This window comes from Hyperolius riggenbachi, chromosome 2 (assembly GCF_040937935.1).
Source record: "Hyperolius riggenbachi isolate aHypRig1 chromosome 2, aHypRig1.pri, whole genome shotgun sequence".
NCBI classification, from domain to species: domain Eukaryota; kingdom Metazoa; phylum Chordata; class Amphibia; order Anura; family Hyperoliidae; genus Hyperolius; species Hyperolius riggenbachi.
Genome location: NC_090647.1, coordinates 167,134,761 through 167,206,849, shown reverse-complemented (window position 1 = coordinate 167,206,849; position 72,089 = coordinate 167,134,761).

Sequence of the window (72,089 nt, the reverse complement as noted above, 5' to 3'; positions counted from 1 at the left end):
AACCTCCTTGCCGGTTATCCCGAGCTGAGCTCGAGGTAACTTGCGCAGGAGGATTGCTCTAGCCCTTCTGGGCCGATTTTCGCAATTTTTTTCCCTACATGCAGCTAGCACTTTGCTAGCTGTGTGTGGTATGAGATCACCGCAGCTACCCGCCGATTCGCCGCTACCCGCTGCGTCGAGCCGCCCCCCAGACCCTGCTCAGCCTGGCCAATCAGTGCCAGGCAGCGCTGAGGGGTGGATCGGGATTCCCTCTGACGTCCCGACATCCATGACGTCGGTGACATCATCCCGTCCAGTCGCCATGGTGACCGGGGAAGCCCAGCAGGAAATCCCATTCTGAATGGGATTTCCTGCTTACTCTAATCGCCGGAGGCGATCAGAGTGGGTGGGGGGATGCCGCTGCTCAGCGGCTATCATGTAGCTAGGCTAGCTACATGATTTAAAAAAAAAAAAGTGCTGCGCCGCCCCCTTGCCGCAAGAATTGGACCGGCAAGGGGGTCAAGGGGGCAGAGACTGCTGGTCCGGAAATGGTTAAAATAGAACTATAATGACATAATTGTTCAAGATACCAATGTTTATCTTAACTATTCTAATTTTAGGTTTATAAACACTTCCATATGTATATTGCAATGTAACTCTGCCCTCCTAGTGATGTTTAACCTTGGATATGTTTTCGTGCAGCCTTCTCCCCTAGAGCTCTCTGGAAGAACTTGCCATATACAGTGGGATGTGAAAGTTTGGGCAACGTTTTTAATCATCCTGATTTTCCTGTATAAATCGTTGGTTGTTACAATAAAAAATGTCAGTTAAATATGTCATATAGGAGACACACACAGTGATATTTGAGAAGTGAAATGAAGTTTATTGCATTTACAGAAAGTGTGCACTAATTGTATAAATAAAATTAGGCAGCTGCATAAATTTGGGCACTGTTGTTATTTTATTGATTTCAAAACCTTTAGAACTAATTATTGGAACTCAAATTGGCTTGGTAAGCTCAGTGACCCCTGACCTACATACACAGGTGAAGGATAGAACAGGGAAAAAAGGTGGAGGGGTTTGTCTCTTTGTTAAGAATTCCTTAACAGCTGTCCTGAACGATGAGATGGAGGAAGATTGTGAAGATGTGGAGTCCGTTTGGGTAAATATTGATGATGGAAATAAAGGTTGCCAATTGCTTATTGGGGTATGCTACAGGCCACCACATATTCATGAAGCTGCAGAACTGCGATTACTACAGCAGATTGAAAAAGCTGCAAGTAAAAATGAGGTCATAGTTATTGGTGACTTCAACTTTCCAGACATTGAGTGGAGCATTGAGGCTACCCATTCTGGTAAAAGCAGCAGATTTCTGGCATCACCACAGGACAATTACTTGACTCAAATGGTAATGGAACTAACTAGGGGGAATGCGTTACTGGATTTGATCATTTTTAATAGACCAGATAATGTATCAAATGTGCAGGTTCAAGAACATTTGGTAAATAGTGATCACAACATGATAAGGTTTGATCTGGTGACTGATAGGCCACGGGGCAGCGGGACCACTAAAACTATGAATTTTAGAAAAGCAAAGTTCAATCAACTCAGGCAGGCACTAAGTTTGGTGAACTGGGATAATGTACTACAAGGGGAGGACACTGAAGGGAAATGGCAAGCTTTTAAACTTATTCACAATCAATATTGCAGTATGTAGTATGTAGTATGTAGTATGTATGTATAGTATGTATCCCATATGGAAACAAAATGTCTAGGAATAAAAAAAGGCCTCTGTGGATGAATAGAAAGGTTAGAGATAAAATAAAGGGGAAAAAGAATGCCTATAAGGTCCTAAAACAGGAGGGGACCGAGGCTGCATTAAGCAATTATAGGAAGTGCAATAAAAGTTGTAAAAAAAAGAAATTAGGCTGGCAAAGATTGAAGCTGAAAATCAAATCTAACCCAAAGAAGTTTTACAATTACATCAACTCTAAAAAAGAAAGGTTGACTGTATTGGACTCCTAAAGGATGAGGGTGGGAACTCAATGGTGGATGACCAAGGTAAGGCAGAGTTATTAAATGCTTTCTTTGCTTCTGTCTTCACAAGGGAAACATCACTGTTGCAAATTACAGATGCAGAAGAGTCTCATTCTTCCAACTGTAATATTAAATATGTAATGAATTAAGACCAGTGGCCCTGCCTGTGCTTGTAGAAAACTTTGTAGAAAACGTTATTGATACAAAAACTTGCAGTCACCAGTGACTTGGTTACCCATAAAATTAAAATACTTAAAAACACACAGTGGAGGGTCCACAGACAATCAGACCATATCGGTGGCAGGGAGGATTTGCATAGGCTAAGGCTGGGCGATCGCTTTCTGCAGTTACCTAATGGTGATTGGTGGAAATTACTGTGAAGGAGTGCTCCCTCCTATTCCTTTGTGTTTTTAAGCATTTTAATTTTATGGGTAACCAAGTCGCTGGTGGCTGCAAGTTTTTGTATCAATAAAGTTTTCTACAAGCACAGGCAGGGCCACGGGTCTTAATTCATTACATGATTCCAACTTTACCAGGTAGGCCCTCCTCCTAACGGGGTTGTGCTATTGCATGGTGAGGTCAGCTCGCATTATTTATTTATATATATATATATAATATATATAGGGCAAAAAATCAGATCCAAGGAAACTATAGACCTGTAAGCTTAAAGCGGATCCGAGATGAAAAACTAACTATAACAAGTAACTTGTCTATATATCTTACGTAAAGTTTAGATAGTTTAGACAGCAAATCCAGCTGCAAACAGCTTTAATAGAATATGGTTAATTCTTCCTGTGATACAATGACAGCAGCCATGTTGTTTGTAAACATTACACAGAGGCAGGCTTATCTGCACCATTAGCACTCAGACTGAAAAAAAAACCTAATCCCCCCTCCTCCTTCCCCCTCCCCTCTGCCTCTGAAATCTCTGGCTAGAAATACCTCCCCCTCCTCCTGCCCAGACTGAGCTCCCATGAGCCCTTGCTACTGCCAGGGCTCTCTGAAAAACTGGGCGGGGCTTGTTTAGTTTATAGGGAATTAGAGTATTAAAACAAAAACAAAAAAGTATTTGGCTTGAGGAATGCCCTATAAACAATAGGAAAGGAACACAATTATGCAATGAGTAAAAGTTCATCTCGGATCCACTTTAACATCAGTTGTATGCAAACTATTTGAGGGGTTTCTAAGAGATACTATACATCACTTCATGTATAGTATCTTTTTTTTTGCTGATACAAAATTGTGCAGAAACATCAACTCTCAGGAAGATAGGGACATATTGCAACAGGATCTGGATAGGATGGCTATATGGGCACATAAATGGCAGATGAAATTCAATGTTGAAAAAATTAAAGTCAAGCATTTTGGTCATACCAATGGTCTAGCACCATACAAAATAAATGGGATACAGTTGGGGACATCAAACTTGGAGAAGGACATAGGAGTACTCATCGACAACAAGTTAAATAATCGTACTCAATGCCAAGCCGCTGCAGCTAAAGCTAACAAAATTTTGGGAAGCATTAAAAGGGAAATAAAAACTAGAGATGCTAGCATAATATTGCCCCTGTTCAACTCTCTAGTAAGGCCACATCTGGAATATGGAATTCAGTTCTGGGCACCACATTACAGGAAAGATATTGCAGTTTTAGAGCAGGTGCAGAGACGAGCAACAAAATGATACGTGGGATGGAAGGTCTCACTTACCAATAAAGGTTAGATAAACTGGGTTTATTTAGTCTAGAGAAAAGACGCCTTAGAGGGGAACTAATTAACATGTATAAATACATCAGAGGGCAATATAAAAGCTTGGCGGATGAGCTTTTTGTCCCTAGGCCTTCTCAAAACATGATCTGCGCATGAAGGAAAAGCGTTTTAACCATGTATTTAGGAAAGGGTTCTTTACAGTAAGAGTGATTAAGATGTGGAATGCATTGCCACAGTAAGTAGTTATGGCAAATTCTATACCTGCGTTTAAAGAGGGCTTAGATGCTTTCCTTGCATTGAAAGACATCCATGGCTACAATTACTAGGTAATGCCCAATGATGTTGATCCAGGGATTGTATCTGATTGCCATCTGGAGTCGGGGAGGATTTTTTTTCCCTTTTGGGGCTAATTGGACCATGCCTTGTAAAGGTTTTTCGTCTTCCTCTGGATCAACAGGGATATGTGAGGGAGCAGGCTGGTGTTGTACTTGTTCTCTGGTTGAACTCAATGGACGTATGTCTTTTTTCAACCCAAATAACTATGTAACTATGTAACAGGTGAATCCAATTATAAGAAAGAGCATTTAAGGGGGTCAATTGTAAGTTTTTTTCCTTCTTTTAAATTTCTCTGAAGAGTAGCAACATGGGGTTCTCAAAACAACTCTCAAATGACCTCAGAGATTTCAGCTGTCTGTTTCTACAGTTAGGAACATATTGAGGAAATGGAAGACCACAGGCTCAGTTCAAGTTAAGGCTCGAAGTGACAGACCATGAAAAATCTCAGATAAACAAAAGCAACGAATGGTGAGAACAGTCAGAGTCAACCCACAGACCAACACCAAAGACCTACAACATCATAATGCTGCAGGTGGAGTCACTGTGCATCGTTCAACCAATTGGGCAGTGGGCACACTTTACACAAGGAGATGCTGTATGCTGAGGAAGCCTTTTCTCCACCCACAGAACAAACAGAGCCGGTTGAGGTATGCTAAAGCACATTTGGACAAGCCAGCTTTATTTAGGAATAAGGTGCTGTGGACTGCTGAAACTAAAATTGAGTTATTTGGACATAACAAGGAGTGTTATGCATGGAGGAAAAACAACACAGCATTCCAAGAAAAACACCTGCTACCTAGAGTAAAATATGGTGGTGGCTCCATCATGCTGTGGGGCTGTGTGGCCAATGCATGGACTGGGAATCTTGTCAAAGTTGAGGGACACATGGATTCCACTCGGTATCAGCAGATTCTGGAGACCAATGTCCAGGAATCAGTGACAATGCTGAAGCTGCACAGGGGTTGGGTCTTTCAACAAGACAACAACCCTAAACACTGCTCAAAATCTACTAAGGTATTCATGCAGAGGAACAAGCACAATGTTTTGGAATGGCCATCTCAGTCTCCAGACCTGAATATAATTGAAAATCTGTGTTGTGAGTTAAAGAGAGCTGTCCATGCTCGGAACCATCAAACCTGAATGAACTAGAGATGTTTTGTGAACAGGGATTGGTCCAAAATAACTTCAACCAGAATACAGACTTTTATTGGAACCTACAGGAAGCATTTAGAGACTGTAATTATTGCAAAAGGAGGATCTACTGAATATTGATTTCATTTCTTTTTTGTGGTGCCCAAATGTATGCACCTGCCTAATTCTGTTTAAACACTTATTGCACACTTTCTGTAAATCCAGTAAACTTCATTTCATTTCTCAAATATCACTGTGCGTGTCTCCTATATGATATATTTAACTAACATTTTTTTTCGTAACAACCATTGATTTATACAGGAATATCATGACGATAAACAATGTTGCCCAAACTTTCGCTTCCCACTGTACCATCTCACTTCACAGATGACAAAAATATTCTATAGTGGCTCACAGAGAGCAGTGAATACATCAGCATCCCTTATAAATTTAAAAATGTAAAACTGGGTGAGGTAAAATTTTACAATGAGAAAACATTGATTAAATGATTTATAAAAGAATCTAAAAAATAAGCACTTTTATTTATTAATTATATACTGAGTATTTTTTATAGGAATGTATTTACAGTCTTCATAAAATCTACTCACTAAACCATTAACCACATTTTAAAAACATAGTTCTTGCTGGGATTTTCAAAATGTTCTATGTGTATAAAGTTCTTGTTAATGGGGATTTGTCTGTTAAAGGATACCCCAACTGAAATGTGACATAATGAGATAGACATGTGTATGTACAGTGCCTAGCACACAGATACCTATGCTGTGTTCCTTTTTTTATTTTTCTGCCTGAAAGAGTTAAATATAAGGTATGCAAGTGGCTGACTCAGTCCTGACTCAGACAGGAAGTGACTACAGTGTGACCCTCACTGATAAGAAATTCCAACTATAAAACACTTTCCTAGCAGAAAATGACTTCTGAGAGCAAGAAAGAGGTAAAAAAGGGGATTTTCTTATCAGTGAGGGTCACATTGTAGTCACTTCTTGTTTGAGTCAGGATTGAGTCAGCCACTTACATACCTGATATTTAACTCTTTCAGGCAGAGAAAGAAAAAAAGGAACACAGCACAGTTATCTGTGTGCTTGGCACTGTACATACACATGTCTATCTCATTATGTCACATTTCAGTTGGGGTATCCTTTAACAGTTTCTCAAACAGTGTCTCTTAAAACAATTTACAGTGTTTTAAGTTAATTTTACATATCTGTATATTCAACTTTTGCATAAATTACCATGTATATGGCAAATGACCAACTTTCCTTAATGTCTATTTATGGCCTTACTGAACTACATAATTCCTTGTAAAATTACACTTTATTCATTGTAAACCGAGTTTCAAACTGCATCGTTTTATGCTTGACTTGTTTTGAATATAGCTCTAGGTAATTGTATGTATGCTAGAAATATAAATCCAATTAATTCCGAGGTCTGAACTTCTATTGTGCATTCTTAAGCATATTATGTTGCAACAGTATAACTTTTAGATATAATACACTTAAATTCATTGTTAACAAAACAATCTGAAGTGACAGATTGCCTGAGGTAATTATCATCAATGGGATATATTACCAGATTTGTGATACTGGTTTATTGAACTAAAGCATAGAAAATAAAAAAAATAAGGTTATTCTATAATGTCCTAATGTGATACAATGGAATATTTCAGAATGAAATCCATTAAGTAAAAAATATTATTTAATACTCTTATTAAAAAAACTGAACTATTACATTTGTGTTTTTTTAAGGAAAATGTATATATTAGTGATAATGGGCTGCATGTAAATACTGTATAAAGCATTTGACTTTGGAATACCATTTACTTTTTTGTCTAGCCTATCCTGTTTCTACAGCAGGTTTGGCTTTATAAAATTGATACTGTGGTTTGCCTTCTTAAAACAGAAGGTATTTTCAATAATTCAGATTAAAGTGTGTAGCTGTGGTTACCCACAATGTACCAGTGCTGAATATGCAAATTATTAGGAGATCATTTGCATGTTCAGCACTGGTGCATTGTGGGTAACCACAGCTACACACTTAAATGTGAATAATTGCAAATACCTTCTGTTTTAAGAAGCCAAACCACACTAAGGCTCCTGCACACTGCATGTGATTCCGATTCTGATTTTTTATAGTTTTTTACTTGTGATTCTGATTTTTTATTGTTATTGCATGCTGCGTTTTTTTCTGCGTTATTCTCGGAATGCAAATCGGAAACGCAAATCGGATTTGCAGTGTGCAGGGAGTCTAAGCAATACTTTCCTAGTGGTTTTGGGTCACCCCGAGCTGCTTGGGTACTTGGAGGGTTGCTTGGGGAGTAATAAGACATTTTCTACAGTCAAAATCTTGGTGAAGGGCTGCTTCACTTCACTGCTGGAAATTGTGAGCACTAATTATATTACATAGCTGTTTGTATATTGTTTTTTGCTGCTGCAATATCTGGTGGATTGTCTGTTGTGGTTCATCTGATATTAAGCAGCAAGTGTCAGCTTTTAAAAGTACAATTTTTTTTTCTTTTCCCTCTAGTTTGTTTTGCAGCAGGCAATTGGCTAGGGGGAGGGACTAGCTGCAACACAGGTGTTAAATTAAACAGGAAGTGTAGGCCAAACCTCTAATCTTGGTGAAGGGCTGCTTCACTTCACTGCTGGGAATTGTGAGTACTAATTATATTACATAGCTGTTTGTATATTGTTTTTTGCTGCTGCAATATCTGGTGGATTGTCTGTTGTGGTTCATCTGATATTAAGCAGCAAGTGTCAGCTTTTAAAAGTACAATTTTTTTTCTTTTCCCTCTAGTTTGTTTTGCAGCAGGCAATTGGCTAGGGGGAGGGACTAGCTGCAACACAGGTGTTAAATTAAACAGGAAGTGTAGGCCAAACCTCTAATCTTGGTGAAGGGCTGCTTCACTTCACTGCTGGGAATTGTGAGCACTAATTATAACACATAGCTGTTTGTATATTGTTTTTTGCTGCTGCAATATCTGGTGGATTGTCTGTTGTGGTTCATCTGATATTAAGCAGCAAGTGTCAGCTTTTAAAAGTACAATTTTTTTTTCTTTTCCCTCTAGTTTGTTTTGCAGCAGGCAATTGGCTAGGGGGAGGGACTAGCTGCAACAGGAGGTATTTGGTCAGCTTCAGGACTCAGTACTGAGCTTGCTCAGTCTGTGGCTTGCTCACTAAGTGGCTGCGACACAAGTGGCATAGGCGTTAAAAACAGGCGTTACAACACAGGCACAAAGAGAGTGGTGAGAGGAAGTAGGTAAGGACTAAAAAAAAACAAACAAAAAAAAAACTTCAATCAATATTGCGGTTTTTTGCATTGGTTAGAATGTGCTAGGCACGCTGTGGTGTAGTCTTTAAATTTTGAGGACTCCACCCCAACTTCACTCACTCCACCTCCACTCCTCCACCCCTCCCGCCCCTCCTCCTCCCCCCTCCCCCCTCCCGCCCTCTCCCCCCCTTCTCCTCCCCTCACTCCCCACACTCCCCAACTTTACTTACTCTCCCTCTCCTCCTCCCCAGCTACACTCAATCTCCCGTTTCATCTTTTACCGCCACAGTTTACTTTAAATAATTTTTCCCCACACAAAAGTCATCATGTTGGACGATGCTGTGCAGTGTACATCCTGCAACATGTATGCATGCCTTGATCAGCGGATTGAGGGTGTTTACTGTTGCCCTGGGTGTGTGCGTGTTGCTCAGTTAGAGGCGGAAGTCGCAGAGCTAAATAAGCATCTCGCAACACTGAGAAGCATACACAACATGGAGAAGAGCTTGGATCTCACGATCCAGACACTGGATGGAACCGTTGAAGATGAGGAGGGTGGAGTACAGCCGGACCAAGAAGCAGAGGCAGCCGCTAGTTGGGTCACAGTTAGAAGGGGTAGGGGAAAAAGTTGCAGGGAGGCTAGCCCCGAGTTGTCCCTCACTAATAAGTATGCTTGTTTGCGTAATATTGGGGAGGATGATTCAGGAGTAGCAATGCAGGATGTGCTCCTTAGCAACCAAGGGGCAGACTGCTGTAACGAGAAAGGGAATAGCAGTGCAGCTAAGGCTAGACAGGTACTGGTGGTAGGGGATTCAATTATTAGGCGCACAGATAGGGTAATCTGTAGAAGAAACTGCGAATGCCGTACAGTCTGTTGCCTCCCGGGTGCTCGGGTTCGGCATGTAGCGGAAAGAATTGACAGATTACTGGGTGGGGCTGGGGAAGACCCGGCTGTCATGGTACACATTGGCACCAATGACAAAGTTAGTGGGAGATGGAAGGTCCTCAAAAAGGATTTTCAGGTACTTGGAGATAAACTTAAAGCAAGGACCTCCAAGGTGGTGTTTTCTGAAATACTGCCAGTGCCACGTGCTACATCTGAGAGACAGAGGGAGCTTAGGGAGTTAAATAAGTGGCTGAGAAATTGGTGTAGGAAGGAAGGGTTTGGGTTCCTGGAGAACTGGGCAGACTTTGCAGTCGGCTACAGGTTCTACAGCAGGGATGGGCTGCACCTTAATGGGGAGGGTGCAGCTGCATTGGGGGAGAAGATGGCTAAACGGTTGGAGGAGATTTTAAACTAGGATCTGGGGGGAGGCGGGAGGATAAAGTCTCAATACGTAGACAAGATGAGGTAAAAAGACAGTGGGAACCTATCATTATGGAGGGTGGAGAGGGGGGTGGGGGCAGTGTAAAGATTAAGGAGGTTGGTAAAAATTCAAGTAGCCCATTTCATGTAAACAAAATTGGTAAATGTGGTGGTAAAAATATAAAGTGCATGGTAACCAATGCTCGGAGCCTTGCAAATAAAATAGACGAACTAGAGTTCATTCTGAATGACAAAGGCTATGACATTGTGGGAATAACCGAGACATGGATGGATGAAAGCCATGACTGGATAGCTAATTTAAAAGGATACAATGTGTTTAGGAGGGATAGAACAGGGAAAAAAGGTGGAGGGGTTTGTCTCTTTGTTAAGAATTCTCTTACAGCTGTCCTCAACGATGAGATGGAGGAAGATTGCGAAGATGTGGAGTCCGTTTGGGTAAATATTCATGGTGGAAATAAAAGTTGCCAATTGCTTATTGGGGTATGCTACAGACCACCTCTTATTAATGAAGCTGCAGAACTGCGATTACTACAGCAGATTGAAAAAGCTGCAGGTAAAAATGAGGTCATAATTATGGGCGACTTCAACTTTCCAGACATTGACTGGAGTATTGAGGCTACCCATTCTGGTAAAAGCAGCAGATTTCTGGCAGCACTACAGGACAATTACTTGACTCAAATGGTAACTGAACCAACTAGGGGGCATGCGTTACTGGATCTGATCATTTCTAATAGACCAGATAATGTATCAAATGTGCAGGTTCAAGAACATTTGGTAAATAGTGATCACAACATGATAAGGTTTGATCTGGTGACTGATAGGCCACGGGGCAGCAGGACCACTAAAACTATGAATTTTAGAAAAGCAAAGTTCACTCAAATTAGGCAGGCACTAAGTTTGGTGAACTGGGATAATGTACTACAAGGGGAGGACACTGAAGGGAAATGGCAAGCTTTTAAACTTATACTCAATCAATACTGTAGTATGTATATCCCATATGGAAACAAAATGTCTAGGAATAAAAAAAGGCCTCTATGGATGAATAGAAAGGTTAAAGATAAAATGAAGAGGAAAAAGAATGCCTATAAGGTCTTAAAACAGGGGGGGGGGGGACCGAGGCTGCACTAAGCAATTATAAGGAGTGCAATAAAAATTGTAAAAAAGAAATTAGGCAGGCAAAGATTTAAGCTGAAAAACAAATCGCTAAGGATATCAAATCTAACCCAAAAAAGTTTTACAAGTACATTAACTCTAAAAAAAGAAAGGTTGACTGTATAGGACTCCTAAAGGATGAGGATGGGAACTCAATGGTGGATGACCAAGGTAAGGCAGAGTTATTAAATGCTTTCTTTGCTTCTGTCTTCACAAAAGAAACAGCACTGTTGCAAACTACAGAGGCAGAAGAGTCTCAATCTTCTAACTGTAATATTAAATACTTAACGCAGGAAGAAGTGAAGGCAAGACTAAATAAATTAAAAATAGACAAGGCACCTGGCCCGGATGGCATGCATCCTCGGGTCCTAAGGGAATTAAGTTCAGTTATAGATAAACCCCTTTATCTTATCTTTTGTGACTCTCTTGCAACTGGCAGAGTCCCAGTGGATTGGCGTAAAGCCCACGTTTTCCCATTATTTAAGAAGGGCAAAAAATCTGATCCAGGAAATTATAGACCTGTAAGTTTAACATCAGTTGTATGCAAACTATTTGAGGGGTTACTAAGAGATACTATACATGACTTCATAGTAGAAAATAATCTTATTTCTCAGCATCAACATGGGTTTACTAAAGACAGGTCCTGTTTGACTAACATGCTCAGCTTTTATGAGGTAGTGAATGCTAATATGGATATTGGGAATGCTGTAGATGTTATATACTTGGACTTTGCAAAGGCCTTCGACACTGTTCCCCACAAAAGTCTGGTGCAAAAGTTGAGGATGCAAGGACTGGGGAAGAGTCTGTGTTCATGGATAGGGAACTGGCTAATGGACAGAAAACAAAGAGTTGTGGTCAATGGATCGTACTCAAAATGGGAGACTGTTAGCAGTGGGGTCCCACAGGGGTCTGTTCTGGGTCCAGTGCTCTTCAATTTATTTATTAATGACCTAGTAGATGCAGTAGTGAGCAATGTTGCTATTTTTGCAGATGATACAAAATTGTGCAGAATCATCAACTCTCAGGAAGATAGTGTCATATTGCAACAGGATCTGGATAGGATGGCTATATGGGCACATACATGGCAGATGAAATTCAATGTTGACAAATGTAAGGTCATGCATTTTGGACGTACTAATGGTCTAGCACCATACAAAATAAATGGGATACAGTTGGGGACATCAAACTTGGAGAAGGACTTAGGAGTACTCATTGACAACAAGTTAAATAATCGTACTCAATGCCAAGCAGCTGCAGCTAAAGCTAACACAATTTTGGGATGCATTAAAAGGGAAATAAAAACTCGAGATGCTAGCATAATATTGCCCCTGTTTAACTCTCTAGTAAGGCCACATCTGGAATATGGAATTCAGTTCTGGGCACCACATTACAAAAAAGATATTGCAGTTTTAGAGCAGGTGCAGAGACGAGCAACAAAATTGATGCGTGGGATGGAAGGTCTCACTTATCGAGAAAGGTTAGATAAACTGGGTTTATTTAGTCTAGAGAAAAGACGCCTTAGAGGGGATCTAATTAACATGTATAAATACATCAGAGGGCAATATAATACCTTGGCGGATGAGCTTTTTGTCCCTAGGCCTTCTCAAAGGACTAGAGGACATGATCTGCGCATGGAGGAAAAACGTTTTAACCATTTATTTAGGAAAGGGTTCTTTACAGTAAGAGTGATTAAGATGTGGAATGCATTGCCACAGGAAGTCGTTATGGCAAACTCTATACCTGCATTTAAAGGGGGCTTAGATGCTTTCCTTGCGTTGAAAGACATCCATGGCTACAATTACTAGGTAATGCCTAATGATGTTGATCCAGGGATTTTATCTGATTGCCATCTGGAGTCGGGAAGGAATTTTTCCCTTTAGGGGCTAATTGGACCATGCCTTGTAAGGGTTTTTTCGCCTTCCTCTGGATCAATAGGGATATGTGAGGGAGCAGGCTGGTGTTGTACTTTATACTGGTTGAACTCGATGGACGTATGTCTTTTTTCAACCAAAATAACTATGTAACTATGTAACTATGTAAAAAATACAGTAACATTCTCTAAGTCTTACACATTTTATAAATGCCCCATAATATTGTTTAGAGAAATATGCTATAATTATTCAGTACTTTTATAAAACGATCTCTGTTTAAATACTATTATTTTATAACGTATGATCTCAAATAATTAAGCTACGAGGGAAATTAAGCAGCAGTAATAATTAACCACTTCACCTCAAAGGGTTTTTCCCCTTAAAAAACCAAAGCAATTTTCACCTGTCAGCGCTCCTTCCATTCATTCGCCTATAACTTTATTACTACTTTTCACAATGAAACAATCTATATCTTGTTTATTTTTGCCACACATTAGGCTTTCTTTGGAGGGTACTTTTTGCTAAGAATTATTTTACTCTAACTGCATTTTAAAAGGAAAAAGAAGATACAAAATGGAAAAAAAATCATTATTTCTGTTTTCGGCCATTATAGTTTTAAAATAATACATACTACCATAATCAAAACCCACACTTTTTGTTTGCCCATTTGTCCCAGTTATTGCAACATTAACATGTTTTCCCTAGTATAATGCATGGTGCCAATATTTTATTTGGAAAAAAGGTGCATTCTTTAGTTTTGCATCCATCACCAATCACAAGCCCATCATTTATAAAAGAACAGTAGAATACCCTCTTGACATGAATGTGAAAAAAGTTCAGTCCTTAAAGTGAATGGGAACCGGATTTAAAAAATGAGATAGATACTTACCCAAGGAGAGGGAAGGCTCTGGGTCCTATAGAGCCTACTGCTCCTCTCCTGGTGCCCTCGTTCCAGTGCTGGTTAGCCCGGTAATAGTATTTGACTAAATTAGTCAAATAGTGCTTTATACGGCCGTAGGAGGCTTCATAAGTCTTCAGGGAGCCTGAGTGCTCCTGAAGAAGGGCCGCCCTGTACTGCACCTGTGCAAGCACACTCTCTTGCATGTCCACGCCTGTGCAGTAGGGAGCCACACGTCTTTGGGAGGACACGGCTCCCAAAGACTTCCAAATACCCTTTTGACGGGAGAATGAAACGGGGGGAGCCAGCACAGGATAGAGAGCACTGAGAGAGGAGAGTGAAGGCTCTATATGACCCAGAGCCTTCCCTCTCCTTAGGTAAGTATTTGCTTCATTTTTTTTTTAATGCAGTTCCCATTCACTTTAATGTTACTATTTATGTATTTTTATATTGAATTTTTTTTTCTTACAAAAATGTTTGGGGGGGTAACTCTTGGGGAGTGTGGGAGGTAAGGGGTTAATTCTACACATAAAAAAGTCTGTTTAAGTAAAAATAAAAAAAAATGTGTGTACATGTAATATTACTATTTGGTCAAAAGATGTCCTTGTGCATAACTTACCTATATGTAGTATTACTACGCATAGAGGAAGCTATGCATGGATGTGTAAGTATCGTTTTTTTGAATGGTGGTGCCGTCCCATAGATGGTGGCAGCCATTCACACGGTAGCTTAGATCAATGAATGGGAACTGTGTTTCCATTCATTGATCTCCACGTGCGAGGGGGACAAGCAGCAAGGGACGTAGTAGTGACACCCCTGCAAGAAGATATGGGAATTTGCAGGGATGTAGTTACAAACTGGACTTATTACTCGTCCTGGGGGAGGGAAGTGGTTAAGCACCAGTAGCCAATGTAATACATGGTCTATTGTCTTTATGAAAGTTATTTGAATTGGGTCTGAAAGTTAAAGACACATTACAAAGAGGTGGCATCCTGCACCATGCTTTCAAGTTTAAAAGAAGCATAGAAGATTATCAAACATACCAAGTTTCACTGCTACTCAAATTTGTTTTTATGTAAACAGTCTTTAATAATTTATTGTTATTGTTTTAAATATGTTTGTAACCTGCTTGTCTTATTAAAACAATCTTCATTTTTCTAGCACAGAAACCTGCAAGAAATGTAATATTTTATATAAGTGCTTTCTTTCACAAAATATAGCGTAGAATGCACAGCTGATAACGTGAGTTGTACAAATAGAAATACAGAAACATTGTGTATAGTGTTGCTAAAAAGAACTATCGGAAGTGCCCAAAGACATATTCTGATCTTAAAATTATATTGCATTGGAGTCTATAAATCCTACCTCCATAAAAGAACAAACCACATGGGTAGATATAATGTTTTAATGATGCACAGTAAGACAACGCGTTTAAAAGATGCTAGCCCACTTCCTCAAATCAATAACAAGTGCCTAAGTTTTGCAGTAGTCACGGGTGTGGGCGCTTCTTTATGCTATAAGTTAATGAGGCACCCACACCTGTGACTGCTGCAAAACTTTGAAAAAAAAAGGCATTATTGATCTGAGGAAGTGGGCTAGTACCCATGAAATGCATTGTCTTATTGTGCATCAATAAGACAATGCATTTCATGGGTACTACTTACACTGTACTGAATTGTAAGTTCTGAGTTCTGAGCTGCAGGCAGCTGCTATGTGTCTGTGTGTGTGCTGTGCACAGACCAGGCCAGCTGCTGCCAGCTGGCCAGCTATTAGCCTTAGGTATAGGTTAGGTTAGGGATTAGGGGATAGGATTACTGTGTTATTGTGTAGTTAGTACTGTAGTACTGCAGTCATTGTGCTAGTAGTTGTTAGAGTAGTAGTACTACTGTGTTAGCTTTTTACAGAACTGCTGTACTGTGAGCAGTGCCAGGGTGACAGTGTGCACTAGTGTCTTCTCCTCTGCTGTCTGACTGTCACTCGGCACGTGCCACGTGGCACTTGGCACGTGTCACGTGGCACTTGCCAAGTGTCACGTGGCACTTGCCACATGTCACATGGCCTTTGTCACGTGTCACTTGCCAAGTGTCACGTGGCACTTGGCAAGTGTCACGTGACACATGGCAAGGGCCACGTAACATGTGACAGGTGCCAAGTGCCACGTGACACGTGCCAAGTGACACATGACACGGGCCAAGTGACACGTGCTAAGTGCCAATTGCCACGTGCCACGTCTGGCATGCTCCTGGCACACGTTACACCTGCTGCTGCTGCATTGCCCTGCTCCTGCTGCCTGTGCAGCTCCCACCGCCAGGCCAGGGTGCCACAGGCCACTGATACCACCTATATTTAACCCAAAACACAATTGCTGCGTAATTTTTGGAGGTGTCTTGGCTGAAAACTGTCATTTCCCAGTTGTGCGGTTGGAGCTTGGACACAATGTGGGCTGCATGACTGCTATCTGGAACCTAGGCCTAATGTTAATTGACAGCCTTTTTTTTGGGGGAGGGGGATTTTAAGTCCCCACATCATCAATTAGTGTTCCCCTTTACAAATAATGATGCTACATGCCTCATTTACCCTAAAAAAGTTTTAAAGCAATATAAAGGGCACTTCTGTTTTTCCTATCCAGATATCTGAATCCGCCCGGATATTCCAGTTAATGCGTTCGGATATCCGCATGAACGCGGATATCTGAATGTTCGGATTCGGATATGCGATCCGGATATCTGGGTATCCGGATCAATTCTGATTTTAAAAAGGGGTATCCGAGCACCCATGATCATAATATTCTGAAGATTCCAGCCTGCATGGGTGACCAGGTGTTAAAGAGGCTTGGGAGGGAAGACCCCACACTGTTCATTTTCATGAAATGCATACAATGTGTAGACAGAACTCAGAACTTACAATGCAGTACAGTGTAATTTTACCAAGTTTAAAAAACATTTTTCCTATGAAACATTAAAATTAGTTTTCTTAAAACAAGATGGTCTTTTCACTTTTTTTTTACCATGTTCCTATTAATCTCCCTAATATACGTGTTAAATATGGTGACAAAAGCATGTACAGGGGCTTTGTTATTAACCATGGAAATTGGCCCCATTGGCACACAAAAATTAGAACACAAAATTTGGTATGTGCCTTCAGAGCACCACATTTTAACAAATGTGGAGCTCAGCCGTTATGATCAACCCTAGTTGTCAGTGAAGGGACTTGCAAAGATGGGCAACTGAAGAGCAGCGGCAGAGGAGTAAATGAGTCTATCAGCTGCATTCATAATGCATTTCAGGGATCTTAGTTTGGTCTTAGGAAGGCCATAAAGGATGGCATTGCATTCATTTAGATAGGAGATGACCAGATTATGGACCTTATCAATTCCCTTTCATTTGCAGAATTTCAGCAGCATCACAGCTTTCACTTTAGAAAAGGGGAGGATTTGTCATTACTTATACACTATAACTTCTATGCAGCAGCCACCAGCTCCAGCATACACACACACACGGATTGCCTCCTGAAAAGGATTGGGACTTGATCTTTCAGACAATAATTCCTGGCCAAGATTGTATAGATGGGTCACAAGTCTAAACGCATGGATTTTCACCTGAGCCCGTCTTTATCAGCCACCTCAGCAGAGTTAAATCGAGTACCAACAGAAATCTTCATTAGGGTGGCTGCTTTTTTTTAGTCCTCCATGAGGTGTCCCTGCCTCTAACCAAAATCCTCCTTCTTTGGGTGTTCTGCCTCTTCTTCCAAGATTTCCTCCTTCTGGACCAAGATAAGTGCCAATGGATAGTCTGCCACCTCATCATCTAGCCTCTCTTCACCACTGAAGTCCATAACATGGTAGATCACGGCTTCTGGAAAATCACTTTTTTTTTTACCACCACATGTTGCCAGCCAACAGCACTTGCTATACTAAAATATCAAGCCCAGGCAAAGCATCTTTGAAAGTGCTGCCAGGGCTCATTATCAGTGGTGCTCATCAGAGCTAGGATATCCGAGATACTCGGATATCCTAGCTCTTTTTTCACTATTCGAGCTCGAATACCAAGCTTGAATAGTATTAGCTATCCGGGCTGTGCTATCCGAGTGCACTCGGATAGCAAGCAGCTATCCGGAGATATCCTAGCTATCCGAGCTCGGATAGCGTCACCAGCTCGGATAGCGTCACGTCTGACGTCACCTCGAGTCCTCACAAGCGAATCAGAGGGCTCCCAGCCCTCTGACTGCAGCCAATCACAGAGGGGGAACCTGGCCAAGCCCCCCTCTATAAATAGCAGACGCCATCTGACCTCACTCGTCCTGCTTGCGACTTACTGACTGATTGTACTGAGAGATTGCTCCAGTGCTATTTGTCTGTGTGCAACTGCATTTATATTGTTCTAAACCAAGTGTTTTTACACTCCAACACTTGATATTCAACTGTATTGCTTTGTATTGTAGATAGATTGTATTTTAGGCAGTTTAGTTTGTGTGATTAGGGACTAGGGAGGGAGACTGTCACTGCTGCAGCTGCAGCCAGCAGCTAGGCCCTGTGCCTAGGCAAGGCAGCCTGCCCTGTTCTGTGCTCTAGTCTCTAGTTACCTGTGCTCTCACCTGTTCTACTCTACTGTACTACTACTTCTGTGTTAGATAGATTTGTACTATTTTGTAGTTAGCAAGGCCCAGCTCTACTGCTATACCTGTCCTGTATCTGCTCCCTGTAATCTAGTCACACCTGTTCTATTATTTAGCTAGATTCTTCTATTGTTTAGTTAGTAGTACTGTAGTTTACGCTAGTCTGTGTATAGGGACTGTCCGTCACCGCGTTACCTAGGGTCTTTGTGTGCGCAGTGCACGTCTACGCTGTCCGCACCCTCTCGTTAGTGCTACACCCGTCCTATTGTTTATATTACTTCTATTGTGTATTCACTGACTATACTGTACTGTAGTCTGTGGACACCATCAGTCAGAGTCGGCTAGGGTCTTTGTGTGCGCAGTGCACGTTTGCGCTGTCCGCACCCTCTCATTAGTGCTACATCCGTCCTATTGTTTATATTACTTCTATTGTGTATTCGCTGACTATACTGTACTGTAGTCTGTGTATAGGGACACCGTCAGTCAGCGTCAGCTAGGGTCTTTGTGTGGGCACTGCGCACTCTCTCGTTAGCGCTACACCGATCTCTGCTGTAGAGTACACCTGTCCGTCACCTCACACACCCACCACCACCAGTCCCACCCCATTAAAGTACCCCACTTGTCCCACCCGCCTTTACATACATAACTTTTTTTTCATTTGTATAATATTAAAAATATACGATGTCTGGCACTGGCAGCCGCGGTTTGGGCAGGGGCAGCAAGGGCAGCAAGGGCATCGCCAAGAGAGGAGGTCGTGGGCGTGGCAGCCGCACCACCACCACCATGCGCAGTTCTGCGTCTGCACCAGTGGCTATTCCGCCAATAGCCACTGGCCGTGGACGCCTTGGCCGCCCAACAGCTGGGAGTCATGCTGCAGAGACACAGCAGCAGCAGCAGCGTGTGGCGCAGATGTTCCTCCCACCGCCAGGTCGTAGCCATCCTATTGAGGAGAAGAACGCAGACTCTGTGGTGGAACTTATGGTGGATGAGCAGGCCACCATTAGCTCTGGAACAGAGTCCTCCACTCCCGCCACTACTCCTGTTCGCAAGAGCAGCAGCAGCCGACCAGCACTGCCTGGGGAGGACGAGGAGGAGTGCAGTTCTCCAGCCCCAGCAGGCGACACCAGCACCCTGTCAATCAGCACCTTCTTTTCCCCAAGCACATAGGGGTTATGGAGTGCTGTTTTGGAGCAGAATTGGAGGAGGAAGGAATGCTCATGGGCACTTTGGGGGATGATGCTTTGGACAGTCAGACAGTGGTGACTGTCCATCCGCCCATGCATGCAGAAGGGGAGTTTGTGGGATCCCAGCAGGACATGTTTGCTGAGGGGGAGGATGATGATGACAGGGTGAAGGACAGAGACTGGGTGCCAGGTCCTGGGAGTGGGGATGTCATCAGCTCTGAGGAGGAGGAGGAGGATGCGTCTGTGGGCCTTTCTAGAAGGATCAGCATCGCAGGCATGGGCAGGATCACAAGTGGGCGTGGTATGCAGGCCACACAGCGTGCTGATCCGGAGACGAGTTCTGCCAGTGCCACCACCAGCCGCACAAGAACCCCCCCCCCCCCTTAACCACCACAGGGAGACCAGCAGCAGCAGCACCTTCCAGCCGAAGGGGCAACTTCACCTCCCCAATTTGGAATTATTTCACCCTGCCATATGTGGAGTGAAAGTATGCCACCTGCAACCAGTGCCGCCAGCAGCTCAGCAGAGGGAAGGAGCCCTCTGCATTTGGCACCACCTCTCTGGTGAACCATCTGGCAGGCAAACACTTTCATGAGCATGAGGAGTTCATGAAGTTGAAGGAAGCTGGCAGTGGCAGACCCGCCACCACTGCGAAGCCATCGGCAGCAGCCACCAGCCCTCCTCCACCTCCTCAAGCAGCACCAGCAGGAGTGCGTCAGAAACGCACTGCTCCTCCTCCCTCTGCAACTCCTGCCGCCGACACTGAGGCCTGTTCTGGCAGCCAGTCCTCAGTGGCCTCCTCTGCTCCCTCCACTGATTCCCATGCCAGAAAAAGCCATCGCCAGACCCTGCTCAGTGACACCTTCCAGGGGGTGGTCAGGGTTCTGCCTCCCAGCAGCTATCGCGTGCATCAGCTGAACAGCTTGCTGGCATGGGCCATGTGCTCCCAACTCCTGCCTTATTCCCTTGTGCAGGAGGGGAGCGACATGCGTGCACTCCTGATGTGTGCAGCCCCCGATTGGCCAATCCCCAGCCGACATTATTTTGCACGCACGGCCATCCGTGCATTTCACCGCTCTGTGATGGCCAATGTCGGGAGAGGGCTGGATCACGCGGTGGGTCAACGGGTCCACGTCACCATGGAATCGTGGAGCAGCCGGTTTGGGACAGGCCGCTATCTGTCCTTCACCGCGCATTGGGTCAGCTTGGTGGAAGAGGGTGAGGAGGAAGGAGCAGCATCGGGCACTGTCAGAGCAGCAGCAGCAGCAACAACGCAGTGGGTGGTGCCACCATGCAGGGTCAGCGGAATTGCAGCAGATTCCTCTGATCTGTTTCCATCCTCCGGCACACCAGCCCAAACCCCCCACCTCAGCAGCAGCGTGAAGCCCCGCTACTGCCAGGCGCTGCTGGAATTGGTCAGCCTGGGGAAGACCAAACTGACGGCGAACCATGTCCTGGCCAAAATCCGAGAGCAGGAGAGGAATTGGCTGACCCCCAGAGGCCTCAGAGTTGGAGAGGTGGTGTCCGACAATGGGGCAAACCTTGTTGCTGCCATCTACAAGGGAGACCTGACCCACATCCCCTGCCTGGTGCATGTCCTAAACCTGGTAGTCCAAAAGTTCCTGCGGACCTACCAGGAGATGGACCGACTCCTTGAGGCGGCAAGGAAGGTTGTGCGTCATTTCCGGCACTTGCCTGCAGCTGTAGCGAGCCTGGAAGAGGTGCAGAAGGAGCTGCACCTGCCACAGCACCGGCTCATGATCGATGTTCCAACTCGCTGGAACTCCACCCTGGCGATGTTGGAGCATCTGGTTGAACAGAGGCAGGCTGTCAGCCAGTACGTTGCACGAGCAACTGTTGCCGCCATCACTGCAACCGGGCGTGCCGCCACCAACCTCCCATCCATCATCTCCACTAAGGACTGGGGGCACATGCAGCAGGTGTGCTCAGTCCTGGCACCCTTCCTGCAGGCCACCAACATGGTAAGCAGGGACCATGCAATGCAGTGGGTCCCCTTGGTGTGTGTGCTGGACAGGGCCCTGTATGCACTGCTGGAAGAGGGAGCGGCAGCCTTGGACCAGCATGAGCTGCGGGCAGCTTCACAGGCCACCTCTGAGGAGGAGGGCTTGGAGTTGGTGGAGGTCCCTGACCTTGCTGCTGATGAGGGGGAGCAGCAGAGCGCAGCTGGACTGGTACAGGGGTGGAGAGAGGATGAGGTGCAGGAGGCAGAGGAAGAGGAAGACAGCACTGTCAGCTCTGGGGCTGCCGATGATGTGCCAGCAGACGTGGCCAGACTCTTCCCAATGGCAGCGCACATGCTGAGGTGCCTGCGCACGGACCCAAGGGTCATCCAGATGAAGAAGAGGGAGGACATCTGGATCTGCATGATGCTGGACCCACGTCTGAAGGGGAAGCTCAGCCAGTTCCTGCCTGCAGGAGGAGACCGTGCGCAACAAATGAGGTATTTGCAGCTGTCCCTTGTTGAGCACTTGGAGGAAGCCTTCCCTCAGACATCCACCCCACTGTCCAGCCAGCACAGAGGCAGCAGCAGGTGCCTGCATCCACCAGCAGCAAGCACACGTGCACCACAGACCTGCTGTCTCTGACCAACAAGCTCTACATAAGTGTAGAGCTGCCAAGGACTAGAGAGGAGGTGCCTGCAGCAGCATCCTTCCCGGTCACAGACAGCGCTTGACCCGCATGGTGGCTGACTACATGGGGTCCTTCAGCGGGCTTGACAGCATTGCCCCTGTTGATCCCATGGAGTATTGGGTCAAGCACCTGGCGATCTGGAGTGAGCTTGCGCAGTACACCCTGGAAGTGCTCTCCTGCCCCCCTTCCAGCGTACTGTCAGAGTGTTGCTTCAGGGCAGCCGGTGGAGTCGTCACTGAGAAGCGATCTCGTCTGTCTCACAAGTCTGTGGACAGATTGACGTTTCTCAAAATGAACCAGGCTTGGGTGGAAGGCGAATTCCTGACCCCTGTTGTCGGCGAGAGGGGGACATGAAGTGGCGCACACACACATTACACCTGCTGCTGCTGTATTTCTTTCTGCTGTCTGTGTCTCCACTGCCAGGGAAAACATTACAAGGTGCTGCTGCCCATGCGCCAACAGCTATTACGCTCAAATATAGCTGCATGCATTATTTTGAGAAAAAAAAATTGTAATTATTTTAGAGGTGTCCGGGTTGAAAACTGTGCTGTCCCAATTGTGTATTGGACACAATGTAGGCTTCACGACCGCTGTCTGGAACCTCATGCTGTGTATTTACGGCCCTGGAACCACCGCTAGGAACCAGGGCCTATTATGTCTTGCTGCCTGCCCTCCTGCTGCCTGCTGCCTGCTGCCAGTCTGCCACACACACTCATCTTCCTCACGCTGCCTGCTGTTGTATTTCCTCCTGCTGTCTGTGTCTCCACTGCCAGGGAACACATTACAAGGTGCTGCGGTCCATGCGCCAACAGCTATTACGCTCAAATATAGCTGCATGCATTATTTTGAGAAAAAAAAAATTGTAATTATTTTAGAGGTGTCCGGGTTGAAAACTGTGCTGTCCCAATTGTGTATTGGACACAATGTGGGCTTCACGACCGCTGTCTGGAACCTCATGCTGTGTATTTACGGCCCTAGAACCACCGCTAGGAACCAGGGCCTATTATGTCTCGCTGCCTGCCGTCCTGCTGCCTGCTGCCAGTCTGCCACACACACTCATCCTCCTAACGCTGCCTGCTGTTGTATTTCCTCCTGCTGTCTGTGTCTCCACTGCCAGGGAACACATTACAAGGTGCTGCTGTCCATGCGCCAACAGCTATTACGTTCAAAAATAGCTGCCTGCATTATTTTGGAAAAAAAATGTAATTATTTTAGTGGTGTCCGGGTTGAAAACTGTGCTGTCCCAATTGTGTATTGGACACAATGTGGGCTTCACGACCACTGTCTGGAACCTCATGCTGTTTATTTACGACCCTGGTACCATCGCTAGGAACCAGGGCCTATTATGTCAGTCAAATCACACTGCCTGACTCACACTACTCCTCCTCCAGTAGCTGTATTGAGCTTCTGCTGTCTGTGTGCTGCTACCACTGCCAGGGAGAACAGAAGAAGAACTATTTTCTGCGACCACCTGCCCACCCACTCTCCTACCGGCAGCTATTACCACACTACAACTTGCAACTACTTCCTCCTCCTGCTGATGTCTGTGTTTTACCACTGCCAGGGTACACAGAAAAAGGCGCTGTGGCTTGCAATGTGCCACTACCTACCTATTATGCCATCAACACAAATATAACTATGGTTTTATTAAAATAAAATATTTCCACAAATGAAGTAAAACAAAAATATTACAAAAGAAAGGAAAACCAAGACACATAATATAATGATAGAGAAGAAGAGGAAGAAGAAGAAGAAGATATAGAAGAAGAAGATATAGAAGAAGAAGATATAGAAGAAGAAGATGAAGAAGATGAAGAAGAAGAAGATATAGAAGACGAAGAAGAAGAAGATATAGAAGAAGAAGAAGAAGAAGAAGAAGATATAGAAGAAGAAGAAGATATAGAAGAAGAAGAAGAAGAAGAAGAAGAAGAAGAAGAAGAAGAAGAAGAAGAAGAAGAAGAAAAAGAAGAAGATATAGAAAAAGAAGAAGGAGAAGGAGAAGAAGAAGAAGAAGAAGAAGAAGAAGAAGAAGAAGAAGAAGAAGAAGAAGAAGAAGAAGAAGAAGAAGAAGTAGAAGAAGATGAAGAAGAAGATATAGAAGAAGAAGAAGGTATAGAAGAAGAAGAAGAAGATATAGAAGAAGAAGAAGATATAGAAGAAGAAGAAGAAGATATAGAAGAAGAAGAAGAGGAAGAAGAAGAAGATATAGAAGAAGAAAAAGAGAATTGAAGAAGATACAAGAAGTAGAAGATGAAGAAGATTCGAGTAGAAGAAGATATAGAAGAAGAAGAAAAAGAAGAAGATATAGAAGAAGAAGAAGAAGATATAGAAGAAGAAGATGAAGACGACGTAAATGAAGACTTCCAACTTACAACCATTTTGGACACACCTTCTCATGCAAACACTTTTCATGAAGTTAATTTACTATTTTTTATACCTTTTTTATAACTACTACATCACCACATAAACACTTGATGTTTTTCTTCATAAAAAAGGAAGTTTCATTCATCATTGATCTCCAATACAAGTTTTAAAAGCTATTTAAGGCCAGCTCGAATATTTTACTCGAATACAGACTCGGATAGCGACGTCGGATATCGGAGGTCGAATCGGATATTCGATTAACTCGAATATCGCACTTTGAAACGAATTCGGATAGTTTACTATCCGAATTCGACCAAACTCGAATAGGATAATGAGGTATCCGATCAACACTGCTCATTATGAATAATTTCCTGGTTGTTTATATATCTATTTCCTGTTCAGCAATATTAAGACACATTACGAATGATTGTCTTTCATTTTATTGAGTGACTGTAAGTTGGTTTAGTATACACTTATATACTGTTTCTAGATTTATATACAGCTAAAGTAATTCAGTTCCATAGCTCACTTTGTTATCTCCAACCTAAATTTTGACTAGTATTGTCACTTATTTGTATATGGATTAAATGTATTTACAGCTGCTTTATAAATGGCTTAATAAAAATAGTTAATTTTATTTTCTAGTTGATCCAATAATAATTATAATTACCCTAGTGCAATATAAACATCCTGTTTTTTTTTCTATTGCTACATTAAAATATATTTCAGTGATTACCCATTTAAGTGATCTGATCTTAAGTGAAAATTGATTATTTTAGCTAGCAAACTGATATATGTTTAATTTTTTTTAAAACCCCATTACAAATGCTACAAGATGCAATGAACCAATAAAGACTTTACATTTCAGAACTTCATAACACTAAATAATTTTAAAATAGCATTGAAACCTATTTGTTACTATAATATCGTAACTATACAAGCATACTACATATATTATTTTATTGCATTTGGTTCATATCTGGGGTTTATTTTATTCCTTGCTATTAGCGCTAACAAATCACTTTTAATTTCCATACAGTTTAGCAACTTTCCTAAACTGCAATTTGGCTCATCAATGACGCACATAGCACAACACACTCAAAAATGTAATGTAAGTAATAAACTTTCTGAAGAGAAATGCATTATCCACTCTAAAACAGTAATATTTATTTCACTATGCACATTTCTGTAAATATTAACATTTTATAAAGCACACTTAATAACCACATACGAAAAAATAAGAACTCAAAAAAGTATGGGTTTTGAAGACTGACATAAAATTAATAATAATAATAATAATAATAATAATAATAATAATAATAATAATAATAATAATAATAATAATAATAATAATAATAATAATGTTACAGGTTAGCTACATACACTATAGGTTTTTCTGTAAATGTTGTGGTAACCAAGCATTACAGTAGTGTACTAGAACCCAGTTTTATAGTCCTCAAAATGTATGTCCGGAGTGAAACTGCAAATAAAAATCCATTTACTGCCTACCTGATCTAGACTTACAATTTTAACTATAACCAAAGTAAAAGTTAGAGTATCTATGTCCGTTATTTCTGACATAAACATGCATTCCTTATTTTCTATGTGGATTTTTTTTCTCTTTTGTTGTCAGGCAATTTAAGTGTATAATTTAAAATTGAAACACAAAAAATAGGTGAAAGACCAAGATCCATTCCCATTAGGACATAAGCAATTAAAGTCTTGCACACCACATGCGATTATGATTTGCTGCTACGTTTTTTAACCGAAATAAAAAATCGGAATCCCATGTAGTGTGCAAGAGGCCTTAAAGGTATGTTAACAAACCAAGATGGATGAGTGTTATTTGCCTTCTTAAAAAAAAAGAAGGTATTAGCAATAATTCAGCTTTAAGTTAGCAACTGTGGTTTCCCACAATGCATCAATACTAATTGTGAAAATTATCTCTTTATGCCCCTGCAGCCAGGGTTAGATCCAGAACCGTTGATGTATAGTAAGCCTGTAGCTCATAAATTTTACAGAGCCACATCAACCCAACCACTCTGTCTGTCCTCTTCAGTGCATAGCATTAAACTATAAAACCAATCTTAGTTTGAAACCATATTGATTAGAACAACCATAAATTCTGCATTTGGTTTCAATTTAACCAGTAAACCTGTGATTCTCAAATAAATCACACCCCACAACTGCAGAGCCCCGAACCATGATCTCAAAAGAATTGCATGCCACTACTGCTGCAGAGCCCACACCACCCAATGCCTGCACACACCAAAGCCTGCCCACCGCTCAATCACTTTAGACAGCAGTTGTGGTGTGCCACAGCTATGTGCAGTGTTGCCCATAATTATTCATACCCCTGGCAAATTTTGACTTAACATTACTTTTATTAACCCAGCAAGTAATTTTTTCATGGGAAATTACATTGGTGTCTTCTAAAAGATAATAAGATGATGTACAAGAGGCATTATTGTGGAAAAATAAAATCTCAGCTTTTATTTACATTTGAGCAAAAAGTGTCATGTCCAAAATTATTCATACCCTTCACAATAAAAGCCAAGACAAGCCTGTATTGGCTATTACAGCTTCAAAAGTAGGCCAGCTTTTTGTATGTCTCCACAGGTATTTTTTCCCATTCATCATTAGCAATGAGCTCCAAATCTTGCAGGTTGGAGAGTCTTCTTGCCATCACCCTGATCGTTAGCTCCCTCCATAGATTCTCAATTGGATTCAAGTCCGGACTCTGGCTAGGCCACTCCAAAACGTTAATGTTGTTGTCTACTAACCATTTCTTCACCAATTTTGTGCATTTTGGGTCATTGTCATGCTGAAATGTCCACTGGTGCCCAAGTCCAAGTTCCTCTGCAGATTGCCTGATGTTGTTGTTGAGAATCATCATGTATTGCTCTTTTTTCATAATGCTGTTTACTGTGATTAGGTTCCTTGGTCCATCAGTTGAAAAACACCCCAAAGCATTAGGTTCCCACCACCATGTTTGACAGTGGGGATGGTGTTCTTTGGGTTGAAAGCATCTCCTTTTTATGCCAAATGAAGGAAACATCTTTGTGACCAAACAATTCCATTTTTGTTTCATCTGACCATAACACAGAATACTAGATGTCTTCTTCTTTGTCCAGATGAGCATTTGCAAAGGCCAAGCAAGCTTTTATGTGCCTTATCTGGAGAAGTGACACCCCCCGTGCTCTGCACCCATGGAACCCAGCTGTGTGCAGTGTTCGCTGGATTGTCTGATTTGAGACATTGCCATCAGCAGAGCCCAGATTCACCAGGATGGTCTTTGTGGTGATCCTTGGATTCTTTTTTACCTGTCTCACTATCCTTCTGGCCAGCACAGGTGTCACTTTTGGCTTCTGACCACATCCTCTGTGATTTTCCACAGTGTGGAACATCTTGTGTTTTTAATAACACTTTGCACTTTAGCCAATAGAACTTGAAAATATTTAGAAATGGCCTTGTAGCCCTTTCCTGACTTGTGAGCAGATGAATGTCCTCACTGAACTCCTTTGTCTTAGCCATGACTGTCCACAAACCAACTGCAAAAAGTTGCTGTTTTCACCTGTTGATTAAAACAACGGTTCCCAATTAATCAGGGTAATTACGATGCTTTAGAACAGCTTGGACTATTTGGAATGGTATAGAGCTTTGGATTTCCCCACAGACTGTGACAGTTTGCGAAGGGTATGAATAATTTTGGACTGGACACTTTTTGCTCAAATGTAAATTAAAGCTGAGAGATTACTTTATTTACACAATAATGCCTCTTGTACATTGTTTTATTATCTTTTGGGAGATACCTATGTCATTTCCCATCAAAAAATGACTTGCTGGTTGAATAAAAGTAACTTTAAGTCAAAATTTGCCAGGAGTATAAATAATTATGGGCAGCACTGTACATGCCATGTACGTTGTTTAGTATCAAAGACATTAGAAGAAAAGGCATTAAGGCATTTGTTGTATTGGCTGTCTTTTTAACATGTAACACTGACTCCAGATTAGAGCAAGAGCATACTTTAACTTTACAGGTAGACAGTGATGATTATGGTGATGATGTTAATATTAATATTGATACAACATTTATTCCCTCATTTTCTTTGGTGCTGTAAATCTCAGATTGATACTAAAAAAAACTAAAGATAAGCCATACATGTATCGGTATTGGTGATTTTTCAAACTACATTTCCATTGCATGTATTTGTACTTGTTTTGCTGGATATCTTGATTGTACAGTGTGTTGCTTGTGTCCAAGTATCTGTGCTCCTCATTATTCTATGTATTTTGTACTGTATACAGTGCTACAAAAAAGGTTGGCAATACATAAATAAAAAATAGTAATAATAGGAAGCAATAAAGATGACTAACTTTTGTTTTCACTTGTTGCTTCAGTGGGAACCATGCTTACAAGCTAAAAACAGGAGTAAAGGTGTTTTGGAGTTAAAAAAAAGCATCCTTGCAAGTAGTTAATCTTGCAAGTATATCTTTTGCAAGTTTAGTCAACCCAAAAATTCCAAGGTGTGGTTTTTTTAGGTTTATGGAAAACATCTAGGCCTTTACATTATTGTTTTACTCAAAAGTTTCTAATTGTAAAAAAAATAACATAACAAGGATATAACAATATAAACATTATGTCTATTTAGTCCCCTTCAGGATCCATTTCCTGGGAGTGTGAAGGAAACACTGCATGAAATTACCATTGAGGGTAAGGAATCCGAGACTCCCTCACGCAGACAATTAAAAAAAAGGGGGGCCAATGAGCAAATGCCTAACCCACATGACTTTGTACATGAGTATACTTTGTAATGTGTGCATATCCTCCCTCAGCTCCCAAAGCATTATTGCCCCAAATGTAAACATGTCAAGGGAAAAGGGTATTTTTGCCACCTGCAGTCCTCCAAAGTGGAAGTAAGGTTAACAAGGTGGCTTATGTGCCATCTACATTCCACAGTATCAAGAAAGAACAAGGTGATCAAATCTTCCAAAATAGATGAGTAGGGGAATACATGTCAAAAGTATGAAACAAAGACAGCCAGAGCATTTAGAAATCCTTTATTGAACTGAAATTGCCTTAAAATTAAAACAATGGTGCTTTTTAAGAGGGTTAGGTGGGCCTTCGTGAGTCATCTCCTAATGCTGAAAGCCATATGGATTGGTATGGCGTAATTATTTTTCCTTCTGACGACCAGCTTGCATGACTGGACATCATTTTCTATTTTTGAAAGTGTAGTGCCATTTTAAATTTTAAGAGCAGGATAAAAAAGGAACACATGGACAATGGGGAGCCCAATCTGGTGTAGTATAATAGTATAGAGCTGTGGAGAGAGCTAAGTAGTTGAAAATATTCTCACGAGTCTGAATTGCTGATTAAAGCAACCTCTAAAACGTGCATATGGGGAAGTGCTGTCTCCACTCGGCCTGGTTTAGGTGTTGGTTGCTACTAAAAAAAAAGAATCAGGGGGGCGCATGCGCGGAGCTGAGCAGGAAGGATGCATCTCCTGTGAGCTCCGTGATCTGGAGGCTATCACCGCTATTATACCCGCCGAACCTGCACTAAAATTGCACCGCTGAGGAGCCCCTGACCTACGCTATGCTGGGATCCCCCTCTGGTTATCCGCTAAGAAGTAGATCTGCAGTACGCCCGCTCTTATCCCCGCTGAAGCACAGAAGGCGTCTTTCCAAAATGGCCGACAAGGCCCAATCCTCCAGCACCAGCGCTCTTTCCCAGGCTGGCTCGCCCGCACACCAGGCACCAAAACACCCGGATGATTTGCTGACAGGCCAGTCTTCGCAATCTTTGGCCTCCGGAACTCCGCCAATGACCCGCCACAGCACACCACCACACTCCGCAGACGGACCGCCACAATCAGACAATGGAGGTATGTCAAACACGGAGCTATTGGGGGCCATTACACGCATATTCCGTACGGAACTCCGTGATGCGGTAAACGAGATTAACATCAAGCTGGACGAGATGGGGGAACGAGTTAACTTACTAGAAAAACAATCTGACGATTTAGTCTCCGCAGTGCAGATAGACAAAGCCCAGATTGATGGTCACGAATCAAGAATAACTACTGTCGAGGAAAAGATGGAGGACCTTGAAAATCGGTGTAGGCGAGCGAACGTTCGCATTAGGGGCCTACCCGAATCTGTTGAGGACATTGAGTCTGTGGCAATGACTCTATTTGCATCACTAGTGCCCACCATGGACCCGGCCCTGAGGCGAATCGTTCGCATCCACAGAGCCCTAGCTAGACCCAGGAACTCTGACCTACCGAGGGATATAATCGCCAAATTAGCCTCTGAGGATGCCAGAGATCTGATCCTTCTCGCAGCCAGAGATTTAGACAACCTACCAGATGTTCCCCAATCGGTCCAGGTCTTCGCAGATTTAGCTCCGACTACGATTGCAAAAAGACGCGACCTACGCCCGTATACCTTAGCACTGCAAAAAGCTACTATAAGGTATAGATGGCGTTTCCCGTTTATGTTGTCCTTCTCAATTAATGGGAAACAGTTTAATTGCAAAACTCCAGGAGAAACTGCAGCAGCTTTAGATCAGGCTAACATCCCCTACACCCTACCTATATCTAACACTCAACCTTCCAGGAGACCTGGATCCCCACGTCCGAGAAGAAATTGGGACACCATTGGCAAGGCTAGGTTCCAACCAAGATCTTTGGAATATCCACCACAAGATCCAAACCATGAAGATTGAGGTCTCCTTCCTATTGATCACCCATACAATAACCCTTAAGTCTCTCTCAAGACGATAGATTGGCTCGTTTTCTACTATCAGCCTGATTTTACAACTTTAGTTACTACACACCTTCAATAGAAATCCTGTCTCCCCTTTATGATGAGGGAGCCCAGTAGATACCTTCTAGGCCTGGATCAGAAAAGCTTTCTATCTACATATCGATCTGGCACATTTCCGTAATTTGCAAAGATTCCCCTTTATGATGTGGGAGCCCAATATATCTACACCTCACCTGGATCCTATACACAAAGAGAAAGAACGTATTCCTTCATGAGGTGTGAGCTTCCTTCACTCTACATTTTGGGAAAGAACTTGTTTCTATAACGTTTTTCTTGGGATCAGCCACCTGAAACGATGCTCTCCCCTTTATGATGCGGGAACGAGTATCAGCACACTTCTTAGGGTCCTCCGGGCCCCCGCCTCTTTAGATTTTACTTTCCCATTACTCAGGCTCACCAGTCTACATATGTCCCTGGACCTCCAGAACATTGGGACATTAAGGCTATCAAAAACCTGGAACTACACACCTTCCTTTTACACCAGTTTAAGGGTAATATGGTAATTGCATTGTTAAGTATTTTTTTGTTATGTTTTACTTAATACATAAGGGATCTGTTTGTAATTCGATAGACTTTAGAGCTTAGGAAATCTCCGCCAAGGCTTAGTTCTGAAGAGAGGCTGCCTTATGCGGTCCTCATTTCTTAGCGCAAAGTTAATTAACAGTTCGGCTCATCTTAATTGTTATTATTTAGATCTCCGGTGAATAGCCCCGGAGTATATTGCTTCCCCCACTTCATGGTCCTAGTCATGGCTCTTCTCCATATTATGAGCCATGATCCGGACAGCGTCTTGGCCCCACTGGGCCTTGTGTTGTCTATCCTATTTCCCCCCCTCCTATATGCAATGTTTTGTTCGCTGTTTGCCCCCATACCCGGACACTCACTACTCCTCGTAAGGTTACTACAAGCATGCTTAGGCCCTATCATAGACCTTTCTGAAAACTTTGATAATGGCTAATAAGCCTGTCAATATCCTTTCCCACAATCCGAGAGGGTTAAACTCCCCTCGGAAACGTAACCAGGCCTTATCCCAGTACATAAAGCAAGCCCCTGACATCCTGTGCCTGCAGGAAACGCATTTTACACAACGGTCCTTCCCCAAGTTTTTCCACAAAAGATACCAAAGAGTTTTCCTCTCCTCTTTCACCTCCAAAAGAAGAGGGGTTGCGATCCTTCTCTCCGACAATTTCCCTCTGGAAGTTAACTCCCAGGAAGTAGACTCAGAGGGCAGGTACATTATTATTTCAGGGCAATATCAAGGTAAAACCTTATGCATTGCAAACATATATGCTCCCCCTGATCACTCAACTCAAACAATTTCAAAAGTTTCCGATATATTGCTTACTATGAAATTTGACTCCCTGATCTGGGCAGGGGACTTCAATATTGCCCCCAATGATAAGTTGGATAGAACCCACCCATTACGCCCCTCTGACGCCAAGAAGAATAAACTATTCTTTGACAATCTCTTCAAACAACACTCATTAGTGGATTCTTGGAGGGAGCACAATGGCTCTAAGAGGGGATACTCACATTTCTCGGCTCCCCACAACTCATATTCGAGGATCGATTTGATCCTCCTTACTGCCACTTGTGTCCCCTCGCTAGTATATTCTAGACATTTGATGTCCTCCTGGTCGGATCACGACCCGGTCCTGACAGTAGTTTCTTCCCCCACCCCTAGGCCACAACCATCACCTTGGAGGCTGAACGACTCCCTACTGCTTCACTCAGAGGTTCTCGATAAGGTGAATACTTGCATAGACAACTACTTTAGGGAGAACGACACCCCCGAGATTTCACCTGCTATATGCTGGCTCGCCCATAAAGCGGTAGTCAGGGGTGAGATCATAAAGATAGCTTCAGCACACAAAAAAGCCAAAAATGAATCCCAGACAAACTTAGAGCATAAACTTACATCCTTACACATAGCTAACCAACTTCATCCCACCAAATACCTATATAAACAAATACAAGACTTACAATTGCAGCTTAATATTATGTTGAATGCGGACACAGAGAAAGCCCTGCGCTGGGCCAAAGCAATTTCTTATGAGCAGCTAAACAAGCCAAATCGCTGGTTGGCAAAAAAATTGCGTAACCAGCAAGTTCTTAATAAAGTCACACGCATAAGAGACTCAGGTGGTAAAGTCACCTCACACCCGGACAAAATTTATAATGCCTTCTTAGACTTTTATAAAAAATTATATTCGGACCCCGACCCAGATTCTGCAGCTCAAGCACAGGCAGATTTCCTGAGCCAACACATTCATACATCACTCCCAACCTCATTGGCCGAATCAATTAATCATGATATCACCCAAGAGGAACTCCATGAAGCCATTAAAAAACTCAAGAGGCCTAAGGCCCCTGGACCAGATGGCTTCACTGCATTCTATTACAAAAAATTTGAACACCAGTTAACACCCCACTTGCTTAAATTTTTTAACAACATTATGAAGGGTCAATGCCCCCCACCCGAGTTCTTGGCCTCAGCACTAGTAGTCATACCAAAACCAGATAGGGACCCCCTCTTAGTCAAAAACTATAGACCAATATCCCTCCTCGGTATAGACTATAAATTGTTTACATCTATCCTGGCAACTAGACTAAACACAACCCTCCCCCTCCTAATCAATAAGGATCAAGTAGGATTTGTACCACTACGTCAAGCATCGGACAACATAAGAAAAATAGTGGATATCCAGCACTATTGTAAACGGCGCAAAATCAATTTGGCGCTTCTCGCATTGGACATGGAGAAGGCCTTCGACCTTGTTAAATGGTCTTACATGCGGGCCACTTTACAGAAATTTGGCATTAAGGGTAATTTCTTGAAAGCTATAAATGCCCTATACTCTAACCCAAGTGCCTCTCTAAAGATGCCTTCCCCTCTCAGACCCTCGTTTCCTATTCAGCGCGGCACAAGACAGGGATGTCCATTATCCCCGGCAATTTTTGCCCTCATGATGGAGCCTCTAGCAGGAGCCATTCGGGGAACCCCTGAGGTGCTTGGAGTCCACATAGGAAGGAGGGAACACAAATTAAGCCTCTTTGCAGACGATACATTTTTAACACTCACCTCCCCCCACACTTCAATCCCCAATGCCCTAAACATTTTCCATATCTTCTCTTCCTTTTCAGGCCTAAAGCTAAACTTAGAAAAGTCAGAGTTAATGCTAACTACATCCCCATATCCCGAAACCCAACACCTAGCTTCAGCCTTAGGCATTAAACCCCAACCCAAGAAAATAAAATATTTAGGGATAAATCTTACCAGAGACCCAGCGAACCTATATGATAACAACTACCCAGCGACTCTTAGAAAACTACAAAACGACCTACAAATGTGGAATGATTTTCCGATTTCCCTCTCAGGAAGGATAATCTCCACCAAAATGACCCTACTTCCCCGTCTCTTGTACTTGTTCAGGGTTTTGCCGATCCCCATCAAGAAATTTGCCATACACAATTTACAACGCCAAATCCAAAAATTCATATGGAGACAACGCAGACCCCGGATCAAGTACAATACCCTGGCTAGGCCTAAGGAGAAGGGAGGCCTAGGTGCCCCTATTCTATGGAACTATTATGTAGCAGCCCACTTGTCCCAGCTGGCAGTGGTGAATTCGGGAACATCTGCTCCGTTATGGGTGGATCTTGAGACACAATTACTCTTGCCTTTATCTATGCCTGCAATTATGTGGGCCACTAAAATCCCCTATCAGCAAATTAACAAACTATCCCCGACCTCAGCTCATTCCTTTAAACTCTGGGGTAAATATCGCTATAAATACGGTCTACAAGCTACTACCTCATGTATGACACATATCCTAAGGAATCCTGACTTCCCACCGGGGCAAACTACAAGTAACTTCAAATGGTGGTATGATAAGGGCCTACTATTCTTTGGGAAATTTATGAAAGCTTTTAAGCTACTGACACCTTCAACCTTTTTCAAGGAATTCCCTGTTCCCACTGCTGAAATCTTCAGATCCAACCAAATTCTCAATTTTATAGGTTCCCTAGACCCCAATAAAGATGTTCTGATATACACGCCATTTGAGGTACGCTGTAGAGGCCGCTCATTGGATAGGGGATTTATTTCAGAAATTTATGCCATGCTGCAAGACCAAGATATGGAACCCAAGTTGAAATGCCAATCTGATTGGGAGAGAGACTGTTCTAAGAATATATCCGATCCAAAATGGTCCCACTGTTGCACTCAATTGCTTAAGAATAGCCTATTCTACTCTTCTATAGAATCCTCCCTAAAACTTCTACATAGGGTATATTATACCCCCTCCACATTATCCTTATTCTCCCACTCTAACCCTGGTCAGTGTTTTAGAGGTTGTTCGGATAGAGGAGATATGTGGCATACATGGTGGTCGTGCCCAATTGCACAAACTTTCTGGAAGAGGTTATGGACTAAAGCTGAACTAATCTTAGGAAAATCTATGCCCATTGACCCAACAGTGGTACTATTAGGAAATAAACCTCCCTCCTTAACCTATGCCTCTCATAAATTCCTTCAATTTATCATGGCGCAAGCCAAGCGCCATTTGGCCTCTAAATGGTGTTCCTCCACCCTTTCGATAGACGCGGTCTACTCAGCTCTGAACGACACAATGCAATCAGAACATATCTTAGCAAAATTGTATGATAAAATGGAAAACTTTTTCACAATTTGGGACCCCTGGATAAAATGGCAGGATAATCAGGGCCTCAATTATACTTTGCATGCTTTCTAGACTCTAAACTGGTTATAAGGTTTAATTTCTATGTAGATTGAGGAGCCCGGGTCCGGGGCGAAACTATGTCTCAGAACAACCCGTCCCTTCCTTTCTTACCCCCCTCCCTTTCCTTTCCCCCCTTAAATTTTGGGGTCCGGGGTGCATTGGCATGATGTGGTATTCCCACCCATGCCCCCGGTCCTAAAGATTTTACCCCCCCTTTCTACCCCTTTGTCCCTCTGTTTTATATGTTGTAAGAAACAAGGAAATGTTTATATTTTGTTCAATTCTACGCTTTTTAGCTTTGTATTTGCTATGAGTATGTAATATGCATATCTTTAGCCCTCATGTTAAAGCTATTATGCTAATCCCCCTAAGGGGGGTATGTAAAATGTTACTAGTTTGTATATGGCATTTTCTTGAATAAACACCCTTGAAACGAAAAAAAAAGAATCATATGAACAAATTACAAACTGCATTCCCTTAACAGGGGTAACCACTGTAAGGAGATACTGTCAAATATCTTATCGATATCTGCCTCAAATGATTATCAATTACTTAAAGGGCCAGCCTAAAAGTCGTCATAATCAGTATTAGCCAGTAGTGGGTGCATAGCTCACTATAAACAGAATATTTATAGGTTAACGTGTTTACCTCTAGAAAAGAACGCAACACTCATCTGTTGAATTTTATAAAATTATATTGATATAAAAAATAGATAAAGCATATATACACAGAAATACATGTCTCCAGTTGTTGTCCATGATCCAAAATACATTTTCAAAGTTCTTTTAGTGAAACAAGTCCATATCAATATAGCAACTTTTCTTCTGTAGATTTTATTTTCCATCGATAATTGTTACCTCGAGACTGTACAATGAATGGTGCACACAAATATAGCTTTATCTTTAAAAATTGATATATAGTTCTATCCTTGTATAATTACCTTTATTAACCAGCTGAGCGGTCTGGACGAGCTCAGCTCGTCCAACACCGCCAGCGGCTGCCGCTCAGGCCCTGCTGGGCCGATTTTAATGAAATAAAAAGCAGCACACGCAGCCGGCACTTTGCCAGCCGCGTGTGCTGCCTGATCGCCGCCGCTCTGCGGCGATTCGCCGCGAGCAGCGGCGAAAGAGGGTCCCCCCAGCCGCCCGAGCCCAGCGTAGCCGGAACAAAAAGTTCCGGCCAGCGCTAAGGGCTGGATCGGAGGCGGCTGACGTCACGACGTCGGCTGACGTCGATGACGTCACTCCGCTCGTCGCTATGGCGACGATATAAGCAAAACAAGGAAGGCCGCTCATTGCGGCCTTCCTTGTTTATTCTGGGCGCCGGAGGCGATCGGAAGATCGCCTCCGGAGCGCCCTCTAGTGGGCTTTCATGCAGCCAACTTTCAGTTGGCTGCATGAAATAGTTTTTTTTAATTTAAAAAAAACCCTCCCGCAGCCACCCTGGCGATTTAATCAGAACGCCAGGGTGGTTAAGTAGATATATTTCCATCAAACAAAGCTTGGTAGTTGTCCCTAAGCTTGCAATTGCATTCAAATAGTAATGCTTACTGATTGTATATGAAAAATAACATAAAAAAAGTTATCTTAAAAACTTAAAACTGCTGAAGTTTGAAATGACAAGTCTTTAACATGTATATAAGCTATTGTCAATAAATTCACCAAGAATAATGCATATTACCTCTCTTGGGTTCTAGAATCACAGTGGAAGATAGAGTCTCTAGTAGAGATGGCCCGAACCTCCGATTTTAGGTTCGCGAACCGGGTTCGTGAACCTTCGCCAAACGTCCGATTTGCGTGAACTTTCGCGTACCGCAATAGACTTCAATGGGGAGGCGAACTTTGAAAACTAGAAACACTTATGCTGATCAGAAAAGTGATGGAAAAGATGTTTCAAGGGGTCTAACATATGAGTTTTTGAACGGATGAGTGGGATAGACGCCAAGGGTCCCGGGGAAAAATCTGGATTTGACGCAAAGCAGCGTTTTAAGGGCAGAAATCCCATTGAATGCTAAATTGCAGGCCTAAAGTGCTTTAAAACATCTTGCATGTGTATACATCAATCAGGGAGTGTAATTAGAGTACTGCTTCACACTGACACACATTAAACTCACTGTGTAACGCACCGCAAACAGCTGTTTGCGTGGTGATGGCCGTGCTGGACTGGTGCGCACCATGGCGAGATTGCTCTTCCTCACTCAGTGATGTCAGGTAATGTCTGACTGCCTTATCAACTTTCGATGGTTATTTCTCTACCATTGTTAAAGCTTACATCTATTTTTTTAAATACTTGTTCTGCTTGCTGTTCAGTACCTGCATCGAGAATCTTTTACGGAGGGCAAGTCTGCCATTGTGAGTGACCACGGGTAATGGCTGTGGAATGGAGGGTTCAATTCCGGTCCGGAGTGGGAGCCTGAGAACTGGCTACCATCACCGCACATCCAAGTAAGGACCTATTTGCAGTATAAGTAATGTACCTGCCCTGACCATGCTTTGCAGACTAGGCATCTGTGGTCAGATGGACCCTTGACCCAGCGCAAGACAAACCAAATCAAAAGCATTTGCCAAGAATGTGTTATGGAAGGCAAGTCTGCCATTCATTCAACTATGTGAAACTGTTGATGGTACTTTCTCAGTAGCATGGTGACCACCGGTAATGGCCGGGGAATCCTGGTTCGATTCCGGTCCGGAGTGGGAGCCTAAGAAACAGCTACCACCACCACACATCCAAGGAAGGCAGCAGGCACGCTGTGGGCAAAGGAGCAGGAACGGCTACCACACATCCAAGGAAGGCAGCAGGCATGGCATGCACGTCCCGAGGTAGTGACCAAAAATAACAATACAGGAGGACTTTCGAGGAACTGCTGTATATGACACTGATAGACTGTACTATCTTTAATGAGAGTCTGTTATGGAGGGCAAGTCTGCCATTCATTCAAGTGAAAGGTATGCACTGACTGCCAGGTATAATACAATGTGCAGTCAAAGATGCAGTGAAAGGTATGCAGTGACTGCAAACAGCTGTTTGTGTAGTGCCGGCCGTGCTAGAATGGTACGCACCATGACGAGAGTGCAGGTGATGGCGGCTTTCCAGCCCATATGGTCACCAGGCTGAGGTAGCTGAATGACAGAACAGTGACTGTCCAGCTGATCAAATTTGGTCTGTCCACAATGAAGCAACGATCTTTGGTGTGCCCCCCCCCCCCCGACACACTCATACAGCCGGCGGTCATTGCTTCATTTTGATACGCAAGCCCCCTCACTGCGGCAAGGTAATGATCACAAAGTGGAATGGGCACATGTATAAGCCTTTTGTTTTGTTGTTGCAGCTGCAGAGCAGCCAGAAAAATTAGGCAGGCATGTACACGCACCAGAAAAATTATTATAGCGGCCGCTGCTAGCAGTGGCCTTAAAAATTCAGGAATCCACCTGTAGTCCTGGTCTCTGTTGGTGGTGGCGGAAAAGGCAGTCAAGTGGCCTGCAGGCAGAGATGCTGTGTGGGGACTGGGGACCGACTTAGTCTTGGAGCAGGCAGTCACACTGTGCAGGCAGAGATGCTGTGTCTGCAGGGAACTGACTTAGTCTTCGGGTGGGCAGTAGCCCTCTGGGATCCATGCCTCATTCATTTTGATAAAGGTGAGGTACTGAACACTTTTGTGACTTAGGCGACTTCTCTTCTCAGTGACAATGCCTCCAGCTGCGCTGAAGGTCCTTTCTGACAGGACACTTGAGGCAGGGAAAGACAGAAGTTGGATGGAAAATTGGGACAGATCTGGCTACAGGTCAAGCCTGTTCACCAAGCAGTCCAAGGGTTCATCGCTACTCAAAGTGTCTACATCCACACTTAAGGCTAGGTAGTCGGCTACCTGCCTGTCCAGGCGTTGAGCTAAGGCGGGGCGTTGGAATAAAGAATATCTGACATCACCATGAGATTGCTGGAGCGTCCTGTCCTCGCCTGCGTGGACATGGGAGAAGGATTACTGGCAGTGGTACCTTTATTGTGTTGTGCTGTGAAATCACCCTTGTACGCATTGTAAAGCATAGTTGCCAGCTTGTTCTGCAAGTGCTGCATCCTTTCTGGCTTCTGGTAATTTGGAAACATCTTCGCCAATTTGTGCCTAAACCGAAGGTCTAGTAGCATGGCCACCCAGTACAGCTCATTCCCCTTGAGTTTTTTTTATATGGGGGTCCCTCAACAGGCTGGACAGCATGAAAGACGCCATCTGCACAAAGTTGAATCCAGACATACTATCCATCTCCTCTTGCTCTTCCTCAGTGATGTCAGGTAAGTCCTCCTCCTCTCCCCAGCCACGAACAATACCATGGGAACATCGAGCAGCACAAGCCCCCTGCGATGCCCGCTGTGGTTGTTCTTCTGTCGCCGCCTCCTCCTCCTCCACCTCCAAAGAAACACCTTCCTCATCATCCGAGTCTGACTCCTCTTCCCCACACGACTCTTCCTCCTCATCTCCCCTCTGTGCTGCTGCAGGTGTTGAGGAAACATCTGGTTCTGATGAAAATTGCTCCCACAATTATTCCTCCCGTAACTGTTCCTGTTTACGCTCCTCCACAGCTTGATCCACCACTCTATGCATGGCACGCTCCAGGAAGTAAGCATACGGGATCAAGTCGCTGATGGTGCCTTCACTGTGACTCACCAGGTTGGTCACCTCCTCAAACAGCCATATGAGCCTGCATGCATTTTGCATCAGTGTCCAGTTGTTGGGCCAGAACATCCCTATCTCCCCAGATTGTGTCCTTTTCAGGTACTGGGTGACGGCTTTCTCCTGTTCTAGCAGGCGAGAGAACATGATGACATATCAAGCATCTCACCGGCAAGTTGTTTCTCCACTGAATGTCCGCATAGCGTGCCATGGCCGTGTAAGACCACCTGAAATGCCCACACAACTTCCTGTCCTGCTTCAGGACATCCTCTAAGCCTGAGTACTTTGACACAAATCTTTGAATGACTAGATTCAGCACATGTGCCATGCAGGGTACATGTGTCAGCTTTCCCAAATTCAAAGCGGAAAGGAGATTGCTGCCGTCGTCACACACCACGTTGCCGATCTCCAGCTGGTGCGGGGTCAGCCACTGACCCACCTGTTTGTTAAGAGCAGCCAGAAGAGCTGCTCCAGTGTGACTTTCCGCTTTGAGGCAAGACATGGCTAAGATAGCATGACACCGTCGTACCTGGCATGCAGCATAGGCCCTGGGGAGATGGGGCTGTGTAGCTGGAGAGGAGATTGCAGCACCAGTAGAGTTGAACTGCCACTCAACCAAGGAGGAGGAGGAGGAGGAGAAGGAGAGGAGGTGGCAGGAGGCCTGCCTGTAAGCCGTGGAGGTGTCACAAGTTGGTCCGCTGCACAGCCACGTATTCCCTGCTTGTCAGCGGTCACCAGGTTGACCCAATGGACTGTGTAAGTAATGTACTTGCCCTGACCGTGCTTGGCAGACCAGGCATCCATGGTCAGGTGGACCCTTGACCCAACGCTGTGTGCCAGAGATGACACCACTTGCCTCTCAACTTCACAGTACAGTTTGGGTATCGCCTTTTTAGATAAATAATTGCGGCCTGGTATCTTCCACTGCGGTGTCCCAATTGCCACAAATTTACGGAAGGCCTCAGAGTCCATCAGCTGGTATGGTAACAGCTGGAAAGCTAACAGTTCCGCCAAGCCAGCTGTCAGATGCCGGACAAGGGGGTGACTGGCAGAAATTGGCTTCTTCTGCTTAAAGTTTCCTTCACGCGGACTCCTGCCTGCTGTGGACAAAGGAGCAGGAACCGCTCAAGGGCAGAGTGAAGGAGGGTGGCTGTGAAGATGCAAGGGAGACTGCGGCTGAAGATGCTGCACCTAATGGAGGAAGAGGAGAAGGAGGGTGGCTTTGCTTTTGTGTGCTGCTTTTGCTCAGGTGCTCTTCCCATTGCAGTTTGTGCCTTTTCTGCAGGTGCCTTCATAAGGCAGTTGTCCCTACGTGGGTGTTGGCCTTTCCACAGCTCAATTTTTGGAGGCAGAGAGAACAGATGGCATTGCTCTAATCTACGGACGACACACTAAAAAATTTCCAAACCGCTGAGCCCCCCTGGGCTGATGGCACTATAGTGGCATCAGCAGCTGACATTTAAGGGCATGTTGGCTGGCGTCGGACACTGCCAGCAGCTGTTTCTGATGATGAGCTTCCCTGCTTCTTTCAGCAACTCTTCTCCTCCTACTCCTCTCTGGCTCCCCCTCTGAACTGTCCCCTTGGTCATCTTGTCTCTTAGGATCCCACGTCGTATCCGTATCATCGTCATCATCATAATCATCCTGCCCAGCTTTGCTTGCCTCAGACACCTCCAAAAGTGCACCAACAGCAGGTACTTCATCATCCTCATCCTCACACATTACGTCCATAGTGTCGCCACCAAACTCAGACATGTGAGGTGTTTTAACTTGCTTAGCGCCTTCATCTGGTTGTAACCAGTCATGCTCGAATGTACCCAAATTTGATTCGAGTACATTCGAATTCGGGTCCGGGTCAAATTCGAATTTGAGTCGTGATCGTTAACTGAATTTCTGTAATAGCCGTGATCACAATTTCGGATGGCCTTAAAGCAATTTTTTTTTTTTAAAGGGAAATCACAATTAAATAGGTGTAATTAAAAAAAATGATGGAAAACTTTTTTTCTGGTTTTTTTTTTTCCAGACAGGAGGAGGTTAAATACAGCAGCAGCAGGAGAAGGAGGAGTGTCGTGTGGCAGCAGGCAATGTAACAGGCCATGGCACCTAGCGGTGGTACCACACCACCTACAGAAAAACCAGGTCAAATTAGCAGGGGACTGAAGGTTGATGTTGTGAAAAAATAATTCCCAGGCACCTCATGTCCTCCTCTCACCGACAACAGGTGCCTGGAACGTGCCTTCAATCCAGGCCTGGTTGATCTTCAAAAATGTGAGTCTGTCCATGGACTCTGGGGACAGACGAGAGCGCTTCTCCATGACCACGCCACTGGCCACACTGAAGCACCTCTCAGACAGCACACTGGAAGGGGGCAAGACAGGACTTCCAGGGCGTACTGCGCCAGCTCACTCCAGATCTGCAAGTGCTGGACCCAGTAATCCAAGGGGTCCACAGGCTCCTCGCCAGTGTTAAGCCCACTGAAGGACCTCATGTAGTCGGCCACCCTCCGGGTCAGGCGCTGGCTGTGACTTTGAGAGGAGGATGCTGCTGCACACACCTCCTCTCTCAGCTGCTCTACTGTCATGTAGAGTGCCTTTGTCAAGGACAGCAGGTCTCCTGGGAGCCTGATGCTGCTGCTGTTGCTGGCTGCAAGCACCAGCTGCTGTGCTGGCTGGAAAGGTACAGAGGGGGTGGAAGGCTGGGGGAAGGCTTCCTCCAATCGTCGAACAAGGATCTGCTTCAACTCCCTTGTTCACTGCTCAGTGTCTCCAGCAGGCAGGAACTGACCCACCTTCCCCTTCATCTGTGGGTCCAGGATCATGCTGATGCAGGCGTCCTCCTGAGCTTGCATCTGCCTTCCCTGGGGTTTGTGCGCAGGCACCGCTGCATGTGCGCTGCCATGGGGAACAGGGTGGTCCATCCAGCAGAGACATCAGGGTCTGTGGCCTCAAGTTCTCTGTCCTCCTCCTCTGGCCCCTGAGCCTCTTCCTCCTCTCTTCACTCTCGCACCACTGCGGCAGCGCTCCGCTGTTCCCCCTCAACAGCAATGTCCAGGACCTCCAATTCCTCCTCCAACAACTCAAAATGCTGCGCAGAAGTGGACTGCGCAGGTGGCTGCTGTTCCAGCTGGATCAGGGCCTCCTCTCCCACATCCAGCAGATCACCCAGGGCTCTGTCCAGCAGACAAATAGTGGGCACCCACTGGCAGAGGGATGCCCATTCCTCGCTGACCAGGTTGGTTCCCTGCAGGAAGGGAGCCAACACCAAGCAGACCTGCTGCCTCTGCCCCCACTGTGCATTGATTAGGAGCTAGAGTTTGGTGGTACCAGCGGGAGTGCCCTCAACGATGTGGTGGTTGACAGCCCTCCTCTGCTCAACCAGCCGCTCCAACATTGCCAGGGTAGAATTCCAGCGAGTTGGCACATCGATGAAAAGCCGGTGTTGTGGCAGGGCCTCACACTGCTGCATGTAGGCCAGGTTTGCTGTGGCAGCAGCTGAGCCGCGGAAACTGTGCACAATTTTCCGAGCCGCTTCCAACAGATTTTCCATCCCCTGGTAGGTGTGCAGCAACTTCTGCACCACCAGGTTGAGGATGTGGGCACAGCACGGGACGTGGGTCAAGTGTCCCCTGTTGATGGCAGCCAGCAGGTTGGCCGCATTGTCGGACACCACCAATCCGACTCTGAGGCATCTAGGGGTCAGCCACGTCTTCTCCTGCTCCCTCAGGTAGCGGAGCACGTTGGCTGCCGTCAAACTGTTCTTCCCCAGGCTTCTCACCTCCAGCAGTGCTTGGCAATGGCGGGCCTTCACGCTGCTGTTGAGGCGGGGTCACTTGGTGGCGGGAGCTGCTGCTTCTCCCCTGACCCTGCGTGGTGGCACCACACAGTGGACAACTGGTGCCACTGATGGGCCCGAGGATGGACCTGCTGCTTCCTCCCTAGCGCATTCCACCAGGCTGATCCAGTGGGCCGTGAAGGACAGGTTGTGGTCTGTGCCAAAATGGCTGCTCCATGAATCCATGGTGACGTGGATCCGCTCACTCACGGCGTGACTGAGCGAGCGGCCTCACTAAAGCAAAGCGGTGCAGTGCTGGGATCGCCGTACGAGAGAAGTGCTTGCTATTTGCCACGGCAGGATCCCGTACTGTAGGAGCGTTCTCATGTCACTCCCCTCCTGCATAAAGGAGTATGGCAGGAGCTGGGAGCACAGGGCCCTGGCAAGCAACCCGTTCAGAACCCGGTTGCGCCTGTTGGTGGGAGGCAGGACCTTGGTCACACCGGGAAAGGACTCACTGAGCAAGTTCGGGCGGTGTTTGCCTGCACAGGAGGATGAGGAGGCGACTGTGGAGGGAGCAGATGAGGCCACTGAGGACTGGCGGCCCGGGGGGGAGGAGAGCAGTGAGTTTCTGTGCTCCTGCTGCCAATGCTGGATGAGCAGGAGGGTGGGATGCTGCTGATGCTGATGAAGTCTGTGAAGTGGCTGTCTGGCACTGACCACTGCCTGAGCCATTGTCCTTCAGCTTCACAAACTCACTGTAGTCCTGAAAATGTGTAGTCTCCAAGTGGGTCTGCAGGCACGAGGTACCCAACTTGTTCAGATCGTGACCTCTGGTCAGGCTGGCACTGCAACTGTGGAAAATGGCACGGGTCATGTCGTCAATGCACACAGTGAAGTACCACCAGACTGTAGATTTCAACTTGACCTTCAAGCTTGAGGGCTGGGGAGGTTTTTTGCCTTTGGAGGGCTGTGTTTTTTTCACAAGAACAAGATTAGCTCTCAATAGAGCTGTTAAGTGGTGCTTTTTTAGCAATAAGAATCAGCAAGGAGCAAGCTGAGAAGCCTACAAGAGCTTAACTAATCTTTCCCTATGAGAGTCTGCAGGCACACGAGTGAGTCCAATGCCTTACGCTGCCTGCCTTTTATAAGGGGGGGAGGCCCTCCAGGAAGGAGTGTAGCCTGATTGGCTACAATGTGCCTGCTGACTGTGACCCTCATGATGCTCTATGGGGGCGAATCGAATGTCCGGTAAAGTTTGCGGTTCTCCGTGATCACGAACACCGGAAGTTCACCGGGAACCGTTTGCCGGTGAACCGTTCGGGCCCTCTCTAGTCTCTAGGCCTCAGTCGATTTCAGTAATGTTTCAGGCTCAATGATCAAATATACCAACCTGCCAGGGCTTTTTATTGTATTGTGGGATGCAGATCTTGGAAATTAAGTTTCTAAGATGGCGTCTGTTAGGGGATATTATGGGATTTTTAGCTGGTACATTCTGCCATTGTGACATTTTAAACTATCGGGTTATCTGAGCAGGTGCTTACATATATGGCGCTGCTTGGCTTATTAGTGTAAGCAATCTACGTCTTTTCTAATCAAAATTACATCAATATTATTTTAATTAGATCTTATAACCCAAGTGGTGTTTTTTATGACATCTTTCTAGATCTGATGTACACCAAGATATATGCGTATGTTCAAGCTTATCTTATGTTCTAAAAATATAGTATGTTCTTTGGTACATCATTAATTAACAGGGATTTCTGAATGCCCCCTGTGGTCACAGGCTGTACTGTCTTGATCACATGCTTTATTGTTTAATCAAATGGCTTATTGTTTTGGTTTTGTATTCATTAACAAACAGCCATCTGTTTTAATACATGCTAAAATATATAGAAAGCAAACTTATTTACTTTGATATATAGGTCTATTATTGATCATTAATTAATAACTTTATGATCACTATACATGATCACTATACATGATTAATATATCAGCATATAGAAGGCTTAGCTTCTGCGGTGCATGTGGTTGGCCTTTCATAATTGCATTGCATTGTAGCAAGAACTGAGTAAAGTCAGAACATTTCTCCAATGCTATCTTTATATAAACATAACCTTGTTCAAGGAACTGACTGCTTACTGCAGAAAATTACACTGAGGGTTACTCTAACCAACAATCTAACTCTGATCAAAGAATTACTCTGCTTATAATTATAAAATCTTGAAATTCACTCAAATAATCTGTAAAACATTTTAAAACATATATAATCATCCTAAAGCAAGATGGAGATAATGTATCTGCATTAATATGAGATTTTCTGACAATACAACTCCTGGAGTCGCCCAATAAATCATTTTTACTTGAAGTAGTTGTGAGTAATTTTCCCAGAAGGTGAGGGCCCTTGGGATGCTGCCCACGATTCTCCTCGTTTAGGGTAGTGGTCCCTGGCAGTGTGAGCAACTGGAACTTCGCCTGTATAGTTTACCCCTGTTTGGAATCCCAGTGCAATCTAAAAGTAATGTAGCGCTCAAGTCACATAACAGTGGTTAGGAGGGACCATGAGCCAGGCTGTGCGTGCCACCCCTGCTACCACATAATTGCATAACTATGTGATACTGATTTCTAGTTGTAGGATAGAAGAGAGAGTGTAATCTGTTGTAGCCCTGAGCCTTTAAATTTGCCCTACAGACCATAGGCATAGGTGCCGCTTGGAGATCCCAGGAGATGGTGAGGGCACTTAAGGTGCTGCCCATGCTTATATATATATATATATATATATATATATATATATATATATATATATATATATATATATATATATATATATATATATATATATATATATATGCATCAGAAGTACTAGTTACATCATGGAAGGTTTCCTGTCCTAGCTGTGAATAAAAAGCATGGTAGATTTATTTTATATTTAGAAAATGGAGCAATTCTTTTAACCACAGATGCTTTGCATTTTCTAATTGTACCAACTGAGTAAATGTCTTAAATGCAGTGATGCCATATAGATGGGCAGGTCTCTAATCCTTTGCTATTCTTGCTGAGTGATCACCCATATTTTGGCCACTCATACCTTGGATAAATTATGTCAACACTTTAAATGCAAGCCAATGTCATTCCATTTAATTTATGTAGCTAAATTAGAATAACAGTAGATTATGTATTAGTCACAGCAGATGCTCAAAAGCTTTATCCTTGCCATAATTGCATAGAGGGAAAAAATATATTTGTTCTGAAGGGGCAAGCAGCATTTTCAGTTTAGCAAACATTGCTGTTTTCTTATTTAGCAACATACTTGTCAAATGAAATAAAGCATAACGTAATAGAACAACTGTAACCTAGATATGCATATCTAAAAGACTCCTGTACCAATAAAAAGCAAGACGCTTCACAATGCGGCAAGTTGAATCTTTGAGGCATGGTAGAGGTTTGAAAAATAGCAACAGCTCAGAAATCTTCAGCTTCTCTATTTGAAGTCAAATCATATTTTACTAGCACTGAATTAATTGTGTACTGAAAACAAAAGGATGCATTAATTATATTTTCACATTGTTCTGCATCCTGCATACTTGATATTACTTATCTAAAATTCTTTAAGACTTTCCATAATCTTTTATATGCTGATAACACAAGCTTAACTTTTGGAAAATACCGGCATACAATTTATCTAAATGACATTGGTAAGCTCTGAAACCACTTATAAACACAAAATGTATAGCTCTCTTACAAAGAATAGACAAGTAACTTATTTTGATGTATAACACATTAAATAAAATTATACAGATTATATAACACCACATTATGGTGCTATAACTCCTTTGTCAATGCTACTGATTGTTTAGCTTCTATATTTTTCCCTTTAGGAAAGCCATATAAATGTAAAAAAACATAGTTCTTTTTACTAGATTTAAAATAAAATGCTCTATTTAGCAAATTAAGTAAAACATATTAACCATTCTGAATGGCTGGATTCACAGTGAGCAGTTGCATAACACATGCATTAAAATGTGTATGAACTGCAATGAGGACTAGACATAGACGTTAATACAAAACCTGCATGCAGGGAGTTAGAATAACACGATCAGTGCTGTGAAAAGCCTCATAGAATTGTATGGGCGGTGAGTTGACATGAAGAATTATTCTGCAACACAACGGAGCATTTTGAACTAGGTCTGGGTAGTATAGGTACGGTTATGTGTCATTTGGATATACTGAAACTGAAAAATCAAATGCATTTATTTATTTCCAGAGACCATGCAAATAAATGGAGAAATTAAAGAGACCAAGGAAAGATCCCTATGGTACTCCCAGTCTCCCGCAGAGTACATAGAGAGGATATACAGAGTTACAGACTACCCAGCAAGCTCTTGGTGAACCAGAAACCCTAGGAGTGGGGAGGGAGGAGATGTAGTTCCAGTAGGAGGCAGTGAAAGACCTACAAGGATTATACTGTAGGAACATATCTGATAGATGGCCATCTAACTGAGGGCAGACCACGGAAACACAGATGGAGGTAGTCTTAAAAGCTCAGTACCTCTCAGCAGGCTTTGTTCAAGTGACAGGGGCAAGGTTTGCATTATGATTTATGAACATTTCAGTGCAAACTTTTGAAACTAAGTTCAGTTATACATAAACTACTTTATCTTATCTTTTGTGGCTCTCTTTCAACTGGCAGAGTCCCAGTGGATTGGTGTACAGCCCACGTTTTCCCATTATTTAAGAAGGGCATAAAATCAGATGCAGGAAATTATAGACCTGTAAGCTTAACATCAGTTGTATACAAACTATTTGAAGGGTTACTAAGAGATACTATACATGACTTCATAGTAGAAAATAATCTTACTTCTCAGCATCAGCATGGGTTTACTAAAGACAGGTCCTGTGTGACTAACATGCTCAGCTTTTATGAGGTAGTGAATGCTATTGTGGATATTGGGAATGCTGTAGATGTGATATACTTGGAATTTTCAAAGGCCTTCGACACTGTTCCCCACAAACGTCTGGTGCAAAAGTTGAGGGTGCAAGGACTGGGGAAGAGTCTGTGTGCATGGATAGGGAACTAGTTAATGGACAGAAAACAAAGAGTTGTGGTCAATGGATCATACTGAAAATGGGTTACTGTTAGCAGTGGGGTCCCATAGGGGTCTGTACTGGGTCCAGTGCTCTTCAATGTATTTATTAATGACCTAGTAGATGCAGTAGAAAGCAATGTTGCTATTTTTGCAGAATCATTCACTTTCAGGAAGATAATGACATATTGCAACAGGATCTAGATAGGATGGCTATATGGGCACAAAAATAGCAGATGAAATTCAATGTTGAAAAATGTAAAGTCATGCATGTTGGTCGTACCAATGGTCTAGCACCATACAAAATAAATGGGATAAAGTTGGGGACATCAAACTTGGAGAAGGAGTACTCATCGACAACAAGTTAAATAATCGTATTCAATGCCAAGCCGCTGCAGCTAAAGCTAATAAAATTTTGGGATGCATTAAAAGATAAATAAAGACTTGAGATGCTAGCATAATATTGCCCCTGTTTAACTCTCTAGTAAGGCCACATCTGGAATATGGAATTCAGTTCTGGGTACTACATTACAGGAAAGATATTGCAGTTTTAGAGCAGGTGCAGAGATGAGCAACACAACTGATACATGGGACGGAAGGTCTCAATTATCAAGAAAGGTTAGATAAACTGGGTTTATTTAGTTTAGAGAAAAGATGCCTTAGAGTGGATCTAATTAACATGTATAAATATATCAGAGGGCAATATAAAAGCTTTGCGGATGAGCTTTTTGTCCCTAGGCCTTCTCAAAGGACTAGAGGACATGATCTGTGCATGGAGGAAAAATGGTTTAGACATTTATTTAGGAAAGGGTTCTTTACAGTAAGAGTGATTAAGATGTGGAATGCATTGCCACAGGAAGTAGTTATGGCAAATTCTATATCTGCATTTAAAGGGCACTTAGATGCTATCCTTGCACTGAAAGACATCCATGGCTACAATTACGAGGTAATGGCCAGTGTTGTTTTACACTTTTTACTTTTTTTTCTTAGTCCTGTCAACTCCTAGACCACCAATTGTGTACTGTATTTTGTAAATATAAAAAAATACTCTTTTTTTTGTTATTGAAAACACAAAAATAACATCACTCTAAGCAAACTACATTTATCTTTAAAAAAAAAGTGCAGAAGAAGGTAAAAACTAAGGAATAGAAGTTGTAGAAAGGTGAATGTAATTTAGAAGCTATTGATTTAAAGTCTTTAGTTTAGTCTAGATAGCTGAAGCTTATTCTTCTATCATTGTTGTGGGTTTCTGCAGCAGAAGTCTAGAAAACTGACAAATTACACTTGTGCATTTCAACAGCATTCAAATATCTAACAGCAATCCTTCTTTTAGAAAAATAAACTTTACCTTTGTTTATTTGTATTTCTAATTGTTTTTGCAAAGTGACATTGCTTCTGAAAAGGTCTCTCTTATTGCAAATTGTTTTTCAACATTCCTTTACATTCCTGTACAGATCTTTTCAGCATTTCCACAAATACTGAGTATGAAGTAAAGGACAGAGATAAACCACTTATTACTGTAAACAATGCAAGAGATCAGTGTTTTAAAATAAAGCTAAAATCATTAAATAACAACTATTCAAGAAACTGTTTTTGTAAACCCCACATACCTATATAGCTTTTAGCCAGCAACACTAAAATATTTTTTAGAGGTTTCTCAGCACAGCCTGTGTGAAAAAAAATTGTGTTTACCAGCTGTTTTGTAACAATTTTGTGTCTGCTTCAGGGTAGGGGGAGACAGAGCTGAACTGTAACCTGGCTGTAAACTGTTTATTTTACACTGCATGGCAGAGAGAGACATACAACCAGGAACACAGAGCTTCAGCTGATGATTATTTACACACATTTGAAGCTATATTTCTGCTTTCTATCATTCTGAAATGATTCCAGTCACAGTCTTAGAGCCAGTGAAGATTGTTTCTGTATGCAGGATGTGCTGGACACAGTTCTCCATAGTAATGCCCACAGTGAAAACTGTTCTCTGTAAATTGAAGATGAAAACAAAGCCTTTGCATTTGGAAATATATGTGGCATTTAAAATTTTAGTTAACTTTGATAGTTGTCCTTTAATACAAGCATATTAAATTATTGATCAAGACAAGACAAAATATTTTTTATTATGATTTTCTACTGGTGGACTCAAAGCGCCAGAGCTGCAACCTGCAATAGCAGTCTTTAGGGAGTCTTGCCGAAGGGTTAGTTAGGGAGTCTTGCCGAAGGTCTCCTTAGTCCTTACTGAATAGGTGCTTGCTTAACAGGAAGAGACAAGATTTAAAACTCTGATCTCCTGTGTGAGAGACAGAGCTCTTAACTAGTATACTATCCAACCACTGATCAGAGACTCATGTTTATAGATTTTAACCACACTTTAGATCATAAATTTGAAACTCCCGCCCATGGACCCAATCTAGCATATAGAGCCATCAAATTTGGTCCCCAAGTCGTTTCTAAACTTTGCATTATGTTTGGCCCACACTAGACCACTATGGAAGCTATATTGGAGCTTAAGCCTTAGAACATCAGGATAGCCATATAGGGGAAGGGGGGGGAGCATTAGACACCAGGGAACTGTATATGGAGGGAAGGAGGTCACTAGAAACCAGGGAACTGTGTAGAAGAGAGAGGGGGCACTAGAAATCAGGGAACTGTATAGGAGAGGGAGGATACATTAGACACTAGGGGACTGTATGGGGAGGAAGGGAAGTCAGTAGACATCAGAGAACTGTGAAGGGGAGGATTGAGGTTGGCCCATGGCATGGTCCCAGTGTACAATTTTGACCCACTTCCACTTGAGTTTGTCAATCCTGCTTTAGGTATAAGCACATAACATTTTTGTTTCAATTGAAAATAATTTTTATGACAATTTTTATGTACTTTTACATAGTATTTACATCCATTTTATGTAAAAATATTTGTTTCATACTATAATGAAACATATCAGTGCTGCTCAGGACAATTAGTAATTTAATATTATTTAACATTACCCTTTCATTTGCGAATGCATCCAGCTCTGTGCTGCACCTATATGGGACCCCCCCCCCCATGTGGCTCCCATATACAGTAGATGCAGCAAAGAGCTGGATGCTTTGCAACTCTGGGGTAACCTGCAGTAATCAGCAAATGTGCTCATGCATTTGTCATAACCTAAACACACACTGCATCTAGGTATCAATATTGTATACTATCTCACCGCTTGTTCCCCCCATTCCTTTAAATTGTAAGCTTGCAAGGGCAGGCCTCTCTCATCCTTTTGTGTCTTGGAATTTGTCATCCATTTTCTGTCTTGCAATTTGTTTTCATCATGTTACTTTTGCACTGTAATTACCAATTCAGTATTTTTTACCAATTTTGTATTTTGTATATTGGGTGCACACCTCTGTCTATATTATTACATAGTTACATAGTTATTTTAGTTGAAAAAAGACATACGTCCATCGAGTTCAACCAGAGAACAAAGTACAACACCAGCCTGCTCCCTCACATATCCCTGTTGATCCAGAGGAAGATGAAAAACCCTTACAAGGCATGGTCCAATTAGCCCCAAGAGGGAAAAATTCCTTCCCAACTTCAGATGGCAATCAGATAAAATCCCTGGATCAACATCATTAGGCATTACATAGTAATTGTAGCCATTACCTAGTAATTGTAGCCATTATGTAAGAAGAACATCTCTGAAGTGTTTATTTGTGTCTCTACTTATAAATCAGAGTAGTAAATTTGAAACAGCGGTTATCAAAATCCTTGTAGTGTACAGTTCAGAACTTAAGGTATTGTCTTCTCTCAACGAAAGTGGAATTTCACTCTAACACAAGCAGCTTCATTCCATTGTTAAATCACTTCTGACTCCTGCTCTACAGAATTACAAAATACAGCAGAAAAGCAGCAGCAGAAAGTTGTTTAGACAACTCTCAGGGTTAAAGTTTACAGCATGTTTGTCTGAGATGAACTTTTTAAAAGTCAGCAGCAGCTCATGGCAGCACAGTTACACAGAAATCTGAGGATCCAAAATTTAATAACATTCTGATGATAATATTAGGCTATTGGATTTCAAATACGGAAACCAACATTGTTATTTTTCCATTGTAGGATAAACACTTAAACAAGTGTGAGCTGAGATAGAGAAAAAAATCAGGAAGAAAATAAATAAACAGGGCAGGAACTCACTCTACTTCCTATGAGAACAAGAGGCACAACATGTATACCCGGGCTAACTTTATATTATACATGTAAATTAAAAATTCTGTACATATAAAAATTCTGTACATATCAAAATATGTAAAAACAACATGCATTTTTGGCAAGATTTACAATCCGGGTTTGGTAGATATGTTATGGCCAGAACCCGAAGTTTGGCCACTTCTAGTTCTGGCCGGCCACTTCGGGTTCTGGCTGGCCAATGCGCGAAGTGGCCGCTGCGCTGCGGCCAATGTTAGAAATGGAATGATTCCTCTGAGGTTAATGTATCTTCTGGCCGCAGCGCAGCGGCCAAACGTATAACAACGTAGTGAATTTATTGCAATTCAGCCGGCGGCAATGTAACAATTCAAGCCGCCGGCTTTTTTTTTCTGCCTCTCTCTCTCCTCTTATGGGCAGCCGGCGGGAAAAATGCGTGTCCCCGGGAGTCGTTCGTGGCGCCAGGGCAGCAGAGCGGGGAGGCTGCAGACATTGCTTCTGCCAGCACCCGCTCTGCAAGAACAGCAGGATCCCCCTGCCGCGACGAATGACTCCGGGGGAACACGCGTGTCCCCGCCGGCGGCCCATAGGAGAGCGAGAGAGGCGGGGGGGGGGGGGGAGAGAGGCAGAGAGAAAACCGGCGGCTTGAATTGTTACATTGCCGCCGGCTGAATTGCAATAAATTCACTACGTTGTTATACGTTTGGCCGCTGCGCTGCGGCCAGAAGATACATTAACCTCAGAGGAATCATTCCATTTCTAACATTGGCCGCAGCGCAGCGGCCACTTCGCGCATTGGCCGGCCAGAACCCGAAGTGGCCGGCCAGAACTAGAAGTGGCCAAACTTCGGGTTCTGGCCGTAACAGATATATGACATGAAGTAAATTGCCATGGGTCTTGATCTGGTAAGTGTATTTGTTGTTTCCATTCAATATTATACCTGACTTTGTTGAGAGAACTGTCTTTTGACCAATCAACATGGTGTCAAATAAACTGGGTACTGATTAATTTGAGCAGCTGATATGGTAAAGATTGACAGTTATGATTCTGAGTATTAAATGTTTAAGAAGGTTATAAAAGCTATAAGAGTTTAACCACTTCCCGACCGCCTAACGCACAGAGGCGGCCGGGAAGTGGAGCCCTTAAGGACCGGCTCACCCACAGAGGCGGCGGTCCATTTAAGGGCATGGGCGGAGCGATCGCGTCATCCGTGACGCGATCCTCCGCCGGCGCCTGTCACCGCTCGCTCGCCGCAACATCCCGCCGGCTATACGGAAGCGCCGGCGGGATGTTAACCCCGCGATCGCCGCATACAAAGTGTATAATACACTTTGTAATGTTTACAAAGTGTATTATACAGGCTGCCTCCTGCCCTGGTGGTCCCAGTGTCCGAGGGACCACCAGGGCAGGCTGCAGCCACCCTAGTCTGCACCCAAGCACACTGATTTCTCCCCCCCTGCCCCAGATCGCCCACAGCACCCATCAGACCCCCCCCCCTGCCCACCCCCCAGACCCCTGTTTGCACCCAATCACCCCCCTAATCACCCATCAATCACTCCCTGTCACTATCTGTCAACGCTATTATTTTTTTATCCCCCCCCTGCTCCCTGCCCCCTCCTGATCACCCCCCACCCCTCAGATTCTCCCCAGACCCCCCCCCCCAGACCACCCCCCCCTGTTTACTGTATGCATCTATCCCCCTGATCACCTGTCAATCACCTGTCAATCACCTGTCAATCACCCGTCAATCACCCGTCAATCACCCGTCAATCACCCCCTGTCACTGCCACCCATCAATCAGCCCCTAACCTGCCCCTTGCGGGCAATCTGATCACCCCCCCACACCAATAGATCGCCCACAGATCCGACATCAGATCACCTCCCAAATCCATTGTTTACATCTATTCTCTCCTCTAAACACCCACTAATTACCCATCAATCACCCATCAATCACCCCCTATCACCACCTGTCACTTTTACCTATCAGATCAGACCCTAATCTGCCCCTTGCGGGCACCCAATCACCCGCCCACACGCTCAGATTGCCCTCTGACCCCCCCTTATCAATTCACCAGTGCATTAATTACATCTGTTCTTCCCTGTAATAACCCACTGATCACCTGTCAATCACCTGCCAATCACCTATCACCCATCAATCACCCCCTGTCACTGCCACCCATCAATCAGCCCCTAACCTGCCCCTTGCGGGCAATCTGATCACCCACCCACACCATTAGATCGCCCGCAAACCCGCCGTCAGATTACCTCCCAAATGTATCGTTTACATCTGTTATCTTCTCTAAACACCCACTAGTGTTGGGCGAACAGTGTTCGCCACTGTTCGGGTTCTGCAGAACATCACCCTGTTCGGGTGATGTTCGAGTTCGGCCGAACACCTGACGGTGCTCGGCCAAACCGTTCGGCCATATGGCCGAACTAAGAGCGCATGGCCGAACGTTCCCCGAACGTTCGGCTAGCGCTGTGATTGGCCGAACGGGTCACGTGGTTCGGACCCGAACGCGCTCTGATTGGCCGAACTGTCACGTGGTTCGGGTAAATAAATACCCGAACCACGTCATATCTCCGCCATTTGTCTGTGGGTTTAGCTTTGGGTAGGCAGGCAGGGTAGTTCGCGCTCCAGCCACGCTAGCCAGGGTCCCCCCTGTCATTGTGTCACTGCTGGGAACAGTAGTACACCGCTTGCTCAGCCACACTATATAGCATTCTGTTTACTGCCACTCTGTGTACCTCGCTCAGCCACACTATATAGCATTCTGTTTACTGCCACTCTGTGTCTGCTGGGAATAGTAGTACACCGCTTGCTCAGCCACACTATATAGCATTCTGTTTACTGCCACTCTGTGTACCTCGCTCAGCCACACTATATAGCATTCTGTTTACTGCCACTCTGTGTCTGCTGGGAATAGTGGTACACCGCTCGCTCAGCCACACTATATAGCATTCTGTTCACTGTTCTGTGTCTGCTGGGAATAGTGGTACACCGCTCGCTCAGCCACACTATATAGCATTCTGTTTACTGTTCTGTGTCTGCTGGGAATAGTGGTACACCGCTCGCTCATCCACACTATATAGCATTCTGTTCACTGTTCTGTGTCTGCTGAGAATAGTGGTACACCGCTCGCTCAGCCACACTATATAGCATTCTGTTCACTGTTCTGTGTCTGCTGGGAATAGTGGTACACCGCTCGCTCAGCCACACTATATAGCATTCTGTTCACTGTTCTGTGTCTGCTGGGAATAGTGGTACACCGCTCGCTCAGCCACACTATATAGCATTCTGTTTACTGTTCTGTGTCTGCTGGGAATAGTGGTACACCGCTCGCTCAGTCACACTATATAGCATTCTGTTTACTGTTCTGTGTCTGCTGGGAATAGTGGTACACCGCTCGCTCAGCCACACTATATAGCATTCTGTTTACTGTTCTGTGTCTGCTGGGAACAGTAGTACACCGCTCGCTCAGCCAGAGTATATAGCATTGTGTTTACTGCCACTCTGTGTACACCGCTCAGCCAGACTATATACCATTGTTTACTGACACTCTGTGTACACCGCTCAGCCAGACTATATACCATTGTTTACTGACACTCTGTGTACACCGCTCAGCCAGACTATATACCATTGTTTACTGACACTCTGTGTACACCGCTCAGCCAGACTATATACCATTGTTTACTGCCACTCTGATTCTGCTGGGAACAGTAGTACACCGCTCGCTCAGCCAGACTATATACCATTGTTTACTGACACTATATAGCAGACTATATAGCATTGTGTGTACACCTCTCAGCCAGACTATATACCATTGTTTACTGACACTCTGTGTACACCGCTCAGCCAGACTATATACCATTGTTTACTGCCACTCTGATTCTGCTGGGAACAGTAGTACACCGCTCGCTCCGCCAGACTATATACCATTGTTTACTGACACTCTGTGTACACCGCTCAGCCAGACTATATACCATTGTTTACTGCCACTCTGATTCTGCTGGGAACAGTAGTACACCGCTCGCTCAGCCAGACTATATAGCATTGTGTTTACTGCCACTCTGTGTACACCGCTCAGCCACACTATATAGCATTGCGTACTCTGCCAGTCAGTGTGTATATTGCTGGGATCAGTAATACTCCACTCACCGTCAACCACTATATGAGCTCAACATGAGTTCCCCAGAGACCTCCGCTGTGAGCAGCACTCCCAACAACAGCAACAGCCAACGCCCCACGCAAGCTATAACATCCACCCCAGCAGCCAGTGGTCAGCAGCAGCCCTCCCCGGAGGAGAACGTTGTGTCCATCAGTCCGTCGCCAGAGCGATTAATGAGGGCTGCCATTGAGGAGATGATGGGGCCTGATGTGGAGGAGGAGGTCTGGCTCAGGCCAGCATCCCAAGTTAATGTTGAGGACGATGAGGGGTCTGTGTCTGGGGATGTTGGGGTGGCAGAGGTGGTGGGTGGGTCAGACTCAGGAGAAGAGTTGTATGATGAGGATGATGATCGGGACCATCTGTATGTGCCTCAGAGTCCGACCCCGGAAAACATGTTGTATCGTGTGTTTAGGTACTAAAATCTGCGTTCCCTCCCAGTAGTGTTGGGCGAACAGTGTTTGCCACTGTTCGGGTTCTGCAGAACATCACCCTGTTCGGGGTGACTATATAGCAGACTATATAGCATTGTGTTTAATGCCACTCTGTGTACACGGCTCAGCCACACTATATAGCATTGTGTTTACTTCCACTCTGTGTCTGCTGGGAACAGTAGTACACCGCTCACCCGCCACTGTATAGCATTGTGCTCTGTGTCACTGCTGACAATAGTGGTACACCGCTCACCCACCACTGTATAGCATTTCTGTACTGCCACTGTACTGCTGCCAGTCAGCGTGTACTTTAAGGATAAGTGAAATGAGGAAGAAATCCGGTGAAAGAGGGAGGGGCAAGGGAAGAGGTGTTTCCCCTGACGGTTCACGTACAGGCCACAGGGGAGCACCCAAGAAAACCCACTCAATACTGCCCATGTTGTCCAGGACAACAACCCTCACAGATCCAAAAGAACAGGACCAGATAATTACTTGGATGACCTCTCAAGCGTCCAGCAGTGGGTTAAGCAGCACCAGCACATCACGCACGAGGTCCGAGTCCTCAGCCAGTTAAAGTCTGGGCTTTCTTTGAAGACTGCACTGAGGATGTTACCATGGTGATTTGCAAGGTGTGCAAGACCCGCCTGAGCAGGGGGAAAAGTATTAACAACCTCTCCACCACCAGCATGAGCCGCCACATTCTATCCAAACATCCCACTCTGTGGGCAAACGCGGCAGGACAGGGTACCACCAGCAACACTGCCTCCCTTGGGTTCACCAGACTCACCACCAGACCCGCCTCAGCAGCAGCAGTAGCCCAGCCATTGCGTGGTTCACAACATTCACAAACATCAGACGATGCTGACACTGTCACTTTCCGGACTAGTGCTCTTGAGGTCTCCCAGTGTTCATCAAACACAACAACCAACAGCCCTTCGGTGTGCAGCGCTACGGTTGAGTTGTCTGTCTCTGAGATGTTTGAGCACAAGAGGAAATTGCCAGCAAATGACCCCCGGGCCGTGGCAGTAACAGCCAGCCAGCATAGCCAAGCTTCTGGCCTGCGAAATGCTGCCATATCGAGTGGTGGAGACAAACAGCTTCAAGGGCATGATGTCAGTGGCCATCCCACGTTACGTGGTTCCCAGCCGCTACCACTTTGCGCGCTCTGCAGTGCCTGAGTTGCATGAGCACGTGGTCAGCTAAATAACCCGAAGCTTGAAGAATGCCGTTGCCTGCAAGGTTCACCTCACCACTGACACCTGGACGAGTGCGTTCGGCCAGGGTCGATACATCTCCCTTACCGCGCACTGGGTGAACCTTGTGGAGCCTGGCAGCGATTCCTCACCTGCTACGGCGCGGGTGTTGCCCACGCCGCAAACAGCTGGATAACAACAGCAGCACCTACCTCTCTGACTCCTTCTCCTCCAACGCATCTCAAAGCTGTACCTCATCCGGAAATGCTAACCCAGCACCAGCAGCAGTAGGATCGTGGAAGCAGTGCAGCACAGCTGTTGGCATGCGTCAGCAAGCGTTGCTGAAGCTGATCTGCCTTGGGGATAAGCAGCACACAGGGGAGGAAATTTGGAGGGGAATAAAGGAACAGACGGATTTGTGGCTGGCACCGCTGGACCTGAAACCGGGCATGAAGCTAGACACCTGGCACGAACTGGCAATGTACGCAATAGAGGTGCTGGCTTGCCCGGCAGCCAGCGTTATGTCGGAACGCTGTTTCAGTGCTGCCGGAGGCATCATCACAGATCGGCGTATCCGCCTCTCCACAGAAAATGCAGACCGTCTGACTCAAATTAAAATGAATCAATCCTGGATTGGAAACGACTACGCAACACTCCTGGACCCCAACCAAGTAACATGACCGATGAACATCTGGGATGGTTTAGCGTTTCCGGTCCCTGTTTATTGAACCTCTCATCTGTATTACATTTATGACTGCATGGCGGCAAAAAGCATTGCTGCTATATCCGCACGCTTTTTGTCCTCATGCAAGGCCTGGGTTGTTGTGTCTCACAAAGCGTGGCCTTCTCCTCCTGCGCCTCCTCCTGTTCCATCACGTGTGCTGCTGCTGCTGCTGCTGCTGCTGCTGCTGGGTTACCGTTGCCGGTCCCTGTTTATGGAACCTCTTATCTTTATTACATTTATGACTACATGGCGGTACAAAGCATGCTATCCGCACGCTTTTTGTCCTCATGCAAGGCCTGGGTTGTTGTGTCTCACAAAGCGTGGCCTTCTCCTCCTGCGCCTCCTCCTGTTCCATCACGTGTGCTGCTGCTGCTGCTGCTGCTGGGTTAGCGTTGCCGCGTGGTCCCTGTTTATTGAACCTCTTATCTTTATTACATTTATGACTACATGGCGGTACAAAGCATGCTATCCGCACGCTTTTTGTCCTCATGCAAGGCCTGGGTTGTTGTGTCTCACAAAGCGTGGCCTTCTCCTCCTGCGCCTCCTCCTGTTCCATCACGTGTGCTGCTGCTGCTGCTGCTGCTGGGTTAGCGTTGCCGCGTGGTCCCTGTTTATTGAACCTCTTATCTTTATTACATTTATGACTACATGGCGGTACAAAGCATGCTATCCGCACGCTTTTTGTCCTCATGCAAGGCCTGGGTTGTTGTGTCTCACAAAGCGTGGCCTTCTCCTCCTGCGCCTCCTCCTGTTCCATCACGTGTGCTGCTGCTGCTGCTGCTGCTGGGTTAGCGTTGCCGCGTGGTCCCTGTTTATTGAACCTCTTATCTTTATTACATTTATGACTACATGGCGGTACAAAGCATGCTATCCGCACGCTTTTTGTCCTCATGCAAGGCCTGGGTTGTTGTGTCTCACAAAGCGTGGCCTTCTCCTCCTGCGCCTCCTCCTGTTCCATCACGTGTGCTGCTGCTGGGTTAGCGTTGCCGCGTGGTCCCTGTTTATTGAACCACTTATCTTTATTACATTTATGACTGCATGGTGGTACAAAGCATGCTATCCGCACGCTTCTTGTCCTCATGCAAGGCCTGGGTTGTTGTGTCTCAAAGCGTGGCCTTCTCCTCCTGCGCCACCCTCCTCCTGTTCCATCACGTGTGCTGCTGCTGGATTAGCATTACCGGTCCCTTTTCCTGGAACCTCTTATATGTATTACATTTATGACTGCATGCCGACAAAAAGCATGTTACCTGTGCAAAGAAAACAGACATTTCCCGCATTTAAAAGACAGTTTTCCCTTTGAAACTTTAAAATCGATTTTCTCAAAAACTATAAGCTCTTTTTGCTAATTTTTTTTTTCCTCTTGTACCCACTCCCAAGGTGCACATACCCTGTAAATTTGGGGTATGTAGCATGTAAGGAGGCTTTACAAACCACAAAAGTTCGGGTCCCCATTGACTTCCATTATGTTCGGAGTTCGGGTCGAACACCCGAACATCGCGGCCATGTTCGGCCTGTTCGGCCCGAACCCGAACATCTAGATGTTCGCCCAACACTAACACCCACTAATTACCCATCAATCACCCATCAATCACCCCCTATCACCACCTGTCACTGTTACCTATCAGATCAGACCCTAATCTGCCCCTTGCGGGCACCCAATCACCCGCCAACACGCTCAGATTGCCCTCAGACCCCCCCCCTTATCAATTCGCCAGTGCATTAATTACATCTGTCCTTCCCTGTAATAACCCACTGATCACCTGTCAATCACCTGCCAATCACCTATCACCCATCAATCACCCCCTGTCACTGCCACCCAACAATCAGCCCCTAACCTGCCCCTTGCGGGCAATCTGATCACCCACCCACACCAATAGATCGCCCGCAGATCCGACATCAGATCACCACCCAAGCGCAGTGTTTCCATCTATTCTCTCCTCTAAACACCCACTAATTACCCATCAATCACCCATCAATCACTCCCTATCACCACCTGTCACTGTTACCTATCAGATCAGACCCTAATCTGCCCCTTGCGGGCACCCAATCGCCCGACTACACGCTCAGATTGCCCTCAGACCCGCCCTTATCAATTCGCCAGTGCAATATTTACATCTGTTCTCCCCTGTAATAACCCACTGATTACCTGTCAATCACCTATCAATCACCCCCTGTCACTGCCACCCATCAATCACCCCCTGTCACTGCCACCCATCAATCACCCGCTGTCACTGCCACCCATCAATCAGCCCCTAACCTGCCCCTTGCGGGCAAACTGATCACCCACCCACACCAATAGATCGCCCGCAGATCCGACATCAGATCACCACCCAAGCGCAGTGTTTCCATCTATTCTCTACCCTAAACACCCACTAATTACCCATCAATCACCCCCTGTCACTGCTACCTATCAGATTAGACCCCTATCTGCCCCTAGGGCACTCAATCACCCGCCCACACCCTCAGAATGCCCTCAGACCCCAGCCCTGATCACCTCGCCAGTGCATTGCTTGCATCTATTCCCCCCTCTAATCACACCTTGAGACACCCATCAATCACCTCCTGTCACCCCCCTAGCACTCCTATCCATCAGATCAGGCCCAATACAACCTGTCATCTAAAAGGCCACCCTGCTTATGACCGGTTCCACAAAATTCGCCCCTTCATAGACCACCTGTCATCAAAATTTGCAGATGCTTATACCCCTGAACAGTCATTTTGAGACATTTGGTTTCCAGACTACTCACGGTTTTGGGCCTGTAAAATGCCAGGGCGGTATAGGAACCCCACAAGTGACCCCATTTTAGAAAAAAAAGACACCCCAAGGTATTATGTTAGGTGTATGACGAGTTCATAGAAGATTTTATTTTTTGTCAAAAGTTAGCGGAAATTAATTTTTATTGGTTTTTTTTCACAAAGTGTCATTTTTCACTAACTTGTGACAAAAAATAAAATCTTCTATGAACTCGCCATACACCTAACGGAATACCTTGGGGTGTCTTCTTTCTAAAATGGGGTCACTTGTGGGGTTCCTATACTGCCCTGGCATTTTAGGGGCCCTAAACCGCGAGGAGTAGTCTAGAAAACAAATGCTTCAAAATGACCTGTGAATAGGACGTTGGGCCCCTTAGCGCACCTAGGCTGCAAAAAAGTGTCACACATGTGGTACCGCCGTACTCAGGAAAAGTAGTATAATGTGTTTTGGGGTGTATTTTTACACATACCCATGCTGGGTGGGAGAAATTTCTATGTAAATGGACAATTGTGTGTAAAAAAATCAAACAATTGTCATTTACAGAGATATTTCTCCCACTTAGCATGGGTATGTGTAAAAATACACCCCAAAACGCATTATACTACTTCTCCTGAGTACAGCGGTACCACATGTGTGGCACTTTTTTACACCCTAAGTACGCTAAGGGGCCCAAAGTCCAATGAGTACCTTTAGGATTTCACAGGTCATTTTGCGACATTTGGTTTCAAGACTACTCCTCACGGTTTAGGGCCCCTAAAATGCCAGGGCAGTATAGGAACCCCACAAATGACCCCATTCTAGAAAGAAGACACCCAAAGGTATTCCGTACGGAGTATGGTGAGTTCATAGAAGATTTTATTTTTTGTCACAAGTTAGCGGAAAATGACACTTTGTGAAAAAAAAACTATTAAAATCTATTTCCGCTAACTTGTGACAAAAAAATAAAAACTTCTATGAACTCACCATACTCCTAACGGAATACCATGGGGTGTCTTCTTTCTAAAATGGGGTCATTAGTGGGGTTCCTATACTGCCCTGGCATTTTAGGGGCCCTAAACCGTGAGGAGTAGTCTTGAAACAAAAATGACCTGTGAAATCCTAAAGGTAATCATTGGACTTTGGGCCCGCTTAGTGCAGTTAGGGTGCAAAAAAGTGCCACACATGTGGTATCGCTGTACTCGGGAGAAGTAGTACAATGTGTTTTGGGGTGTATTTTTACACATACCCATGCTGGGTGGGAGAAATACCTCTGTAAATGACAATCTTTTGATTTTTTTACACACAATTGTCCATTTACAGAGGTATTTCTCCCACCCAGCATGGGTATGTGTAAAAATACACCCCAAAACACATTGTACTACTTCTCCTGAGTATGGCGATACCACATGTGTGGCACTTTTTTGCACCCTAACTGCGCTAAAGGGCCCAAAGTCCAATGAGTACCTTTAGGATTTCACAGGTCATTTTGAGAAATTTCGTTTCAAGACTACTCCTCACGGTTTAGGGCCCCTAAAATGCCAGGGCAGTATAGGAACCCCACAAATGACCCCATTTTAGAAAGAAGACACCCCAAGGTATTCCGTTAGGAGTATGGTGAGTTCATAGAAGTTTTTATTTTTTGTCAAAAGTTAGCGGAAATTGATTTTAATTGTGTTTTTTCACAAAGTGTCATTTTCCGCTAACTTGTGACAAAAAATAAAATCTTCTATGAATTCGCCATACTACTAACGGAATACCTTGGGGTGTCTTCTTTCTAAAATGGGGTCATTTGTGGGGTTCCTATACTGCCCTGGCATTTTAGGGGCCCTAAACCGTGAGAAGTAGTCTTGAAACGAAATTTCTCAAAATGACCTGTGAAATCCTAAAGGTACTCATTGGACTTTGGGCCCTTTAGCGCAGTTAGGGTGCAAAAAAGTGCCACACATGTAGTATCGCCGTACTCAGGAGAAGTAGTATAATGTGTTTTGTGGTGTATTTTTACACATACCCATGTTGAGTGGGAGAAATATCTCTGTAAATGGACAATTGTGTGTAAAAAAAATTAACAAATTGTCATTTACAGAGATATTTCTCCCACCCAGCATGGGTATGTGTAAAAATACACCCCAAAACACATTATACTACTTCTCCTGAGTACGGCAATACCACATGTGTGGCACTTTTTTGCAGCCTAACTGCGCTAAGGGGTCCAAAGTCCAATGAGCACCTTTAGGCTTTACAGGGGTGCTTACAATTTAGCACCCCCCAAAATGTCAGGACAGTAAACACACCCCACAAATGTTCCCATTTTGGAAAGTAGACCCTTCAAGGTATTCAGAGAGGGGCATGGTGAGTCCGTGGCAGATTTCATTTTTTTTGGTCGCAAGTTAGAAGAAATGGAAACTTTTTTTTTTTTTTCTCACAAAGTGTCATTTTCCGCTTACTTGTGACAAAAAATAATATCTTCTATGAACTCACTATGCCTCTCAGTGAATACTTTGGGATGTCTTCTTTCCAAAATGGGGTCATTTGGGGGGTATTTATACTATCCTGGAATTCTAGCCCCTCATGAAACATGACAGGGGGTCAGAAAAGTCAGAGATGCTTGAAAATGGGAAAATTCACTTTTTGCACCATAGTTTGTAAACGCTATAACTTTTACCCAAACCAATAAATATACACTGAATGGGTTTTTTTTAATCAAAAACATGTTTGTCCACATTTTTCGCGCTGCATGTATACAGAAATTTTACTTTATTTGAAAAATGTCAGCACAGAAAGTTAAAAAAATCATTTTTTTGCCAAAATTCATGTCTTTTTTGATGAATATAATAAAAAGTAAAAATCGCAGGAGCAATCAAATAGCACCAAAAGAAAGCTTTATTAGTGACAAGAAAAGGAGCCAAAATTCATTTAGGTGGTAGGTTGTATGAGCGAGCAATAAACCGTGAAAGCTGCAGTGGTCTGAATGGAAAAAAAGTGGCCGGTCCTTAAGGGGTAGAAAGCCCTAGGTCCTCAAGTGGTTAAAACTGGATTTCAAAGAGTGATAGGATTAGATTACAGTTAGACTAAATTTATGGATTAAGAGTAGGATTAAGTGTTCCTTTGGAATATAGCTAATGATAGAATGGGTTTGTTTAAGACAAAGAGGGTTAAGGTTTGGCGAAGAAGGAAGGTGAAGGATAGTGTTAGTTTAGTCCTGGACAAAAATTACAACTATCAGGGGTAGCACTATACCCCTGATTTTCAACAGTGCTAGTTATGAGATAGATGAGGTTGGAAGTAGACTCATATGGTCAATATTAATTTTTAATGGCTCTGGTAAAAATGTAAGATGCAGTGCTTAGGGGGTTAAGAGTCAATATTTAACGTGCCTCTCATTCCCTGCAGTCAGCCGCTGGTCTTCTTGTTACTCGTATACATCCCGGTGTCTAGAGATGGCCGAACATCAGATTTTGGGTTTGCGAACCACGAACGTGAACATCTGTAAAGGAGTTTGCAAGAAACGTTCATAAGAACCGGGCGAACTGCCATAGACTTCAATGGGCAGGTGAATTTTAAAACATACAGAGATTATTTCTGGCTACAAAAGTGATAGAAAAGTTGTTTCAAGGGGTCTAATACCTGAAGGGGGGCATGCCGGAGTGGGATACATACCAAAAGTCCCTCGGAAAATTACGTATTTGACGCAGAGTAGGGTTATAATCCCTAAAGGGCAGAAATCACATTACATTCCTAAATTGGAGGCATAAAGTGCTTTAAAACATCTTGTATGTGTATACATGGATCAGGTAGTGTAAGTAGTATAATGCTTCACACTGACAGACCAAACTCACTGTTTAATGCACCGCAAACAGCTGTTTGTGTAGTGATGGCCGTGCTGGTGTGCACTTGGCGAGAGCGCAGGCGATATGGTCAGGCTGAGGTAGCTCAATGACAGAACAACAGTGACTGTCTGGCTGATCGAATTTGGTCTGTCCAAATTTGTCTGTGTAACTAACACAGACAGATACCAATTATAGATACAGTTGGAAGCAAGCTTATGATAGACAGTGTGCTGGCTTGCTTGCAATATAGATAGAAGCGTATAGTACAATTACACAGCCCAGCAATGACTGTGGCCGGCCTGTATGCAGTGTGACCAGTGTCGCACACACACACACACACACACACAAAACAAATAGAACAATACAAGCCCTCAAAAGGGCTTTGGATTTGAGGTGCTTTCAGCAATCAGCAACACACAGAAGCGCCTAGCTAATTGTCCCTGTCTCTGCAGAAATGTATCTACCTTCCACTCACTACAGTAGCAGCACCAGACTTAGAACATGTCCAGTGCTGCTGCATTTGTATAGGGGGGGTGGGGGTCTGTGGGTGAGTGCAGCCTGATTGGCTGCCATGTGTCTGCTAACTGTGATGTAGAGAGTCAAACTTTAGCTTAATGACGAGGTATAGGGGGTGAGTCGAATGCGCTATGTGTTCACGTCCCACTGCCGACGCGAACAGCTGAATTTCGTGCAAACTACCTGCCCGGCTACCTGCTCGGGCCATCTCTACCTCTACCTGGCGTTCGGGCCATCTCTACCTATACCTGCCGACTTGGCTGACCTTTAACCAGGACAGTTTTTGCTTCTGTCTGGTGAATAATTACAGACAGAAGTATGCACACTCCCCTGCCTCCTCCATCCTAGCGTCTGCGCTCCCCTGAAAAGCAAGCGTCAGATGCTAGGTAAAGTTGCGCTCATTTGATCGGCTATTAGTTACATTTTCAATGAGAAAAATGTGTTCATATGCGGAAAAAAAATCACATTCACCAGCCAGTACACTGCACACATGAGGATATTATTTAAACATTCAAAGAGAAAATGCATTTGTATGCCTAAGTAAATTGTGTTTATGAGCCAGTATACTGCACACACACAGCTATTTATATGCAGTGGCTGAATGGTTAAGGGCTCTGCCTCTGACACAGGAGACCAGGGTTTGAATCTCGGCTCTGCCTGTTCAGTAAGCCAGCACCTATTTAGTAGGAGACCTTGGGCCAATCTCTCTAACACTGCTACTGCCTATAGAGCACGTCCTAGTGGCTGCAGCTCTGGCGCTTTGAGTCCGCCAGGAGAAAAGCACAATATAAGTGTTCTGTGTTTGTTTGTTTGTTTAAATAATAAATGCAAAACATCTGTTTGTATGTGTAAAAACATAGTGAAGGAAATTAAGCTATTAGATTTAATTGCAGCTAGTGATTATGTTTACATGCAAAAAATTTTACGTGTAATCCCCAAATTTTGCATTGCAATTACGATGTGTAATTGCAAATTATGATGGGTAATTATGCATGGGGTAATTTCTGCTCACCACTAGTGGTAAATAGGTCTAGTTAGACTATTGAGCATCTGCATAGGGGTTTATGATGTGGAAATGTTCCCACTATACACTGCACAGGAGATACCTGCACTGCAAGAGTTCTGGTGGATGGTCTTGAATGATCAGTAGTGTCTAATATAGGTTTCTCACAGCTATACTGCTAATATGCCAGTTCCCCCGTGGGATTTGGTGCTTTCTATGAGACAGGGGCTCAGGCTAGGAAGCTAGTCCACACCAGGATTTGGTAATCTCCCAGAGAGAGGGGCTTTAGGTGGGATATAAAAGCCTCATTAGCGCAGTTCAAATTATTCCTACTCTGGGAAGTACATAGCTGTGTTGGACTGACCAACCAAAGCATCCTGAGCCTTTTTCTGCTGCATGAAATCTGGCTTGTGGTTTTTAGTTTGATTTGAAACAAACAGGATATTTGTTTTTCCTGTAGAAAGAATTCTCACTCTTAAGTTGTATTTAGTTGCACATCTAGTGACAAGTTTTTTGTTTGTTTGTTTTTTTAATGTATGTTTTATAAACAATTTTGTTTTCTGTTAATATTGTAACTCACCTGTTCTGCACAGCAGAAATAAAGCACTAATTTTGGTAATGTACAACGACTGTCTCCAGACTTACTTCACGCTGTAGCTATTCTAGTTGTTGTGGCATTGTAGTTGGTCACATTCTCTATTAAATGCCATTCTAGAGTGTTGTTACCAATCTTCCTTTTTTCAGTACAATAAGAGACAGCTTGACCTGTCCTGGTTGGGAACAGGCTTTTACACCTCATGTCTTTGGGGGTCCGCAGTTTTAGTTTCAACACCTCACATCCTTACCCATTTTTTTTGTTTGTTTTAGTAGGAAGGAAGTTTATTGGATTTTGTATAGAAAATTAAGGGCATCATGTGAATTTAATAATGGATGTAATGTTAGTTACAATTATGATTAATAATGATAAAAAACATATCTTTGGATAATGTTTTTATTGTGCATGTCCTGCTTGTATGGTTAATGCGCACGGTTTACTTCGTATATTTACGTGGTGAAATTTGCCTTCTTAAAACAGAAGGAAATTTGCAATAATTCAGCTGCAAGTGAACATTTTTGGTTACCCACAATGCAGAACTACTGAATATGCAAATTATCCCTTTTCACCCCTGTAAGCCAGGCAAGCATCCGGAACCACTGGTGTATAACAAGCCTATAGCTTTAAATATTACACAGCCACACCAACCCCACATGTAGACTGTTTTGGGCTTTTGCTCCTCATCAGTACATGGCAGGGATTAATATGGTTTTATGGGATAGGGCTTGGACCAGTACAACAGTGTAACCAAGCAGCTCGGATTGACCCAAACCACTAGGAATGTATAGGGATGTAAAAGAGACTGAAAAGCCCTTCTAATAAGCAACACTTGGTGAAATTTGCCTTCTTAAAACAGAAGGAAATTTGCAATAATGCAGCTATAAGTGAACATTTGTGGTTACCCACAATGCACCACTACTGAATATGCAAATATATTGATATATTTACAAACCCATAATTAGCTGTAAGTGACTGGAGTCATGAGGTACTTAGCCATGAGATCTGTCCCAGCATATAATTTCATGAGTAAGAACCAGAGAGGTAACAATGTGTTGGATTATGTCTTCATTGAATGGATATTATATAGAGTTAGTAACTTTCTTCAATTTTATCCAGCGGTGAATGTTTAAACACCTTACAGTAAACTATAAACTCAACAGGTTTCACTGTACAGTACCACTCTGTAATCAAGAGGCACGGTTGACTGTCATGTTTCACTGTACTATGTCGCATGCGTATTATAATGCCGCCAGTGACATGGGTACAGGGTGAGCCAAATGATGGCTCACCTGGTGCCGCTCACATTTCTGGCGGCGTTAAATACTGTTCACCTCTGAGTCATAGCAACACTGAGGGAGATGTAATTTGGGGTCCAGCGATCACCAGAACCTCGAATTACCCTTGTATGGGGTGCACACTATAGCATTAGTGTTATAGCGGCGCCCAGCTTCAGCGAGTTCCAAGCAACAAAATAACCTGCTTTGGCCATGTCTCATAGAAAAGCCATGATACAGTGAAATATGTTGAGACAAGAGACACTTATCTTCTTTCTGTTTCTTCAGCGTGGATATTTTTTTGCTGTGAAAGAGGAAATTCAAGTATGTATTGATTTACTACCTAGATTCTTCCTTACAATCTTATAGCACCAGTCCTGTTCATTTAATGTCTTTTTGCAAGTACTTTGCTTTTATTGTTTGCTGTTTTTTTTTCTGCTGCTCCAGTGTGGATATTCATATGCGCTGACTGTACAAACACAACTATGCATTCATCTACAGTGGGGTTCTCCACTATTGTATTAGTTATTTCCATCCAATTCAACGAATTACCTGTCAGGGTTCTTGTGAACTGTCGGTGTTCTGTTGATCCAGTCACTGGTGGTATCAAAAGGCGAGCAGCCCCAGGGCGTGGGGTCTAAGCAAGCACAGGTCACCCCGCAAGGGATGATGGGCCATCACCTCTATTGGGTGGTGGACTACTTTGCTGCCTGGTGCTCGCCAGGTCAAGTCCCCCAGGACTACTGCACCAGTGATGGGAAGAACAGAGGGTACCTGAGAGTATAGGAGAGGGGCTTGAGCAGAGTGGACCATGAGCTATCAGGCTTTGACAGGCTTTCAAGGCAGAAAAGCCTAACCTTAGGGATCCCAGGAAGGAACTGGAAAGAAGGGGAAATCCCAGGAAGGGAGCTGGCTGTATGGTTCCTGGAAGGCAATGGACAGACAGGGGGAATCCCAGGTAAGAAGATGACAGCTACGGTCCCAGGAGTACTGTACTAACTGCCGGGGTAAGTCCCAGATATACTGGCAGTCAGAGGTAATCCCTGGAAGGGAACGGACAGGCAGGGAAATCCAGGAGGCTGCGGGTGACTGGAGAGCTCCCGGAGGAAACTGGCAGGCTGAGGAAAACCCAGGGACTCTTCAGGTGACAGGAAGGTTCCAGGAGGGAACCGGCAGGCTCAGGAAAACCCCAGAGAAGCTGGGGGAAGGTATGTGAGGAGGGAGACAGACAGGTGACTGCAGGCAACCAGGGATGCAGGCTGGGAAGTGCAAGGAAGGGAACAAGACTGGAGAGCTGGGATAACTGGCTGGTGAAGTTATTGCAGGGAGACTGACTGGAATCATACAGGTGACTGACAGGCAGGGATCAGTTAGACCTATGCAAGATTGCAGACTTACAGACAGGCAGGCAGGCAGACAGAAAGGCAAAGGGAAAGAGGGATAGCTAAAGAGGAAAATGACTTGGAGGGATCCTGGAAGGGAGAGGGCAGGGCTTATATACCCTGCCTCTCAATTACTAAGAGGGGCAGTATAGCCGTCGGCCACTGCACATAAGGGGAATAGGCGTGGATGCACACCTAGCAAAAGCAGACGATGAACCCGGAAACACATCGGGTTGGTTTCCTTTGCCATGTGGACAGAAGGAGAGAGGAGCTGAATGGGATTCGGTGGCCGGAGAGCCAGCGCAGGAACGAAGCGAGGTAAGTATAAGTAATCATGACATTACCATTCCGTTATATGGAAAACAGCTCTACGGAAATGAAATTAGTGAAAGTTGATGGTTTTGCAACATGTGGCCTTATTTTTTGTAGGAGCCCACTTTAAT